Source organism: Peromyscus maniculatus, chromosome 3 (genome assembly GCF_049852395.1).
Source record: "Peromyscus maniculatus bairdii isolate BWxNUB_F1_BW_parent chromosome 3, HU_Pman_BW_mat_3.1, whole genome shotgun sequence".
Taxonomy (NCBI): Eukaryota; Metazoa; Chordata; class Mammalia; order Rodentia; family Cricetidae; genus Peromyscus; species Peromyscus maniculatus.
Genome location: NC_134854.1, coordinates 97,644,896 through 97,716,984, shown reverse-complemented (window position 1 = coordinate 97,716,984; position 72,089 = coordinate 97,644,896). Strand labels below are relative to the sequence as shown.

Sequence of the window (72,089 nt, the reverse complement as noted above, 5' to 3'; positions counted from 1 at the left end):
AAAATCATTAAGAGTCTTTAATCTATCTCTTTTTAGTTGTACCTTTTGGGGTCTAATTTTTTGTAGCTCTATCTTATATCCTAAGTAATTAATAGAATCTCCTCTTTGTATTTTTTAGGAGCAATTTGCAGTCCCCAGCGAGGCAAAACTTTTTTTTTACTTCTTGAAACATGCTTTCCAATGTATCTAACTTTGGATCAGCTAATAGGATATCATCCATATAGTGATAAATTATGGATTGTGGAAACTTTACACGAATTATCTCTAATGGTTTCTGCACAAAGTATTGACACAAAGTAGGGCTGTTTAACATTCCCTGTGGGAGGACCTTCCATTGATATCTCTTGACTGGCTGAGAATTATTATAATTAGGTACTGTGAAGGCAAATTTTTCTCTATCATTTTCCTGTAGGGTATGGTAAAGAAACAGTCTTTTAAGTCAATAACTATTATAGGCCATTCTTTTGGTAGCATAGAGGGCAAGGGCATCCCAGTCTGTAGGGAGCCCATTGGCTGAATTACTTTATTAATAGCTCTCAGATCTGTCAGCATTCTCCAATTACCAGATTTTTTTTTTAATAACAAATATAGGAGAATTCCAAGGACTGGTAGATTCTTCAATGTGTTGAGCATTTAACTGCTCTTGAACCAACTGTTCTAAAGCTTGTAGTTTCTCTTTTGTCAAAGGCCATTGTCCAACCCAGACAGGTTTATTAGTTAGCCATTTTAAAGGTAAGGCAGTTGGTACTTCTGAGAGTTCAACAACAGTCGTGCTCTGTTTGTGAACAGCCTGAATGGTTGGTGACTGATTTTTATAGCATGTTATGATATTATTCCTAGAAACATGCATTGGTCTGTATTCCTTTTCTGAAAGTGTAGGAATTTTAATCTGGGTATTCCACTGTTGTAACAGATCTCGGCCCCAAAGATTTACTGCTACATTTGCTACATAAGGCTTCAGCCTTCCTCTCTGTCCTTCTGGCCCTATGCATTCAACCCATCTCGAACTCTGTTTTATCTGAGATAGGTGCCAATCCCTAACAGTTGGACATCTACCTCTTGAAGAGGCCAATTCGGATGCCATGATTGTGGTGTAATTATAGTCACATCTGCACCTGTGTCTACCAGGCCCTCCAGAACCAGGCCATTAATTCGAATTCTAAGCTTTGGTCTTTGTTCATTTATGGAAGTCTGCCAAAATATTTGTTTTATAGTGTTCTTTGTAAACTGTGATCCAGCTATCAAAGCTGTTTTATCATCCATTGCAGTATCGGTTTTTACATTAGGCATTGGTTTATTCAGTTGTCCTGGAGAGGAATTTCTTCCACAGTGGCAGGGAATGTTCGTACTACGTTTGGTTTGGGGGCCTACAAGAGCCCCCCTGAGGCGTTTCCCGCCAGTAAAGGGTTGCCTTGTATATCTATTTTTGATCTGCATTCACTGGTCCAATGTCGGCCTTTGCCACATCTTCTACATAATCCAGGAGGCGGTTGGGGTCTCCTGTTTAGGCTATTCCTAGAAGGAGTATTGCTTCTAGGAGTACCCCATGTACAGTTTTTACTTATATGACCTGGTGTACCACACTTAAAACATTTGGTAACACGGGGCCTTCTTTCACCTCTGGGATTTGTCTCTCCTATCCAAGCCTCATTACTGTAGTTAAGAGACTGAACACCATTAGTATATTGAATCCATTCTTCCAAAGGAGCTGATCTGATCTTTAATGGTGTAAGTATTTTTCTGCATTCTGCATTAGCATTGTCAAATGCCAAGGACTCAGTTAATACTTTTCTTAATTCTTTGTCTGACACAGCTCTTGTTATAGCTCTGTTCAGTCTTTGTAAAAAATCAGTGAAGGGTTCATGTGGTCCCTGAAATATCTTTGTGTATACCTCAGTTGGTTTTCCAGGTTCTGGAATTTTTTCCCAAGCATTTAGAGCTGCTGTACGGCATAGGGATATTGTATGCTCATCATAAGTGGCTTGTACATTCCTGTCAGCAAAACATCCCTCACCAAGTATTTGATCTTGGGAGATCACAAAACCTCTGATTTTACCTTGTTGTTCTAAATTTTTTGCCTCTTCTCTCAACCAGCTTTTCCACTGTAACTGCTGACTATATTCTAGAACAGCTGAAATTAACTGATGCCAGTCATCTGGAATGATTCTATGTGAGGTAGACCACGAATTTAACATCTGTTTTACATATGTGGATTGTATCCCATATGTAACTACTGCTTCCTTTATATTTTTAAAGTCCCTTGTTGAAATTGGTTGCATTGTGTATGTCATATATGGCTCGGGGTGTGTGTCATCTGCTGGCTTCTCATGGACAATAACAGGATAAGCCATTGTATGAGAGCCATTTGGAGATGTTACAACCTCTATGGTCTTGACCTTCTGCTTATTAGTTCCCTTGTCATGTTTACTGAGAGTTTCTTCTAGGGCTTGCAAACGAGCACCTAGGGTCTGTTCTAGGGAGTAAACCTCCTCTCTTGTAAGGGACTCCATATTTCTCATGGAATCATAGAAGTTTTTATGTTCCTCAGAAACATATGATTCCATGGACCTTATCCTATCAATTAATGATAATCTTTCTTCCTTACATACTGTCTGAGTAGCCACAACTTCACTCTGGAGAGTTAGTGTTCTATCCATTAAATATTCATATTTATTATCAATAAAATCAATTTTGGGTACAAGCCTGTTTTGTAAATCCTGATTAGCAGATTCTAGAGAAAGAATCTTTTTCTCTAAGCCTTCATTGCTATCTTTGAAAGCAGATTCCAGAGAGAGAATCTTGTTCTCTAAGCCTTCATTGCTATCTTTGAAAGCAGATTCCAGAGAGAGAATCTTTTTCTGTAAGCCTTCATTGCTATCTTTTAAAGCCTGTATCAGTCCCAATAATGACTCATCTTTGTTCTTAAACCAGTGTTTGAACACTGTGTGAATTATTATGATGAATGCCAAAATGGTATGGCCCAGATATGCCTTAGGAATGTCGTATATTTTCAGGAAGATGTCATTCATCATACAGGCAAAAAAGTTTTTAAACTCTTGTGAGGTAATGTTGTCGGCCATATTACACGAATTACTCAAAATTTGTTAGTCAATTTTAAGGTGTAAAATTATCAAGTACTTTTACTTGAAACAATATGCTTACCTTTCGTGTAGTAGCACTTTTAGGCAGCAGGTGGCGATGGTACAGCTCCGAAACAGGGCCTGCTGGCGATCTTGGCTGGAGTCGGAGGGAGATGGCGGAAATGGCGGAGATGGCAGAAATCGGAGCTAGCACTCTCCTGCCTCTTTCGCTGGTCTGGGGCTAAGCTAGGGAATTGAGATCGGACTAGCTGCTCCCTTTTTCGGGAATGGAACCGTGTAGGTGTTCCCTGGTTATATGGAACTTTGTAGGCGGGTTTAGGTACCCGCCAGCTAGGGAGGAGACAGCGGGAGCTGCCCAGGCCTTTGGAGTTTGCCCCACGTTGGGCACCAGATATTGGAGAAATTATTTTGGCCACTCCACGTAGTTAAAAGGATATTTATTAAATGGCGTAACTCACAAATTAAGTAATGGGTAGGTCGCAGGGTCTGGGGAAGGTGTAATGCAGTCCAGCGGTGTTCTCCGGAGCTCTGCACAGTCAATCTGCACCGGTCAGTGTCCCGCACCGAGCGAGCGCCCAGAGAGAGCGCTGGCCCATCCAGCTCTCGGGTCCCCAGGCGCCTCCCCTTGCCCCGCCTCGTAGGCGTGACAGTTGCCAGAGTCTCAATGGGGGTTAGAACTTCCAGAACCAAGCTAGAATGGCTACCCACTACAGCATATTAAAGTCTATATGAAATGTGCTAAATGGACAGGTCTTTGAAATGTATATTACTGAAAATGTTTTCCTAGTAATTCTAATTTACAGTTGTGTATAGCAGGAAAGGACCATGTCTTAACTATGCTTGTCTTTCACATCAAGTCCAGAGTATTTCCAGTAGGATATGGACTGATATGCTTACCAAAATTTCATGTACACTTTGAGCACTCACAGTACTCAGAATTCCCATTCTCTAAGTGACTGAGCTCATCTGTACTCAGGATTTTGACCAAAAATGACTCTTTAGGTTAATAAATGGAAAGCCAATTGCAAAGTTCTTAGTAATCCTGTCAAAAGCCCCCAATTTTATACCACAAACCTTATTCATTTGGTATCATTTTTTTTAAACTTTCAGTCTGTGCATCTATATACCTCATTATCACTATTAGTTTCCATATTTCAGTGCAAGGCATTTTATGGAACCTGTCATCAACAGTGTTGAAACTAATTGCAAGTTGCATGCTACATTAATTTTTCTCACAAACAAACATCCTAGAAGTAAAACATATGCTAATAAAGATTGGTTAATTTTATCCATATACCTGCCAAGACAGATGGAAGGCACCTTGAACAGAATTTTGATGGGCAGAGAATACGAAGTCAAAACAACTTTTTTTGTAAGACTTGACAAGTTCCATGTCATTTCTCCCCATATTTATTCCGGCAAGTGGCATTTTCCTTTGCCAGCTTGCTTTTATTTGTGAACTCACATCATATTTCCTGATGAAAAATGTGTATGTTAAGTGAGAGACAGGCCAGTATGCTGAGTACAATCCAAATCACATATGTGGCTTTGAATACTGCACCCTTGGGCTAATATTTCTCTGAAAATGTCACCTGGTCCTTCCTCCTGGCTTCGTACAGGTAGATACTTCATCAGCCAGACAGATGGCTCATTCTTCTGTTCAATTAGTGAACTATATTTTCATTAATCTTTTCAGGAGATTATCCAGGCCTCATATGCAATCTGATTCAAATAAAAGGTTTTCTGACAAGTCTTTCCCTACATATATTTTCCAGGTTCTCTTAACGTAAACAAAATAATAAATCTATTTTCAGCAGATGGATAAAGAGAGAGATGACTCACTATTTTCCTTCAACCATCAGAAACCAAAAGAGGCTATTTTGAGACTAAAAGTACATACCATTTTTAGTTTGCCAAACGATTCAGCCATTGTTGATTGTTCTCTTTGATGCCACACTCCTACATACACATGGTTTGACAATTTAGGGTAAATAATAGAACTGATGGTGGGAGATCCGTATGGATATGTGTTCAGATGTAAGTAAGTATGCCCTTGTTTAAGGAGGCCAGAGGTTGAGATGATTGAGCAGACGCCATAGCAGTCTGTTCCTTCTTCTCTTAGAAAGCAGGCCACAATTTCAGTTTCTTGAGATTGAACAAGCTGTTTTGTAAAGAGCCACAGACAAAGGGCAATTAATCCTTTGTGCCTCTGACAACACGGACAAGGGAGATAGGGCACACCAAGCCCTAGGCCAGTCAGCCTCCATAGCAGCTCAAGGACAAATCCTAGGGCTTGTCCAGGCCTGCTCAAAAATGGAAAAGCTGTAGCCTTAATCACCCCCCACTCCTGACAAGCCCTAACCAATTAGAGTGCACTAATATGATCTCCACTTGCTTAAGCCAATTATATATATTTTTAAGCCAATATACATGTGACCTAACTGCTCTAGGACCTTCCCATAGCTGTGCTTAAAAGGAGCCCACAAAAGTCAGGCAGTGGTGGCACACGCCTTTAATCCCAGCACTCAGGAGGCAGAGTCCCGCGGATCTCTGTGAGTTCCAGGCCAGCCTGGACTACAGAGTGAGTTCTAGGACAGGCACCAAAACTACACAGAGAAACCCTGCCTCGAAGAAAAAAAAAAAAAGAGCCCACACTTCCCTCTCAGGGGTCTTTGCCATCTTGTCTTTGTGTGGGATAACAGGCCCCATCATGTTGGAATAATAAACATTCTTGTTGACAGCATACACAGATGATCGTCTTTTTTGTGGGACTTCTCCAGGACCGAACAAGGTCAACCTTGGATTTTGTTCCCCAGAGGTCATTTTCCTTATATTTTTGAGCCCATGTTTTCCATTGGCCTGAAACTTGCTGTTTTAGATAGATGGTTTTACCAGTGATGCTAAGAATTCACCTAATTTTTACCTCGTGGTGGTATTTCAAATGTATGCTACCATGCCAGGCTCATTTACATGGATTCTGGTGGATTGGGGGGGGGCGTTGAAAGCAGATCTTCTAGCTTTCTTTGCAAGATACTTACTGAATAAGCTATGGTGAAGTAGTTTCCTCCCAAATTGAAACATTCAATCCTGGAGGGAAGCTCATAAAACAGAAGAAAAAAAAATACAAAATGGCTTCTGGAAGTCCCCGAAACTGATAACATTTCTTAGCCCCCTCTCTTCCAGAGTGAGCAATAAAGACTGCTGAGAGTTGTTCTCAGGCAAGACAAGATGCAAAAAAGACCCAACCGAACCAGCCGCATGGAAAAAGTTTAAACCATCTGAGTCACCTGGAAAGATCACTCTCCAATCTGTTGAGCTGCCTGAAGCCTGCACAGTGTGCTCCAGGTCCCCAAGTTTTGTGAGCTACCATGCACGCTGATGTGGGCTTCAGAGATGCAGCTATCTTCGAGTCATTTCTGTTCTTGTAGGTAACTTCTCACCAATATTCCTGTAATGCCAATAAAGCTCACTGGTTCACCAAGATGGACTTTAGTGGCATCTGTACTTTGGTGTGTCATGGACTCCCTATATGGGTGAATCGACATGTATATTCCATCTCCCCTGGAAAAGTCTTACCACACAACAGCTCTATACTCAGTTTTTGGTCAATTTGTTTTCTTTTAAGGGTGAGGATAAGCAATCTTCAACTTTCATTAAATATATTTATATACAGATACAATTGAATATTGCTTTACCTAAATTGTAAGTAATAATAATTGCTTTATATTATTCCTAACCACTTCGTGTCATACCCATATATCAGTGCATCTCCTAACCTCATCATCTCTTAACCCACCTTCTTACAGTAGGTGGCAACTAACAGAGACCCTTAACTGGACAAGGTGCTAAGACTAAGAAACTATGGAGTACTCAGCCCTAAGCACGTAGTACACCACTCCTGTCAAGGCTAAGAGATCTTTGTAGAAGAGTGGGCAGAAGAATATAAGACACAGAGGGTAGTGAATAACATCAAGGAAACAACAGTTTCCAGACACAACAGGGAAGTTGTACACAGAAGCTGACAGAGACGATGACAGCATGCACAAGAACTGAGTTCCAGTAGGAAGCCAGACAGAGTCCCAGTATAAAGATGAAATCCCATCCCTAGTTAAGAAGCTATTGGCATTTGACAGGTTCTGGGAGAGGCTAAGTTAGTTTACTTTAATTTTGTATCAACTAGTATGTCAATCACATGCCCAGGTTCATTACCAAGAGAAGTTTCACAATACAAGCTAGACTCACTGGGTGGAGGGGGGCAGAATTAAAGCTGAATGGGTAGAGAGAAGTTTGAGATGAATATTATCAAAGCTACATTCAAATTATTACAGAAGTAGTAAAGGATTCTTTTGGAAAAGAGATGTTTTATATTAGTGAAACATTATGAGTATACCTGTACCATGTACAGTGGTACATGATCATGCACAGTGATTATCAAAAACAAAAGAGCTTTTTCTCGAGGCTCAGCATCAACAGTTGACAATTATCTGTGGAAAAACACGGTAAGTAGCATTCCTCCTGGGTCAGCATAGCAAAGGTAATTGTGGCTTTGTAGTTGGGGGTCGTTCAGAGATTTACCAGTCTGATTCAAGTTTTGGTTTTAGTAAATTATAGGGTTTTATTAAATGCTAATGCTGGATACTCATGGCACCAGGATTGCAACTGAGAGCACTCCAAAGATGTAGCATCTTGTCATATCAGTCATATCAGTCTAAGGCACATAAATTAAAAAAAAAAAAAAGAAACACAAGATTACATGTAGATCTAGGCAGTGTCTAATTTTAACATGTGTCTTTCAGTTGTTCCAGTCATGGAGTAGAGTAAGCAAGTTTGATTGCAAAAATAGATATAGCAATTAGTCTTATGACCTACTATCTTTCTAGAAAATTAAATGTTACAAGATCAGTCAGTCTAAGAATAGTCTTTAACATCTGGGAAAAAAGGGAAGTGGGCTTTTAGGTTAGAGCCTGTACAAGCTAGGGGTTTGCATGTTAGAGGAAATTTTTGGTTTTTGGTCTCTTATGCATAGTAAGTCTAAATGTAATGTTAACCATCACAGCTTCTCCAGGCATGGTGTTCTGTTGTACATGTCTTCTTGGAAAACCCAGAATGAGCTAGCAAGAGTCATAAAAAAAACAGAATAGCAACTCCCAAAGAATCTGATATTTAAGCTTTTGGGATTTCAACATGACATCATCATCCCAAGTGACAGATTCATAATGAATGGAGAATCCAAAGATTTAATTTTGAATGTAAATCTCAACTCCATCGTTAGTGTTATGAACTTTGCCGTGCTTGGTATCTTACCTAGGATAATAACTCCTCCATACACTTAGTATTCACCAGATTTTCTCTTGATTCTTATTATCAGCTTTATTTAGTTTCTGTTAATATTAAGGATGAGCATGATGTGCATTCTTTATATGAAATGGCAATAAAACACCACTTCTCCCTATCTTTTCAGGGGATACAGAAGTCATGTGACACTTATGCAAGCTATAAAGGAGAACCACAGTCTGAATTAGGATTCTTAGTGACTCAATGAAATTGCTCTTTTAATTTTAGACTCACAGAGTTTCTGGATATTTTATAACCTCTCTCTCTCTCTCTCTCTCTCTCTCTCTCTCTATATATATATATATATATATATATATATGTTGTGTAACTTTAATAAAACTTTAATAAAATAACATTCCTTGGTCTCTTCTTTGTGGTACTTGCATGCTAATTACATTTCATCCTATGGCATTATTTTCTGACAGAATTAAGAGAAGGGAAACAAAGTTGATGGCCCAAACATGAGAAAAAAGTTGAGTTCATTAGTTAAACTATGTTCATTCCTCCCTCTGAGCTTTAAAGATTAGCATGAGCAGGAAAGTAAATTGAGTTTTATAATTATTGGTAAATAGCGAAGTAGATATTGGTAAATGGCCTACAATCGTTTAAAGTAGCATGAGAAATGTCCTATAAAACAGAGGAGAAGGGAAGTTAATGAAATCATTTCATGATCATTTTGGTGAATTCTGGTTACTCACTCACATGCGAAGTACATAAAATAAAAACAGATTAATTTGTTTTTAAGTGTGTGCATCTAAATATAAGTATGTATACTGTGTGTGTATGTGTGTGTGTGTGTGTGTGTGTGTGTGTGTGTGTGTGTGTGTGTGTGTGTGCAATGACCATAGACACTAGAAGACAGTGTTGGAACTCTTGGAAGTGTAATTAGAAACAGTTGTGTGCTGTCATGCCAGTGCTGGGAATAAAACCTGGGTTTCTGCAATAGTAGTCAGTGCTCTTAGTTGCTGAGTCATCACTCTAACAACCAAAATATAAACTTTAATGTTAATAGAATTACAATATCTAAAGTATGCAAGATGAGTTTTCAGTTGGCTACTTATCATGTTGATTGCATTTATTCTACTCAACATTAATGATAAACATCTGTTGTTCTGTTCCATTGCCTATAAATGTCATCACTTAGGTTTTTCTCTACCACACTGGTTTAAATTTAATTTATTTCAATCAAGTGTATGCCTCAGATTTTTGATATTTTATTTTGTTTACCTTGTTATACTGGACATTGAACTCAGAACCTTTAACATACTATACAACCTGTTCAACACTGTGCTAAATCCTAGCCCTTAAGATATTTTTGAGATATGTTTGAGTAATTTACCTACATGTATGTTGTGCACTCCACACTTGCAGAGCCTGTGGAAGCCAAAAAGGCACATACTACTTGAAACTAAAGTTACAGATTTTTGTCAGCTACAATTTGGTTGTTGGAAATAGAACATGGACATTCTGCAAAATCTCAAGTGTTCTTAACTGCTGAGAAATTTATCTAATCCCCTTTATAAGACATTTTTACCAATCCCTTCATTTTACAGGTTATGGATATGCATTCTATGTGTAGCCATCAAAATGATAAAGCTCTCAGTGCCTACCTACACCCATGTGATATCTAATGATCAGCAATTACTATAACTTACTTTTTTGCTACTTTGAGCAAACCAAGGAAAGAGTCAACTGGCCAGGAGGGTTTGCAGAATTCTCATGGATAGTCATATATATATGTGTATATATATATATATATATATATATATATATATATATATATATATATAATTAGATAATTAGATATTTCTATTAGCTCTATTTTATACCTGCCCATGGATCAACAGTCGTGATGGGATGAGACTGGATTTCCTTGGTGAGCTCAAACATATTATCCATCTGTTTAAGTGGGTAAGAATCTACATGTTATATTAGGGTCTAGATAAAAGCAAGCAAGCATCATTTTAATATCTTTCAGGGTTGTAATTCAGTGAGGGCACTCTATTCATAATAACATAAAAGGTGAATTACAAGGCAAATATTTTCATCTTAAATATATGACTTTTAAAGAAAATTTTGCTGCCAGAGCTTCTTTGTGGGACTGTTCATTCTGAGTGGCAAAATTTGAAAGTAATGAGATATTGTTGTCCTCTTTAAACTTAAGAAGACACTTGTTAAAATTCTTTGGGTTGTATAATGTGTAAAGGGGTACTGTTTTTTTTTTCTAATTTCACAGATGTTTATATTACCTCTTACACTTAATCAATCACTCATTCTCTTATAGTATCTAGAATAAAATTAAAATAGACAGGTATAACACCAGCAGGAACAAGGTCACATCCATCAACAGAAAAGCTTTAAGGGCTTAGTCACTGAAAGGATTTCAAAGCCTATATGAGTATGGAAGAATTGATGAGGTTGTGCCTTTGGTAGAAATTAAGAAAACAACTTTCAGTTGTGAACATTATAGAATAAACCACATAGGATAAGATCCATAGAAATGGGCACATTTGGAAATTTGCTTTACAAAGCATCAAAGTAAAGAAAGAGTCCTGTAGCTCCCATTCAGCAACGGTGGGAGCGTTATTTTTGAAGGAAGAAGAGAAATTCCCAGTAGTTATAATTAATTAGTCAGAGTAAGCACAGATTAAGGCTTTGAAGGCTGCAATCCTGCTGTGGGACTGTCTAATCAGAAAATATTCAGAGATAGACTTGATTATATTAGTGAATGATGGACAGTGTGGAAACAAGAAGACAAATCCCATCCCACACAGGGTGAGTGTCAGAAAGTGTTATGCAGGAACTGGAGAGCAAGCAAAGTGTGCTCTCTTTTGGTGCTTTCATTCCCACTCAAATCTTGCCTGTCTCAACTGCCCCAGTGTAGAGTGTAGGGTGGGGTGGTGGTGGTGGAGGTGGTGGTGGTGGTGATGGTGGTGGTGGTGGTGGTGGTGGTGGTGGTGGTGGTGGTGGTGGTGGTGGTGATGGTGTGCGTGTGTGTATGTGTGTATACTTGTGTTCAAATGTAGGATAGCTTTTGAGGGAAGAGTGTACCTTGGGTGGAGAATCTAAGATTGTAGAAAGTGGGCTTATTTTCAGGAGGAAAAAGACATTAACTCGTCCCAGTAGCTACAGTGAGACAAATGTTATGGTAAATAGATTATGATGTCAGCTAGGAAACGATGTTCAAATGATGTTCGGAATTTCAGGTTTTCACTACCTGAGACCAATTACTAGATGTAAGTGTGTGTCTTGGCAGGTAAGGGGTTCTGGGAAGTAACACGAGAATGTGCATTCACAGATTTGAGAAAAAAAATAAATTCAATAAAAATTATAAAAGAACTGCTCAGCTATGAACTTCATCTAAAAATACAATTCCAGTCTCATCTTAAGCTGCCTTTATGATCAACTAGATGTATTATAATTGCTTGTTGCTAGGGCATGAAATTAAGAGCTGTATGTCATAAGCAAGACTGTCATGCACTTCTTCTCCCAACTCACAGGTACATTCTACAACATCTTCATTGCCTTCATATTGTACAAACGTTAATATCTTCACTTTCTCAAGATGGATGGTAACAAGTTCTAAGTGATTCTAAAAAGAAATATGCCTAGTCTCTTTTTCCTCACAACAATTCCACTTTCTTACTTTCTAATTTCATGAGTTCTCATTTCAAAAAAGGCAATCATGTCCTTATATGACCTTGTCTTGAAAAACAAAAGAAAAATCACAAATAGTATACATACCACAACATATGGTTAAAAATATGACCAAGCTTCCAAGCTTGGAATGAATTAGGAGGTCTTGGTAAGGAGCCTTCTCTTCCCTGTCTTAACTTGGCTGTCATTCATATGAAATCAGCCCTTCCTCACTTTAGCCTCAGCTCTCTGTTTTCCATGAATAGCTTTCATGATGGTATGTCTCTGCTTTGAATTCTGCATCCAGATGGCCATGTGAGATGAGGAGAGCTTGTTTGATAATCTCTGGGTCTTAAAGTATATATCTGACAATGAAGAAAAGAGCAAAATGCACAACATATGGTAGGGAGAAGGTATGGGGGTATATCCAAATTGATTTCTGTTGCATATGACAAATCTATACGGCCTTTAAAACACTTTGAAATTTTTACAAAACAGCATGTCTCTCCCTAGGGAAAGATTGGTCACTACACTGTGACCCTAGGATTAAAATCTCCTTAAATTAACCTTCCCTTCTCAGATTTAGAGAATGTAAACACATACAGGCATGAGGCATTAGTTTTAAAGTCAATTCTTATAGCCATTAATAGGTAATGTATTATATCCACTTCGAGATTTGAAAAGTTCTTCCTACATAGTTCTTACAATGGTAACAAAGCGAATATCTTGTAAGAGAAATTACAAGATCCACTGACTTTTTGATTAGCATAAATGGCAACACATAGCTGTGCAGTATCTGTGTTCAGCCAATGTTAATTCCTGAATTACTAAAATTGTTCTCTAGACTTATAACGTTTAATAACTACTTCAACTCCTATATAACTCTACCCTTTACCTCACTTTATTTTTCTTTCTGTTTATCAGATTATGTCATCAGAATCTTACTATTAATCTGTGATGGTTTGAATTTCATTAAAATATACAAGTGTGTCATTAAATGAAAGGAACAGGGATTATTTTAAGAAATGTTGAAGGAAAGAAGGAATAGGAGTGAGAATGATCAAAATAGATTGTATGAAATTCTTTAAGAATTAATAAAATATTATATTTTAAAAACCTCAGCTATAAAGTAAGCTTGCTGGTCAGGAGACTTCCAAAGCCAAAGAAACATACTAGAGAGACAACTGGTGACTGAATAGAGTTATTTAGGGCAACAGAGATATCTTTGATGATATCATATTGGTGTGGATTTGCTAATGTTGAAGTGTGTGTGTGTGTGTGTGTGTGTGTGTGTGTGTGTGTGTGTGTGTGTGTGTATGTGTTCCTCCATGTCTGAAATGAGATTACAATTTAGTAATATTCCCTTTCTCTGTAAGGAACCTGTTGCAGATCTACTTTCTGAAACCAGTAATACCTTGTTTTGCAAATGATTTAATTTAGTCAATTAATGCACAGCAAGTAGAAGCATGAAGTGGCTGTGTGGGCTCCTGGAGTTTGCTACTGCAGCACACTGAACAAATGCAGCCTTTGGAGTGCAAGTCTTACAAAACACTTCTTGATGCATTGTGATGCTCGGCATTCTCATTCTGATGGACTGTTGTGGTGTGCATGTGGAGAACATTCACAATGGAGTCATTGCTAGTAGAGTTGTGTTGTTCTTCATATTTGTAAAAATTCCTTTTTTTAAAAATTTTCTTAGTCTAGTTCTTTATTTGTTTTAGCTTCTTTGTTTTGTGTTACCATTTTGTGTTGTGGCTTAAACCAAGCATTTAATATAATTTAGTTTAAATGTCAGTTTAGCATTTGAATATCTGGATGTATCGAAACAGCATGTACTTATCTAAAACTAATTTGTGTCTCCTATCAAGAAACATTATACTACTTCAGTATTTGTAATTACTTTCTAATTGACTAGTCTCATTTCTTTACTATTTATTTACTTCCTAAATGTTTTTCCTCTGTTCTACTTTTCTGATATAAACAATTTTCCTCTACTTTAAATAAATCCTTTTTAGTGTTTTTATTTTTTTCTCCATTAATTTTTATGTATTTGGTTTTTATTTTTAGTTTAATATTGTTTTGCTTTCAATGGCTTGAAAGTTCAGCTGGAAGGGGGGAGATATGTCAATACAAAAAAAGAAGGATGAGGGGAAGGATGAGTGAATTGTAATCATTCTCATGCATTTGTCTCTCTCATGCTCTTTCCCCTTCCATTGTAATTATTTCTCTTCACATCTCTTCTGCATCTGTGCCTTCTCTTCTGTGTATGAGCCGTTGAGTTAATGGAGTTCTTGCTCTAGGATCAGTGGGGAGTTATTTACTGGAGCAAATGCAATTGAGAGGTGGCTACAACACAGATGAAAATGACAAATGACACACCTCTCCATTAACAACTGCCCATGTCTCAAGGACTTTAGGGAGTAATGGGCCCCTTCTACTTGAGTGGGGAAATATTTATGGGCACAATCACCTGCAGGTCTTGTGGAGACAACCATTGTGGCAATGTTTATAGAGCAGGGTAAGAATTCCTTCCAGTGGCATGGGCCTCAAATCAATTCAGAAAACAACTGCTCATCTAAAATGCACGCCAAATCTGTACTGCAGGACACATTTTGCCTAGTAGGTCACTGTTGTTCACAGGATTCACAACTGGGTGTTACTAATGATGACTTTATCATATTATGTGAAGTGGAAGATGGTAGAACATATGGCATTGAACTTAAAGGAAGAAGTATAGAGTGGAAAATTTTAAGTAGGAAAATGGGTGGATGATAGGAAAAGGAAGGGGGAGGAGAGAAGGTTACTGTAACTAGGGATATAAGAAAAAGTTGTATGTTAGCTATTTGGGATTTCTTTTTACTATTTCCTACAAAGCAATCTTCCTGTTGCTGCTTTAGAACTGAAGTTTGTTGCATATTAGGTTCTAGGACACATAGCTTTATTTCCACGCCTAGCTTAGCACACTTGCAGCATTCCCTTCTTACTTTCACAATATCTGAAATGCAATCTGATAAACTTATTTCTATCCCTCCTGCCCTATCCCTGCCCATTACAGAGACTGCCCTAGGTTTTCTGCCATTCCAATATGATATCCTTGTGCATATTTATTCTTTCTGTTTCTCTTTTTATTATTATGATATTCATATTAATATATATCACATTTAAAAAAAATAGTTCCAGCGATGTTAATATTCTACTCCAAATTTTTCATTTGTTTTTATTCCCTGGAACTTATTGTGATAAATTTCTTCTGCTATGTTCTCAGGCTCTCTGATTTATTTCTTAATGGGAAAATTTATTTCTTGGTTGTATCTAACATCTATAAAACTCTCCAAGTCTACCACAGCATGCTTTCATTTTCTCTCATCCCATTTGTTCTGTTTATATTCCCAATTTGTTTGGACAATATACATTTTTGTCCACTAAAGCATTTAATATATTTTATTCCTTACTTTAATTTTTACTATGATAATTTCAAAATAACTGTCTTTCCAGTTCTAATTCATTTCCAGTAGGTACAGATTACATTTATCTCCCCTACCCTCTGCGTGCTCCTCTTCTATTCTTTACATGCACCCCTCCAGGTCCAAACATGGCCCCTCCAACCTTTCCCTCCTTCCCTATTTTGTGATTTTTCTTGAAAATCAGAAGTTGTCATCTCTCAAGTCAGAGGGCTTCAGTAAGTCAGCCATGACAGTGAAGCTTTATATTTAAATGCAACAGAGTTTTGTATCTGTATTTGTCGGGGTAATTTTTTTCATTTTCATTTTTTTTTTGCTATATTTGTTTCCATGGGGATGTTGTTTCATTGTCTTGGAATTATACTACTGTATTATCTTATTGCAGAGAAATATTACCAATGTGTATGTAGTGTCCTTCCCCATCTTTTTTGATTAGTTTTGATTTGAGGTCTATTTTGTTAAATACTGAAAAGAATACACCTGCTTGCTTCTTAGGTTCATTTGCTTGGAATATCTTTTCCAACCCTTTACTTTTAGGTAATGTCTACCCTTGATGCTGAAGTGTGTTTCTTGGATGCAGCAGAAGGATGGATTCTGTTTTTGCAACCATTCTGATAGTCTGTGTCTTTTTAATGGGGAATTGAAACATTGATATTGAGAAATGTCAATGACCAATGATTAATTCCTATTATTTTGTTGTTGTTGTTGTTGGTGGTGGTGGTGGTGGTGGTGGCAGTGTGTGTGTGTGTATGTGTGCCTCCTGCCCTTATTTTGGTTTTGAGTGCATGAGATTGTCTCTTGTGTTTCATGGGTTTAGTTAACCTCCTTTGGTTGGAGTTTTCTTTTCTAGAACTTTCTCTACAGCTGGATTTATAGATAGATATTGCTTAGATTTGATTTTGTTATGAAGTATCTTATTTCTCCATCTATGGTGATGAAAAGTTTTGCTGAGTATGGTAATCTGGACTTTCATCTGTGGTCTTTTTAGAATTTGTAGCACAACTTTCCAAGACCTGTTGGCTTTTACATTCTCCATTGAAAAGTCAATTGTAATTCTAAGAGGTCTACCTCTGTCTGTTACTTGGTTTATTTCCATTGCAGATTTTAATAGTCTTTCTTTGTTCTTTATATTTAGTGCTTTGACTAATATGGAGTAAAGGGATTTTCTTTTCTTGTCTAATCTGTATGATGTTCTGTAAGATTTGTGTACCTTGATAAGCATGTCCTTTTTTAGGTTAAGAAAATTTTCTTCTATGGTTTTGTTAAAATATTTTCTGGGTCTTTGGCATGGGATTCTTTTCCTTTTTTATTCCTATTATTCTTAGGTTTGTTCTTTTCATATATCCCAGATTTCCTGGATGATTAATGTCCAGACATTTTAGATGGTATATCCATTTCTTCAGTTGAATCTTCAATGCTTGTGATTCTCTCGTCCATCTCTTGTAATTTTTGGGGATGCTTGGCTCTATAGCTACTGTTTGCATTGCTAAATTTTTCATTTCCAGAATTCCCTCAGTTTGGTTTTTCCTTATTCTTTCTTTCTTTCCTTCTTTCCTTCTCTCTTTCTTTCTTTCTCTCTTTCTTTCTCCCTTTCTTTTTTTTCATTTTTAGGTCTTGAACAGTTTTATTTGTTTTATTCAGCTGTTTGGTATTTTTTTTTTTTTGGCTTTCTTTTAAGGTGTTTATTCATTTCTTCCAATTGTTTGTGTTTTCCTGGATTCCTTTAAGGGATTTTTATTTTCTTCTTTAAGGACCTCTGTCCCCTTCATATAGTTGTTTTTAAGGTCTTTTTCTTGTGCTTCAGCTTTGTTGGAATATTCAGGGCTTGCTGTGGCAGGATCTGGACTCTGGTAGAAACATATTGCTCTGGCTGTGTTGATTGTGTTTATATGCTGAAATCTAGGAATTTTGGTTTAGGATGGTTACCAGTCTAGGTGCTGATTTCTGGATTTGTCTTTGTTGGGTAGGTGTTTTGTTCCTTGGATTCTGCTTCCTCTCTGCATATTCAGAGAGTGTGTTGGCTGTTCATTGACTCTTTGCTGGCCTGATTGGCTGTTGCATTAATGGGAATGCTTACTGGTTTAGATAGAGGAGGCAAGGGAAGGTGGGCAAGATGGGAGGAGAAGCTCTGTGTAATCCACAGGAGGTGTGGACATACTCCGGAAGGGAGGTTGCACTTGGTGTTCTGTTGCAGCTCTACGGAAGACTATGAGGACTGGGTGTGGGGGAGCAGAGTGCAGCCTGGGTAGCAAAATAGAGCTGACTCTGTTGATGGAGGCACAAGTGACACAGTGCTGCATATGCGTATGAGAGATCCGGCCCTACCTGGGGGAGCAGGCAAGGGAAATATGACCTTTCTTAACCCTTGCTGCCTGTGGCTGGTGGGAGAGCTGGCCCTGAGGTCATGAGAGTGGGAGAATGACCCTTCCCCACACCAGCTGCAGCACACAAGAGAGTGGGCGCCACACTTCACCTGGGAAGCACACTAGAGCTGATCCTCTTGGCAGTGGTGGTAGGGTTTGTGGGTGTTAGAACAGGAGATCTGTCCCTGCCCCTACTCTGATAGGCCATGGGGTGACTCATTGCATTGCACACTTACAAGTAAGGATTTATGGATTAAAGGCTCTATACTATGTGATTCACTGGGCCACCCTACAACTTGCATGCCTGTTTTGTTGTCTATTTGTTTTGGTTTCATTTGATTTTTTTATGTTTTTTTTGTTTGTTTTTACTTCTAAATTTTCTGGGGGAGCAGGTTGCAAGGGCAGAAGTGAAAGGGAGGGGAGATGAGAAGAGTCAGAACGCATGATGCTGTTATTGTAGAAATATTTATATTTTTAACTTTTTATAAATTCTTTCTGGTATATAAATATTTCTACAATAAAAACTTTGACATGTGGGAAAAAAATGAAATTTCAGAAGCTACTCAAAAATGTGAAGGTTTCTTATGTTTATGAATTGGCAAAGTTAATATTGTAAAAATGGTCATACCACCAAAGATAGTAAGTAAATAAAAATTCTAATAACATTTGAAAAAAAGATTGTAGATGTCAAAAAGGATGGAAGGCACCAGAACATAGCCCACTGAATCAAGTAAGCAGGACTCATATTGGTTCAAAGAGACTTAAAGAGTAAGCACTGGGCCTGGAATTGGGAGAAATGAAAAAAAAAAAAATGGTGGACACAATTGGTGTCCAAGTTATGTATCAAAGTATAACAATGAATCATGCCAACACATATAATATATATTAACAATTTCAGTAAAAAGAAAATATATCAATGTAATTAAGAATTTGAGATTGTCTGACTGCATAGGTGAATGCAGCATGCGCTGGAACCTGATTTCAAATACAGAAACAGGTAAAAAGTAAAACAACATATGTAAGTAACTCCTAACAATTATGAAATTAAAGCTGGAATACTCTATGATCACAACTGCTTTCCTTTATGTACTTTTTGACTACTAACACCAATCAATACAGTGGTTCATTCAGACAGATTTGGTGGTAATCATTTTAGAGATGCTATAGTTGTCCTTTCTAGGATGAGTGGGTGTTTGTCATGTCTTCCTAGGAAAATTCACAAAAAATAATAATACCAAGATGGAATAATAATTCCTCCAAGTTGACATAATTTAAATGTTTAAAACTTTTAAAAATTCAATAGTACAGTAGTCATTTGCTCCACTCTCGTGCTAACATTCAACAGAAGAGCACTCTAGTACAGAACAACTCTACGGCGTCTGTAAGCGGTTAATGATGTTCTCAAGTAAGTTAGAACTTAAAGTCATTAAAGAATTTCTATGAAAAAAATCATATATTCTTGTCAACAAATTTGTGAAACTTAACCTGTGATTCAAGGAATAATTCACAAAGCAAATTAGAAGGCATTTTGAACCAAATAAATAAGAAAATAAAAGTTATCCAAATCCTAAAGCAATAAAATTGTTGAGAAATACACAGTATATTAGAATTAAAATCAGTGAGCTAAAACCTATGAAAGGAAGAAGAATGACATATATAAGTACCACAATGAATCAAATTATAAAACATTAAATGAATGAATCAATGAATGAATGAATGAACACAAACCAAGGCAAATTGTTTGACAAAAACCCAGAGGGGAAATTTTCACCTATACAACAAATAAAATTATATAAAAACAACATCACAGAATTTAGAACTATAGAAAATAAAATAAAAAGCTAGTGTAAATTTCTTTATACCAAGAGACTCAATTTTTCTTTAAATTGTCAGTAGGTACCATTAGAATTATTTCCCTATTGAGTGAAGTCCACTAGCTCTGTCATGACTCCACTGCATTTCAGTGGAACATTTCTGTTGAGGGAGCTGAGGCAGTCTATATAATCTGAAGAGCAGGTTCACAGTTCCAGCAGGTGATCCAGCTTCCTTCTGGAGAGAGCACTGTGGCATCCACAGTTTCTGGACAATCAAAAAATTTGACAGATGCAGGACTGAATAAATAAATATGTTTGGGATTTCAGACAGCACCAAGCATATTTTTGAAAAAGAAGCTTGATTAACTATTTCTGTTGTCATGAGAAAGTCTGTACTATTTTTTACTAAAGTGACATTATAATAATTTTTACTTTGCTTTCCTACAATATGAGTGTAGTCAGTTGCACTATATTCCATCTTCATCTAGATAGTACAGTGGTGTTTTGTGGGTAACATATAACTGACTCCATTGGAGATGCTACTATTTGGAAGAGATTTTTCCAAATATTAAGAATCATATCTTGCCGGGCGGTGGTGGCGCACGCCTTTAATCCCAGCACTCGGGAGGCAGAGCCAGGCGGATCTCTGTGAGTTCGAGGCCAGCCTGGGCTACCAAGTGAGCTCCAGGAAAGGTGCAAAGCTACGCAGAGAAACCCTGTCTCGAAAAAAACAAAAAACAAAAAAAAGAATCATATCTCAATGAAGATTTATTGTCCTTCAAAAACTATTTAACTGCCTCCATTGAATCCTACATATAAGAAAGGACTGTTTCCATTTAGATCTTGTAACTGCATGTAATCTCCTGCTTACTAAATATATCAACCAGCTCCTTGTGTTTCTTATACTGACATAAAGTTTTTGCATTTACTCTGTAGATGAAAAATAGTTAATAGAAACTAGTACACAAGAAGTTTAGTCACAGACTATTCTGTTTTCATTATTCTATTACTTTAGTTGCCATACATTTTAAAATTTCATTTGACTTTCATGCATCACAAGCTATATTTTGTATTTCCAATATCTCACTGGTTATGCTAAACATGATTATTTTAGCAAGTGCAGAGTAACCAAATAAAATAGTTAGATTCACCTGAAATTCCTCTTGAGGTCAAACCTCTAAGGTCTGTCCTCTCAAGAACTCTACATTTAGGAGCCAACAGTTCAGCAAGTAAAAGTGCTTGGTTTTTGTGTAAAGTCTGAATATCATAGTTTGATCCCTAGGATGACCTACATGGTGGAAGGAAAGGCCTGACCCCTACCAGATGTTCTCTCATCTCTACAGGTTCAAAATGACAACATATACTCTCCAATACACAAAAGGAACAAATAAAATATACATTTGGGGCTGGATAGGTGGATTTCTAATACTGTATTTCCCTATTGCTTACAAGACTCTGGGTTCTCTCATATAAGTTGGGGTAGGGGAGAGAAAGGGAGAAAGGGGGAGAGTGGAAAGGAGAGAAGAAAAGAAAGAACATCTGATCCTAAGATTCTGAGTTATTACAATAAACAAGCAGCAAGCCAGCATCATACTTTCACATGATTGGAACTTAGAGCATTTAGAACATGCAGCAATATAGAATTCAGAGTGAATCAGCACCATCAGTGGGAATTCAGTCACTTAGGAGATTATTCATTTCACAGCTTAGTCAACAAAGAAATCAAAACACTCTCCTAGGAGGTTTTACAAACTGTTTCTTGTTGACAGGGAACATACTTTCTAGCAAGTGCAATAGTAGAATTAGTGATCTCTACCCTAAGTGACAATCACATATTACTTCGGAGGAATGATGGAAAGGGCTCCTTAATTAACCCTCAGGGCATAACAATGATGCTTTTCCAAAAAGCAGTGTGAATAATGAAGGATGAAAGATTTTACATATGACAAAGAAGATTTCTATTCAGAAACACAGGACTATAGAAATGTGCAATTCCAACACAAGCTTCAGAAGCAGGAGTCAAACTCAAGGCCCATATATAAAATAAGGTGAAAGATCTGAGATATCTGTAATTCCTAATATGACATAAAGTATTGGCAGCCCCATGTAAATTTTACAAATGTTTGGCACTATCCTAGTTACATTTTGCTCTTTTAATCCTTTAAAGCCATCTTTTCGTATTTTATAGGTAAAATGTTCTCAGGCTTTCACTAAAAATTGAAACTATTAGAAGCAGAAGGAAACGTTCCTATATTAAATTTTTAGCCCTTCTGCTTATGGTTTGAGCAATATTTGAGTTCTAGTCCTCAAAGAAGCAATCTCTACCTGGAATTACATGGGTAACAGACACATAGTGGAATTCCTGTGATAGATAAATGGGAGGACATAAATAGTCTATTGACCCCTATGCTAGCAATAAATTTTTAATTAAAAAAAAAGGAGGAGGAGGAGGTTTGTGTACTAATGTCAGCTCAAAGTGTTTTAAAGACCAGAAGAGAGTTTCTGAGTATTATATATCAGAGAAATTCTGAGCCTCAGGTACAAGCTGCACCAGTACACTTGTACCATAGTGTTACCTGGAAGCAGCTGGGAGAAATGTAGCCTTGATAGGACACAGTGGTGGGTCAAGACCTTAGCAGTTAGGGCTGTCAGTCAACCATGTTTCTTTCCTTCAGCAGGTGTTGAGTTCAGTGAAGTTTTGTGTCTGGCAGGAGATTGTGAATAATATATTTAACTTTTAAAAGATTAGTTATAGAGTATACTTAATAAAGATAAAGTCATTGTGATCCTTTTCAGACTATAATAAAGATCAATGTGTTAATGTCCATAAAATGTTAACACAGTGATACCATATAAAAGCACTGGGAATATTCTATACTGTAAAAATTTTATATGTTGTTTATAAACAAGGGTAAGTTACAGCATTTGGTTCTGCACTAAGTAATTTTAAGAAAGTACCAAAGAATTGGGTGTTTTGTCATTTGTGTATTTTTGTTTTTGTTGTTGTTTGAAAGCAAACAGAATGTATCTATTCTCTGAGTAGATACAGCAATAAACTTTTAAAATATTTTTAATTTATTTTCTGTGTGTATGTGTGTGCCTAAGTGTATAGTTGTGGACCATGTGTATACAGAGTCCAAAGAAATCAGAAAACATTATATCTCCTACTACTGGACTTCTGGCCAGTTGGAAAGCCACCATGTGAGTCCTGTGAACCAAAGTTGAGTCTTCTGCAAGATTAGCAAGTCTCTTAACCTCTGTGTCATCTCTTGAGCTCTGACATCATTAACATTTAACTTGGAAGAGTCAAATCAGTGTGCTACAAATGCAATAATTTATAATGTAGAACCAATTGTTTATGTTAATCAAGAGGGAGATGTGTGGTATTTTATATTATAATATGTTTACTTTAGGCCCTGTTCACTTCCACTAAAGGATTTTATTGTTTTCAACCCACCAAAACCTTAGGCATGGCTTATCTGATTTTGAGGTTGTATGATTGTTCTTCTGCTATAATGGACATCTTGACTAGCCAAGCTGGCAGCTATGACATTTAGTTAAATCCTAGAGTAGCCACAATATTTACCTGAGGAATTATTGAATGCTATGTCAATCACATGGGAAAGCAAGAGAAACATGTCCAGGAAGATTTTTACTCAACATGAAATTCAGTATTTTTCACATCCTTGGTTTCATAAACTCCAGCATGATTTCTGCAATCAACTTCTAGATATCTTTTCAAGTTACTAATATCAATACTTAATATTAAAAACAGTTCCCGCATTGTTGAGCAATGTGCTTTCTCTGTAGTAAACAACTGAAGTTAGGTTCACTGATGGAAGAAACATCTGTTTGTTTAAACATCTAAATACCAAGCCACTCAGTTTTATTCTGGATCCACCTGATTCTCACTATTAAACTTTTGGGTAAAAAATAAATTTTAATGTATTTTTTATTTAAAAAATCACTTCCTTATTTAGTTCCAAGGTCAACTTCAGAGTATAGCCAACTTCCTCCCTGAAATGTTAATATCTATTTTAAATTCCAATGAAATTCACCTCTTAAGCATATGAGTGCAGTTTCCCATTCCTTTGTGGTCTGTAGAAGAAAGGTAAATAAAGCTGTTGCTCTCTCTTGATTTTATAACCAGTTGGCAGCTAATACAAAATGCAATCTGCATCTATTATGCTGTTCTTCTGAATCCATTCACACCCTTCAAAGTGTCACAACGAATCACACTACATCTCCAGCCACCAGAGAAGAGAAACATCACACTGGCTCCATTTTCCTCATTTTCCTCATTTTCCTCATTTTCCTCATTAGGGGGCTCTGTGAAGTCAACAATTCAATCAGCCTTTTGATATGGTTTGAAAATTTCCAATAAAAATCAAAAGGATAATCCAGATAGATAGGAGTTCTTCAAAGTGACTGGTACCTTTATTGAAATGCATTGTCCTATCCCATGCAGTTTCTCTTTTTTAGCTAGAAATTAGAAAAAGTGACTCAAATCTATTTGATTGTTTTCAGTGGCATTTCTTCCTCTCCTGCAAGAACTCTGACATCTATCTTTAGGCTATCCATAACAGGACAAAGTAAATGACAAGTTATAAGTGACAGATGAGCAGAGAAGTACTGTGCTTTAACATCAGACTGTGGTGAAAGTCAAGATTAATGAGCATTAAATAGAGATGCATGCTATATTCTTATCTGACTTTGTGTAATTCTTACAGTTTCTAAATTGTACAGAAAAGGTAACAAAATAATGTACTCAAATCTACTTAATCTTAAAATGAAGGAGTAGAGGAGATGACTCAATTGAGAAAGAGCTTCCCAGGTAACTATGAAAACATTTGTCAAATCTCAAGAATCCATTTGAAAAGCTTATTAAAAAGTTTAGAACAGAATGCAAATGAATACACAACACACTCATACCTACAGGAAACAATGAAGGCTGTTCTAAGAGGCAACTTCATGACATTAACAGCTTACATTAACAAAAGGAGAGACTTCCTATAAGCAGTGTAATGAGACACTGAAAGCTCTTGAACCAAAAGAACAAAAAACATTACAGAAAGTAGATGGCAAGGAATAATACAACTCAGGTAGGAAAACACACACCAACAAAAATTCAAAGAATCTATGAAACAAAGAGTTTTCTCTTTCAAAAAATCAATAAGATTGATAAACTTTTATCTAAATCAATGAAAGGATAGAGAGAAAAAATACAAATTAATGAAATTACAGATGAAAAGGGAGACATTACAACAGACACTAAGGGAATCCAGAAAACTAAAATGATGTACTTTAAAAGGTTCTACTCCACCAAACTGAAGAAAAAAAAAACTAAAGCAATAGATAAATTTCTTCATATATAAAACCTACCAAAGATAAATCAATATCAGACAATTCATTTTAACACACATATAATCCCTAGAGAGATAAAAGCAGTATTTAAAAGTATCTCAACCACAAAAATCCAGGACCAGATGGATTCAACTCAGAATTCTCCCTGACTTTCAAAGAAGAATTAATTCAAACACTGCTCAAATTATTCTGCCAAACAGAAACTGAAGACTATTTCTTAATTCTTTTTATGAGTCCACAATTACACTGATACCTGAACCATGTAAAGATCCAACAACAACAAAAAGAAAAGAATGGAGTAATCTCCCTATGAACATAGATTCAATTTTTTCAGTAAACTGCTTACAAAATGAATCCATGAACATATCAAAAAGATTATCCATCATGATCAAGTAGGCTTCCTCCAAGTTACACAGCCATGGTTCAACATTCAAAAAGCTAAAACTGTGTCTACCACATAAACAAACAAAACCACCTGATCATCTCATTAGATGCAGAAAAGGGCTTTGACAAAATCCAACATCCCTTCATCATAAAAGTCTAGAGAAACTAGAAAATCAATTGACATGCTTCAACATAGCAAAGACAATATGTAGCAAAACCATAGCCACAATCAACTTAACTGCAGAGAAGCACAAAACATTTCCATTAAAATCAGGAACATGATACCTCTCCACTCCTATTCAATATAGTACTTGAAGTCTTAGCTAGAGCAATAGGACAAGTGAAGGAAACAAAGGAAATACAAATAAAAAAGAAATCAAAATATCTTTATTTGTAGATGATATGAATTTACTTATCAACCTTTAAAAATACATTAGGGAATATCTATACTGATAACCACTTTTAGCAAGGTAACATGATACAAATTTAACATACCACACAAAACTCAGGAGCCTTCCTCTATAAATGATAAATAGACTGAGGAATGAATTAAGGAAAAAGTACCTTTCACAATAGCCTCAAAAGTAAAATAAAATATCTTGGGATAAATCTAATCAAGCAACTGAAAAAAGTCTTTTAATAAAAACATTAAGATATGAAAGAAAGAAAATGACAAAACATAAATAGATGGAAAGACCTCCCATACCCATGGATCATTAGGATTAATATAGCTTCCAACCAAAAGCAATCAATAGATCCCCACTAAAATTCCACAACAGTTATTCACAGAAAATGAAAGAACCATTTTAACTTCATTTGGCAAACCCCTCACCCACAGAAATTCTGAGTAATAAAGAGAATAATAAAAGAACTCCTGGAGATTTCAACATCCCCAATCTCAAATTCTACTACAGAGTAATGGTAATAAAAATAGCACGGTATTGACATCAAATGGACAGGTTGATTAATGAAACAAAATTGATGATGCAGAGATAAGTCCTCCCATCTATGAACATCTGATTTTTGATAAAGAAGCCAAAAATCCACACCAGATGAAAGAATTCTTCAACAAAAAGTACTGGTCAAAGTATATGGCTACATGTAGAAGAATGTAAATAGATCTTCCTATCACCCTGCATAAAACTTAACACTAAATGGACCAAGGGCTTTGTCATAATGTCAGATGCAATGAATCTGATAGAAGAGAAAGTGAGGAATACTCTTGAACTCATAAGAACATGAAAACAAATTCTGAACATGTCACCAATAGACAAGCACATAGAACAATAATTAATAAATGGAACTTCATGAAAGAGAAATGCTTCTGTATGGTAAAAGATCCCACTATTCCGACAAAAATACAGCCTATAGAATGAAAAAAAAATCTTTTCCAGTACACATTATGGTGATATTTCATTTATACTGAAATGTGATTTTATTTGTATGTTAATGAATAAAGTTGCCTGGGACTCAGAGCTAATAGCAAGCCATAGCAGAACCAGGCGGTGGTGGTGCACACCTTTAATCCCGATCACATGACACGCAGATCTCTGTGTGTTCAAGGACACCACCAGCATGGAGACACATGCCATTAATCTCAGTACCAACTATAGAGATCTAGATGTCTGTATAGACAGGTAGTGACAAGGAGGTCATGTGGTTGGGTTTACAACCAATGAGAAGGCAGAACAGAAAGTCAATAAAAGGACAGACACACAGGAAGTAGTTCTCTTTTCTGAGGGGAAGGACGGCAGCTGCAGGAAGGGTAAGAATGCGGTTTTAAGTCTCAGCTCTTAGCTACTGCTCTGACCTCTTGGGCTTATAACTCTGCATTTGGCTTTGTGTTTCTTATTTAATAAGGCTGTTACATCTACATTTGGTGCCCAACATGGCAAGAATTCATTAAAAGCCACTTGGATGGGCTTGGCTCGGTGGCTTGGCCCAGCTCCCCACCTCAGCAGGCCCTAGGCCTAACTGACCATAGCTAAAAGTGGTTATTGCAGCTGGTGCTTTGAACAACTCAGGCCTGCCAGAGGTACTGGTCAGATGCACTTGACTGTAATTGCAACAGCTACATGCAACTGCAGAGAGAGCTGCTTGCAGCTGAAACACCAACACATGGGGTTGGAGCTTAAGGAAGCCGAAGCCCAGGCTTGACTTGGCTCAAGTGGGAACACGTGGCTGGATTTAAGCTTTTAGCCAGAACGTGTGGCTGCTCTTTCTTTCTTTCTTTCTTTCTTTCTTTCTTTCTTTCTTTCTTTCTTTCTTTCTTTCTTTCTTTCTTTCTTTCTTATCATTTACACTTTATATTGGGGATTTTTTAACATAGCCGAAAAAATCTTGAATGTGGCCCACAAGTACAACAATAAATAAGAGGCCTATGGCTGCCAAAGGTAGACCTAGGTGAGGCTTTGATTAAGGTGATGAAGAGGTGTTCCCTGGACAAGAACATACTAGGGAAAGAGTGCCCCTGGGCACAACCCTGAGATGTGGAATTATCAAGATCCTGTTATACATCCAGGAATAAGGCTGTATGGTCCTCATTCAGATGAGAGAATGCAGTGAGAAACACAGGTCTCCTGGTCACCCATTTGGATAAGATATCTCTCGGTCCTCCTGACACTAGGCCCTCAGAAGCTATTGATTCTAGTAGAAAATCAGTGAGCGGGCAATCGGCCACGGTGCTTGGAAAGGTACACAGAAATCAGCAAGCCTCCCTTCCCTTCTTTGCTTCCCCATCAAAAGCCCATTCACACTCACACAGCAGAAACCAACACAAACAATGCTTAGAAAATAAATATCCATATGCACAAATAGATGTGTACTGTATCCAAAAGAACACTTCCCATTCTATTTTTTCTTTTTCTCATAGCAGGGAGTGTCAGGTAGAAAGATCTCTTGAAGGTTGCTCCAAAACCCATGGGAGTGAATGTTGTGATAGATGTGAGGCTCAGCTGATGGGGACCAGGCCATTAGAGGGCAGGGCTGGCACCAGGCCCAGTCACCTCTACACCACTCATTTGTGGTCTGGTTAGTGGCAGCCAGGACAGAGCAAAGCACAGGTTTCCAGCCAGGAGCAAACTCAGTACCATGACAAAGCCCAGCAGGAAGATGATCCTTGGGAGAGCCAGTAACAGGTAATGAATAAGAAAGACTGACTGGAAATGCCCAAAGTCATCAGTGTAAGTTTTCTGGTACAGATCCGATACTGCCGCTAGTCGGATCAGAAAGGCAGCACTCAGCATGGCTATGGTGGCAGCCGATGCCGTCAGTGTCAAGAGATAGATGAGTTCCAGGCCCCAATGCAGTTGTTCACTCAAACACACTGATGATCGAATCAGTGCACACACCAGTCACACACTCTGCAGTGCTTGGACCGGGCTGGTTTCCTTAGGTCACAAGTGAAGGACCTCGAGTTCTCTGGAAACGTTACATCATCGAATTCATAGACTTGCAGAAGTAATGACTCATTCATTTTATTGATGGTGCCCAGATTGGCTGAACTAGTCAGGGTGAAGAACACCAGGTTCACGCCCAGCAGCAGATAGGGCAGGAGAAGGTAAGGCAGATAGAACTCCAGCTCCTGGCAGTAGCCAAATATTTCCAAGGTGTACTCAGCATAAACTAGCCCTTGCAAGAGAAGGTGCAGGACAATGAAGGTGGGGTTGCGCGTGTGAAAGAGCTGATGAAGAAGCCTCTGCGCAGCCCTCTGAAGGCATTGTGGGATTATACAGGAGTACACCTGTGCTCCTCCCAGGACCAGGCCTTTCAAACGCTGTTTTTTTGTTGTGATGATGCAGATCATGACAACACCAATCAATAAGGCCATAGAACAAGAAGAGAAACAGGAAGTCCATGCTGGAGGAAGGTAACAGAAGGTCTCCCGCCTACATATTTCTCTTGGTCTGACACTGTTCAGCGGCACCTCTAGCATTCATTCCTCTTTGCCACATCCACAGAGAATTCAGACAGCACCTCCGCTTGGGTAGCGCTGTGTGTCTAGAACATGCAAAGATGGCGGCATGGTTGTTTGAGAGCTGGTCCAATCACAGACAACTGTCAGCCACTCGCAGCTGGCGCCATCCACTCTTTCTTCTCTCTCTCTCTCTCTCTCTCTCTCTCTCTCTCTCTCTCTCTCTCTCTCTCTCTCTCTCTCTCTCTCTCTCTCCCTTTGGATTCACACCTCGGACACTAGGTAGCTGTTTTGAAATTCCCTCACATTCCTACTGTTCTACACGGACTTGGTAAGTCAATTAAGATATCAGGTATTTTAAAGGAAAAACTATTTAAAAGAGAAAAAAATTCCACATTAAAAAAAAATTGGGTATTATGTGTACATTGGAAGAAAATTGGGCTTTGTTTGATAAAATTTAAGGCAGTGAAAATGGAACAACTATATGAGAAGATTAATGTTGATGGGATTATGCACGTTATTAGTTTCCTTATCCTTATTTTAATATTTCAAAAGATAGTTAACTTAAGTGCCAGGATAAAAGCTTTAGAAAAAACCTGTTAAAACAAATTATAGAGAAATTTAGATTCAGACAGAAGGAATTAACAGTGAAATTGTTTCAGGATTGTATTATAAGGTTACAGAAAGAAAGCCTGTTTTCACACAATCACCCTTAATTTATCAGAAAACCGCACAGCAGCTACCTGGTCAAGTGAATGCACAAAATATTTGGACTCCAATTGAAATGTTAGATTTACCGAAGGTTTAAGGAGGCAATGGTATCTTATGGCATGCATTCCCCATTTGTAAAGCAAATGTTAAACTCCTGGTCAACTTATAATAAGATTATACCACAGGATTGGTGAGAGGTGGTAAATTTTGTTCTGGAATGCAGGACACAGTGGCAGTGGGTAAGAAGGCCATTTTAAGTCACAGCTCTTAGCTACTGCTCGGACCTCTTGGGCTTTTAACTCTGCATTTGGCTCTGTGTTTCTTATTTAATAAGACTGTTACATCTACAACACATCTGATAGAGTTAATATCTGAAACATATAAAGCAGGAAAAAAGACTCAATTTAAAATGGAGTACAGAACTAAAAAGAAAATACTCAAATATGAAACGCAAATGGTTGAGAAGCACTTACTGTTCAACATTTTTAGCCAAAGTGGAAATGTAAAACAATACTAGTTGGAGATTTTATCTTATCCCAGTAAGAATGGACAAGATCAATAAAACAAATGACAGCTCATGCTGATGAGGATATGGTAGAAGGGAACATTCGTTCATTGTTGATAGGAGTGGAATCTTGTGCTATCACTATGTGGTAGGTCATCAGGAGTCAGGAAATAGATATGTACAAGATCCAGCTATACCACTGTTGGAGCTATACCCCAAAGATTCTACATTCAACTTTAAAGGCATTTGCTCATCAGGGTTCATTGTTGCTCTATTCACAACAATCAAAATTGAAAACAGCCTAGATGTCCATCAATGGATAAATGGATAATAAATATGTTATATTTACACAATGAAATATAACTCATTTATTAAAAGAATGAAATTTTGAAAAGCACAAATAAATTGATAGGGCTAAAAGAAAATTGTCCTGAGTGAGGTAATGTAGACCCAGAAGAAAACATTTTCTCTTTTCTTTTTATGTTTTATTCTTATTTTTTTTATTATTAAGAATTTTTCTAGTCATTTTACATACCAACTACAGATGCCCCCTCCTTCCTCTTCCTGCACCCCAGCCTTCCCTTCCAAACCACTTCCCACCTCCAAGTCAAGGTCTCCCATGGGGAGTCAGCAGAGCCTGGTACATTCAGTTGAGGCAGGTCCAAGCCCCTCACTCCTTCACCAAGGCTGCACAAGGTGTTACACCTTAGACACTGGTCTCCAAAAAGCTCACTCATGCACCAGGGATGGATTCTGATTCCCCTGACTGGGGGCCCTCCAAACAGTTAAAGCTAAACAACTGTCTTGCTTTTATCCAGAGGGCCTAGTCCAGTCCCATGGGGGCTCCACAGCTATTGGTCCACAGTTCATGGGTTTCCTCTAGTGTGGCTGGTCATCTCTGTATATTTTCCCATCATGATCTTGATGTCCCTTGCTTATGGAATCTCTCCTCTCTCATCAATTGGATTCCTGGAGCTTGGTCTGGCCCCGGCTGTGAATCTCTGCATCTGCTACCATCAGGAAGTAGATGAAGGCTCTATGATGACATTTAGGGTGTTCACTAATCTGGTTACTGGAGTAGACCAGTTCAGGTACCCTCTTAACTATTACTAGGAGTTTAAGGTGGGGTCATCCTTGTGTATTCCTGGGAAGTTCCCTAACACTGTTTCTTCCTGTTTCCACAATATTTTCATTTATCAAGGTATCTCTTCCCTTGTTCTCCCACTCTGTCTCTGCTCCAGCTAGAACCTCCCATTTCCTTATGTTCTCATCCCCCATTCTTTGCCCTCCATTTTCACTACCTCACTCTCAGTTTGCTCATGTAGATCTCATCTATTTCTCCTTTGCTGTGCTATCTATGTGTTCCTCTTAGGGTCCTCCTTGTTAGCTAGCTTGGAGCTGTGGGTTATAGTCTGGTTATCCTTTGCTTCCCATGTAGTATCCACTTATGAGTGAGTACATACCATGTTTGTCTTTCTGAGTCTGGGTTAACTTACTCAGGATGATATTTTCTAGTTCCATCCATTTGCCGACAAATTTCATGATATCATTTTATTTTTTTTTTACTGCTGAGTAGTACTCCATTGTGTATATGTGCCACATTTTCTTAATCCATTCTTCAGGCGAGGGGCATCTAGGTTGTTTCCACATTCTAGCTATTATGAATAATGCTGATATGAATATATTTGAGTATATGTCCTTATAGTAAGATTGAGCATTCCTCGGGTATATGCCCAAGAGTGGTATAGCTGGGTCTTGAGGAATATTTATTCTCAATTTTCTGAGAAACAGCAATACTGATTACCAAAGTGACTGTACAAGTTTGTATTCCCACCAACAGTGGAGTGTTGCCCTTGCTCCATATCCTTTCCAATATAAGCTATCTGCAGTGCTTTTGATCATAGCCATTCTGAGAAGTGTAGGATTGTATCTCAGAGTCATTATGATTTGTTGAAGATGCTTTCTTTCTTCCAGTGTACCAATAACAGAACAAACCATGTTTTTTTTTAAAGAAGAAACAGACATCAAATCACAAAATATCAGAAACCACAATATACAATGAAAGAATGAATAAGAAAAAAATGCCCAAAGGAAACAAGATAAGCCAAAAAAAAAAAAGTCTACAAAAAAAAAAAAAAAAAACTGGGTTGGGTTATTTTTGTGTTGGCCATCTACTGAAGGCCATGGGGTCTCACTTAAGTTTGGTTTATATACCCAGTGAGACTCTTTTGTTGAAAACTATCTTTTTCTTTGCAAGCTGGAATCAATTGGAGATAGCTTATGGTTAGGGATGGGAACTCAGCTCCACTTATTCTGCTCAGTGCTGAGACTATCTAGCTTGAACTTGTGCAGGCCCTGTGCATGTTACCACAGTCTATGTGAGTTAAAATGAGCATCAATCCTGTTATGTCTAGAAGACAACATTTCCTTGGTGTCATCTGTCCTCTCTGTCTCTTAAAATCCTCTTCTACATAGCTTGTGGGCCCTGAGCAGAACGATTTGATGAAAAAATTCCATTTAGCAATAAGTAGTACAAAATACTGCACTATCTGTACATTGTCCAGCTGTGAGTATTGATATTAGTCCCCATCTCCTCCAGGAGGAAGCTTTTTATGTATATCTGTGAATAGGGCAGAATGTCGGCAGGGATCATTTTATTGCTGTATTCCTTTAGGAGAATATACCCAAGGAATGTTCAAACATACCACAAGGACACATGCTCAATTATGTTTGTATCAGCAATATTTGTAATAGACAGAACCTGGAAACAACCTAGATGCCCTTCAACTGAAGAATGGATAAATAAATTGTGGCACATAGACACAATGGAATACTACTCAGCAGAGAAAAACAATGACATCATGAGGTTTGCAGGCAAATGGATGGATCTAGAAAAAATCATCCTGAGTGAGGTAACCCAGACTCAGAAAGACAAATATGGTATGTACTCACTCATAGGAGGATACTAGAGTTGGAACAAGGATGACTGGACTGCTACTCACATCACCAGGGAGGCTACCTGGAAAACAGGACCCCAAGAAAGACACAAGGATGCCCCAATGATGGAGAAATGGCTGAGATCTACATGAACAACCTGGACATGAGTGGGAGTAATGAAGGGCAGGGGTCGAGGAAAAGAGAGTCTGTGGGAGCAGGAGATCCCAGCTGGATCAAGAACAGAGAGGGAGAAGAAGGAATAGGAGACCATGGTAAATGAAGACCACATGAGAAAAGGAAGAAACAAAGTACTAGAGAGGCCCACAGAAATCCACAAAGATACCCCCACAATAGACTGCTGGCAATGGTCGAGAGACAGCTGGGACTGACCTACTCTTGTGATGGGAAGGCCAAACACCCTAATAGTCGTGCCAGAAACCCCATCCAAGGACTGAAGAATCTGGATGCAGAGATCCACGGCTAGGCCCCCAGGTGGAGTGCCAGGAGTCTAATTAGCGAGAAGGTGGGGGGGTGTATATGAACGAGAATTGTTGAAGCCAAGGTTGGATAAAGCACAGAGACAAATAGCCAAACGAATGGAAACACATGAACTATGAACCAAAGGCTGAGGGGCCCCCAACTGGATCAGGCCCTCTGAATAGGTGAGACAGTTGATTGGGTTGGTCTGTTTGGGAGGCATCTAGGCAGTGGTACCAGGTCCTGTGCTCATTGCATGAGTTAGCTGTTTGAAACCTGGGACTTATGCAGGGACACTTGGCTCAATCTGGGAGGGGGGGACTGGACCTGCCTGGACTGAGTCTACCAGGTTGATCCCAGTCCTGGGTGGGGGGGAGGCTTTGCCCTGGAGGAGGTGGGAATGGGGGATGGGCTGGGGGGGAAGGGGTGGGAGCAGGAAGGGGGAGAACAAGGGAATCTGTGGCAGATATGTAGAACTGAATGGTATTGTAAAATAAAATAAAAGGGGGAAAAAAAGAAACCTGGTAGCAGTCCCAGTTCCCCTAAGCCACCAAGAAGTCACAGGTGGGAAATGCTATGAAACGCTAATGAGTATGCCTATCATTCATGTAGGAAAACAATTCATTTAAAACGATTCTTGTTCTTCATGCTTCACTTATTTGCAGTTGAGTGACAAAGATTTTGGGGGAAGATTATTAATTTCAGTAAAAACTATGATTTGCAAAGTAAAGGAAATAAATGGAGTATGGTGGTAGGCACTTAGAATCCTAGTTCTGTTTGGATAGGCAGAATTGGAAGGCTCAATATCCAGCCTGTCAAATCCAGTGTGTGGATTCCAGGATGTTAAAAGACACTATTTCAACAAACAAGGTGGCTCGAACCTGAAGAATAACAGATAAAGTTGATATCTGGCTTCCACTTGCACAGAGGCATAAATGCACACAAACATTTAGGCACACATACAAAACAATAATATCATGATTGAGAGCACTTTTAAAATACCAAATTAACTACTTTATTTACTTGTTTGTTTATTCATTCATTCATTCATTCATTCATTCATCAACTTATTTTACATCCTGACCTCAGTTTCTCCTCCCTCCTCTCCTCCCAGTCCCTCCACACACACTTCCCCTTTCCCTTCTCCCACCCATTCCTTCTCTGTTTCTATTCAGAAAAGGGCAAGCCTCCCATGGATATTGACAAAGTATGGCATATCAAGTTGTAGTAACACTAATCAATCAGCTTGCCTTGCCTTAAAGCTGGGCAAGGCAACACAGTATACAGAATAGGGACCCAAAAGCTAGTAAAGGAGTCAGAGACAGCCCTTGCTCTCACAGTTAGGAATTCCATAAGAAGATCAGGCTATAAAACTGTCACATATGCAGAGGGCCTAAGTAACTTGTAATATTTTATTTTATTTTGGTTTTTTGAGACAGGGTTTCTCTGTGTAACTTTGGAGCCTGTTCTGGAACTCACTCTGTAGCCCAGGCTGGCCTGGAACTCACAGAGATCCCCCTGCCTCTGCTTCCTGAGTGCTGGGATTAACGGCGTGCACCACCATTGCCCTGCTTGATATTTTAATCATAAATTATATTTTGTGTGATTACCACTGAATTGAGTAGTGAGTAAACATTAGTGACTCCAGTCTAAGAGCTCAAAGTGTGTCCCATATCCATCACTGTTGGATCACAGTCCTAACCTGCACTTCCCAGTCTGGTTCTTCATATGTCTTAGTTCATCTCTCTTAGAGTGTAACCTAAGGAATTGACTGATGTTTCCTTTGTGATGAATTTGACAACTAAAAACATCAAGTGAGAACCCATTTCATGGATTATTTAAGCTTTTTAATGAAAAATTGTTCACATTAATTTCTGATGATTAAATCTCAACTATAATTAAGTTCAGAGGAAAGGAAATTTGGTAAACACAGATATCTTGCTGAAAATTCCATAATACAATGACCTTGTGTATAAGATTTTTATAATCAAATAAAGGTAAAAGCAAATGTCATTTCTGAGAAATCTAGAAAAAGTAATTTGTTGTTGATTATTTAATAACTTTTATTTTATTTCCATTCTCAAAATAACTAGGGGTGTGAAGTAGAATGAGAGCAGAAACTTTCATATGCAGCTACAGTATTCCTCTTTAAAAAGCAATTTCATTTATGAAACATAGAAGTTGTAACTTTTTAGTCTAACAAACATTCAGTAGGAGCTGGAGTTATCGCTCAGGGTTAAGAGCACTTGCTGCTCTTCCAGGAGAATTGACTTGTCTCCCGGCACTCAGATGGTGGTTCGCAGCTGCCTGAGATTCCATCTCCTGGATATCTGATGCTCTCTTGTAACTCTGTGGACTATAGCACATGTGTTTGAAGACACAGCCACATGCACAAATATTAATTTCAAACAAAACACTTCAAGAATTCATTTGCTGTTTGAGCAGTGAAGTGTACCTACCTAAGTCTTATTAATTGTAGCAAATAGCAGTATAATTTTGAAAAATAATCTTTACAGAAACTTTCAGGAATCTTCCATGTGCATTTCCCAAATGTTTCCAAAGAATCTGCCTCATTTCATGAAATTTGTTTGAATAAAAGATTACAAAGTGGTTCGTGTAATACATGTGTAATATTTGTGTGTATGTATGTATTTATTCAAGTACATATGTAAAAGTCTACATTTTATTTTGCTACATGCCTAACATATACAAATTTATCTTATTTTTTCAACTCCAGTCTGTTGTGAGTTTTAATGTGCTTAGATAAATCAAAAGCAATTAGTAAGAAATGAGTTGATGGGTTTCAGGTGTCTATAAAAGAAATTGTAACCTTGAACAGTTTAAATAACAAAGAGGTTGGCCCTTGTCATGGTCTATGTGTAAGTGTCCCTATCACAAGATTTACAGGCTCTATAAACATGCATTCCTATGTATAGATGAGAGAAGGAGATCTGTTTCTCCTAAATATTGAACAACTGTGCTGCACTCTGATGTAATGGGTGGGAAATTACCCAGTGATTCCTACATCTCTAAACTGTGGGTTATGCAATAGACATATTATTGGTTCTTTGACTTCACAAACCTAAATTCTTACAGAACTGGCTGGATGTTTTTTGTAGGATACAATTGGACTCGAGTGACATGGATGCAGATGGGCAATCCTATGCTTACTCTATAGAGCAATCACCCCTCTAAAAGAGACAATTGTCAGGAGGTGATAGGAGGTAGACACAGAAAGAATCAACACCAAAGAAACGAAGGACCCTGTTTTAGTTGCTGTTCTGTTGCTGTGATGAAACAGCATGACCAAGGCAACTTATAAAGGAAGCATTTAATTGAGGACTTGCCTACAGTTTCAGAAGGTTATTTCATGACCATCGCGGCAGGAAATGTGGAGGCAGTAGGCAACAACAGTGCTGGAGCAGTGGCTGACAGCTTGCATCCTAATCTGCAGGCAGGAGGCAGAGAGTGTATGTAACACTGGGCCTGACATGTGCTTGTGAAACCTCCGATCCCATCCACTGTGACACACTTCCTTGAACAAAGTCACATCTCCTCCAACAAGGCTACACTTCCTAAGCCTTCCTTGCCACCAAATGGAAACAGATTTTCAAATTTCTGAATCTACGTGGCCCCTTTGAATTCACATCTTCACAGACCTGGATCTTGATTTCTAAGCAAGGGGTCCTTCAAAAGGAGATTGGATGGCTCTGAAAAACAAGCAAGATTTATTTTCATTTTCATTTGGATTGTTACTAGACTCATTTGTCATACAGCTTATCAACTGCTACAAATAAGTGAATCTGTCGCAGAAACACAATACTGAGAGCATTGTAATTATCTTCACTGTATTAGTTAGCATGGGGAGTCTTACTTCAAGACAATATATCTGTAAACAAACACAAAAACCATCAACGTTTATGAAAGGTTACTCAGCAGCAACTGCTTCATATTTAGAAATAATCTTCACTTGAAAAAAATTTCATTCCAAATATAAAGTGCTTATGATAAAATTGATAGTTTGTTTTATACTTAATATTGATACTGTAATTGTAGCTATATGCATTACCTTAATCTTTGCAAAAACCTGATGACAATGATCTTCTATCATGTCTTTTCCTTTTCCATAGGCATTTCAAAGTCTCATTCACATCATAATAAAGTCCATAAGTCTCCTTTCATTGATGTAGATAGGGGTTTTTGTTTGTTTGTTTGTTGTTTTTTGTCTTTTTCAAGGATAACTAAAATATTTTAATGCATTCATTTAGGTACTTGTGTATTGATGGGTAGCATACAATGGTACATACAGAGGTCAGAGGTCAGACTGAGAAAGTTGATTCTGACTAGTCCCAGATGTACAGTTTTATGTCCTTGAAGAGGTGAAGAAGCACATATGAATTCACCTTTGTCTACAGTCACATTCCTGACACAAAAATCTCCAGTGCTTTCTGGAGTTAGCACCCTCTTAGCCACAACTCACAGTAACCAGTGGTTTCTAGTGTTGCCTTTTCCATGATAAAATGCAAAGGGAATGGATGAACGCTTGGCCTTGTCTTGCTCTGCTGTTCATGTTGAACAATGCCATTGAGATTCAACCATGCTTTTGGCAAATACCTATTGATTTATTAACATTTGGTTCCTTTTTAACTCCCAAATAATAACCCATTATATAGCTTTACCAGAGTTTTTTATTTAAAAGTTAATTTTATTCCATTCCCTAATTCCAATAAAAAGTATAGAATCTTTAAATGAATAGAAAAAAATTCCATAATCATGTGAAATTAAATGAAATGTAAAAGCTAATTATGAGTAGATCTGATGTGTACTCCCTGATTGGAAATTCTCATATTGTAGACAAGTGGTGATGTGGCCTTTTTCCTTTTGTTCTCTCTTATTGTATACTCATGAAAGATTCCTGAGGAATTTTACAGTATTTAACCTGTTTATTTAATTTTAAACTGCATTTCTCTCCTTGCACTTGTGAATATTTAACCATCTATCCTATGCTTTTCTTTCCCAGTGAACTGGTGACTATATAGATTATTCCTCCATAAAATGGATGAGAGTGATTATGTTCAATATTAAATATGTTTTTCTCTTTAGTGTTTATTGTGCCTATGGTTATGTTTAGAAAGATCAGAAGAAAGCAACACATGTGCTTCCAGTTAAGAGTTCAGTAAATTATCCAAGATCTTGTTGGATTTGGGTTCAGCTGTTAGAAAGTTTCAGCTGACTCCAGCAACAGTTCAGCAGTTCTTTTGAGGCTAATGCACTGTCCAGACAAAGCTTTTGTTCTCTTCACTGCTTCTTTACTTATCTGAAGCGACGCTTCTTCAGTTCACTTCTTATTTAAGGGTCATGGAAGTGCATGTAAATGGATGGTGGATGGCAAATGTCTTGAGAAAATTAAAGCTTTTAGCTCACTAGAGAACTGTTTTTGTTACTGGTGTTTTCCTGAACATAATTTGCTTCCGTCTCTATACTTAAATTTTTTAATCTCAAAATAGAATAGGGTTGGAGTCACAGTATCTTTCTTCTTATCTCAGTTATTAAATTCCAAATCAATCAATTAACTAATATAAAATAAGAGAGACCTTATTATGATAGCTGTTTTGTTAGCGACTGTGGAAAATTGTGAGTGCTTATAGCTTATGAATATTGCTCTGAACAATAACCCCTCACATAATACTCTATAGGCTGAGAATGATGGAGTCATTACAAGGCACTCAGAGAACTACTGAGAACACAGCTTTACAGTAATTAGTGTAACTACATGATCTTTATGTGCACCTGTATAGTCAGCACTGTAAGCAATTTACTAGCACTAATTTAATTTTCAGCAAGATCTCATATGCTATGTTTTATGATATTCCCATAATATAATATTATCCCTATGTTACAGATGGAAATGTCTGTGTTCTCCGCTGAAATGAAATCATATGTTGAGGACTTAATTTGATGTGGTGGTACTCGGAGGTACCATTTATAGGAAGTAATTACATTTAGATGATGTCATGAGCACGAGTCTGCATGAAGACATTAGTGTTCAGAAAGGATATTCATCTCTCTGTTTCCTCTCTTACTCATTTCCCTCATTTTTCCTTGATTCTTCCCTGTTTCCCTCACTTTGTCCCTCCCTCTACATTTTGAGAATATATCACCAGGGCAGTCTTTCGCTTAGTAAGAGAGTCCTCATCGGTCCCTGGCACACTAAACTAAACTTCCTTAACCTCCAAAACAATTTGAAGTTAATTTATCAGGTTGATTCTATCCTACTTATGGCATCTTGTTATGGCAGCCTCTCAACTATGACATATTTTATGTGCTGTTGAAGAGAAATACACCAACACTGTTACCTTTCTACATCTATGACCCTAGTGTGGAACTTAGGACACACCACGCTTTAACATGCCACTGTATGAATTTTAACAATTGTGTTATATATCTCTGTGCATATTTCGCACACAAGAAGACACCATAGGTAGAATACAGAATGCATAACACCAATTGTTGTAGCAATGAAGAACAACCATAAAATTATGGAAAGTTCTCTAGGTCTAGCTATAAGTACTTGGTAAGGTTCACAGTAGCACACATGGATTCCCTCCTATTGAGTGAACCTTAAATCCAATATCAGAGGTGTTGATTATATCCAAGATATAAGTGCCACTATTGCATTCTTGTGGTTATCCTGCCATGCTAGTTGTTATTGTGGTTCTAAGCTCTACTATTGGGTAGTAGTGATTGATCTTCTCCCATGGCAGATTGAATAGCATCTTCATGTACTATGAGAGTCAGTTTTCATGGAGGAGGGTTGCAGGTCATGTCTAGCCCAATTCCCTCAAGTTTTGTGCTCTGTGTATGTGTGTGTGTATAATGCATATGTATGCAAAATAAACAAAATTCAAAATAACAAAAATATATAATTGAATATATAATTATAATATTTATAATTAATGATAAAATATATGAAACAAAATTTAATAGATTTGAGGATGGATATATGGTATAGCAATTAGGAGCACTTGCTGCTAACTGAAGGCCTGAGGTCAGTTCCCGGTCTATGATAGCTGTCTAACAACCACCTCTAACTCTAGCCTCAGATGGTCTGGTACCTTCTTCTGGCCTTGGCTAGCACTTGTGTATTCTCTCTCTCTCTCTCTCTCTCTCTCTCTCTCTCTCTCTCTCTCTCTCTCTCTCTCTCTCTCTTTCTCTCTCTCTCTCCCTCTCTCTCGATATATATATATATATACATATATATATATATATATATATATTTCTCTCTCTTTTATCTCACCTCTTTTCTCTAATAGTAAAATAAATCCTTTGTAAAATCAACAAAATAGAAAAGTTTATAAATAAGTTTTATAAAAGAGTTTGTAAAAAAGTTTATAAATTTGAAACAAGACTTCAGTACTCTACATTTATTGATGATTAGAAGTACAAGACCAAATAAAGCAGATTTGCACAGTAATACTGTTAAACTTTCAGGCCCAATAAATAAGAACATGCACAGAACGTTTTATCCAACAGTAGTAGCACATTCATTCCTCCAAAATACTCATAGTACATTTTTCTAAATGAGTCATTGATGAAAGCACAAATTTAACTTAAGTAGACTTTTTAGAAAACAAAAAATGTAAAAATACCCTCTCTGACAAGATAAAATTAGAAACCAATGAAGGACATAAAACTAGAAACCTCAAAAATCTGTGGAAATGGGAAAAATACATTCTCAAAACCAATAGAACAAGGAAAATTTACAAATATTTATAGAACACTGATATCAGTTAAAATAAATGTGTAGCTATAAAGGTTTATATTATGAATCTTCCCAAAATATACACATATATAAAACTAATTTTAATGGAGTTACCATATAATGGATGAGTGAGTTCTTCAAATGGACATCTTATGCCACCAAGTAAAACCTCTAGGGTCCAGATTCTGGCTTGCATATCCCAAAGTTATTAGCCAGCATATGCACATAGACCCCTCTCAGTGTCACAGGCCAAGGCTATTATTTTCCACAACCTGATTGTAAGGCTATATTGTTGTAGACATCATTTACTAATGTCATCAAACATGGATAATTAGAGATGGTGCCAAATTATAAGCTTTACCTCTACTGATGAGTGTTCCTGGTACTGGAAGGTACTTTGAACACTACTGGAGGAGAATGGCTATCATCAATATCACCCAACGGAAAACCATGAGTCCTGTAGCAGGGACATGCCTGAAAGATATACTAGTGCAACAGAGGCACAAATGTTATGTGGTGACCAACCGTATTCTGATTGGATTAATGTCCCACTTAATAAGATGGAATTTATAACCAGCAATGCTAAAGTGGCCAGATACTTGAGACATAATAAGCTGTAGGCACTAAGGCAAAGTGTAATACTACTTTCTGCTAAAGGAATATATCAATAAAATGGCTCCTAATGACATATTGCTGTACCTGTATAACAGTACAGCATTGCTCAACCTGCATTGCTCAACTATCATCAAAGAAGCTTCTTAGAGTATACAGGAACTATCACCAAGAACCACAACTGGACAATGTGCTGGATGAGAAACTGAGGAGCATTCAGTTCTACATGGGATGTCTTTAGCAAACTCCTTCACTCAACGCTCAGAGATCTATGTGGAAGGGTGAGAGGTGGTAGTTGACTCCAAATAAATCATCTTTCAGTTACAATATGATTGGTGTATTTAGGAATATACTTAGACTGTGACAGCATGCACAAGATCTGCATAAGTTCAGACCAGACAAAATCACAACACTGAGAAAGAGAAGTAGACACAAAGTCCCAAGCCTAACCAAGGAGTGCTTTCAAATGAAGGCATCAGAGAGCTGAAAATTCAGTTTTCTCCAATGGTGTTTCAGTGGGTTCATTGTCCACACTTCTAGAGAAGATCCATGCAAAGAAGCAGCTGGCCAACACAAAAGGAACTTCATGGGTTTTGTTGTTGTTGTTGTTATTGTTTTGTGTTGGCTTTTTCTTTAGTTTTGGTATTTTTTTTGTTTTATTAGTTGTTTTGATTTTGTTGTTCTTTTGTTTTGAAAGAAAGAAAGAAAGAAAGAAAGAAAGAAAGGAAGGAAGGAAGGAAGGAAGGAAGGAAGGAAGGAAGAAAGAAAGAAAGAAAGAAAGAAAGAAAGAAAGAAAGAAAGAAAGAAAGAAAGGAAGAAAGAAAGAAAGAAAGAGGAAATAAATAGATAAATAAATAAACAAATTACATGGGTCTGGGTCTGTTGGGAGGTAGGGAGGATCTGGGAGGATGAGGGATGTGAAATAATGCTATCAAAATATATTTTATGAAAAGAAGTTAAGTAAAACATTTTAAAAAGCAAAAAATCAAAATTGGAAAATATTTTAACACAAGTTTTTCATCCATAGTGAACTCTGATACATATAATAAAAATGACTGGAAGGCATATCTCATAGAAAACATTTTTTTAATATAGCATGGGACATGAGGCACCTTTCTTCTAGCAGCAGTTTGCAAAAGTATTGCAATACAATTTAGAATAGAACATTGAATTTAAATTAGAAATTTGTTAAGTATTCTAGTTGATTCTATTTATTTATGTGCCATTACTTTTTTTTTTACTTTTAAATATACTGTCTTTGTTGTTGTTGTTGTTTTTCCTTTTATTTTATTTTACAATACCATTCAGTTCTACATATCAGCCATGGATTCCCTTGCTCTCCCCCATCTTGCCCCGCTCCCCTTCCCCCCAGCCCACCCCCCATTCCCACCTCCTCCAGAGCAAAGCCTCTCCGGAGGACTGAGATCGACCTGGTAGACTCAGTCCAGGCAGATCCAGTCCCCTCCTCCCAGTTTGGGAGGCATCTAGGCAGTGGTACCGGGTCCTGTGCTCATTGCATGAGTTGGCTGCTTTTGCCTTTATGACAAAGCAGTCATTTGCAGTTTGGTTTCCTAATGGTTATTACCTACACTCTCTTCTGTTTTTCATGTCTATGATGCAATTTTAAGCCACAATTCTATTTATTTACAGTGTTTTAATTGATTATTAAGTGTTTTAGTATGAATCCTGCAGTTTATGAGGATGTTTTTGTTTTCAGATATTCTTATTATTTAGGCATGTTTACTTCAAGCTGTTTAATCTTGAACTATTATTACTTCAGTATGAAATATCAAATTTTAAAATAATAGTATACTAACCCCGGTGAAACAAAATATATTTATCAACACATTCATGGGATCAATAAGGGACCTTAATCAGTCTCAAATATAGACTCAAAATACCCTAGAAAACTTCTTCTTTATCTTGGTTTCTATATTTCTCTATGTGTATTCAGAATTCCCCTTTGTGGTTCAATGTCCTTGAGTCTAGAGATAAATTGTCCCAACTACATACAAAAATAAAGTGCCAAGAAATTCTCCACATACATATGTACTACAGAAGGAGAGTATCTAAAAAATACCAGCTTCATAAAATTATATTTTACATTTTACTTTGACATTTAATTTGTAAGCCTTTCCATAGGATCTTGGAAATAAATTCCCTGAAAGGGAGATTTGGTCATTTGTGGCTTGTTATGGAAATAGAGTCAGCTACTCTTAGGAATATGCAACCCAATACTTGAATATGTAAAAATCTTTTTAAAAATTCACAAAATATTCTGCTGATTCTCCTTTTCACTTTGGGACAGTCCACTCCAGTTTCATTGGAGTGATTATGCTGCTTTGCTTGACAAATGAACTTCTTCTTACATTGTGTCCTTACAATTAATTATTTTCTTGGAGAAGACAAGAACCAATAGCCTTTATGTAAAAGTAATAATCGCTTTATTAATATGCTTCGTTTGATTTTTAAAATATTTTTATATAAACATACTTCTTCCTTTTGATTAATATATGCCTGTGTGTGATTCTGTGTGTGTATGTTCCATTTTGCTTTGTTATCCATTAGTATATTTTGAGTAATGGGAACTATAGTAAATAGAGATGGAACTTATTACTTTTCAAGTGCCTGTTTAAAGTGTATTTGTGTCTTAATTTTTTTTTTTTTTGGAAAACACTACTTATTAACATTTTAGATATCTAAAAAGTTCTATACTGAAAAATATTTCTTAGAGGAATAGTAATGCATTTTTCATAAAACATCACTTGTAGCTAACATTAATTTGTATATACAGCTAATACAAATAAATAGAATTTTAAATTCAACATCAATGAGTGCAGTGATTTATTTTTGAATCAGCAACTAAGCCTAAAATTTTCTTGGTACATATAGTTGACATTTCAGAACCAGTGAGGGTTATCAATGATCAGAAATTATTTTTTAAGCTTTTTATTTCATGTGTGGATATATGTATATATTATGGAAAAAATCAAAGAGAATGAATCTCATTTTATGTGTCATATATCTTTAATAAGCTAATTTTAGATCTACCCTTTTAGTAATTTTCAGCCACATAATTATTTGCTAATATTTTAGATACTTCTATATTTTCTTCTAAAACAGTTGTACTATAACAATTTACTTTTCTGCCAATGATATAGAAAGTATTTCGTTCCCCTACATTCTTGGCAATATTGTTGTTTTTCACCATTCATAGTAGTTATTTTAACAAGTATGAGGTTATATTAGTTTGTTATATTATACATTGCCTTGGTAATGACAGTAATGATTTTGAATATTTTTCATTTATCTGGTGTCCATTTTTTTTTTTTTTTTTTTTTTTTTTTTTTTTTTTTTTACTTGCAGTTTAGAGAGTAGTTTTATTTGGTGGTTTAAAATTCACTTTAGGGTAAACTTTATCAGTTGTTCTCAGTCTTATGTGTTCCCATAGATTTAACACACCTGGTATTAAAATACCACCTTGGCAAATTGGAAACATGACTTCCCCACCTAACTCATTATTCTCCACTTGGCATCAGCATTTGGTTAGTCTGGGCAGGCAATAATAGTTTTATTCTCTGGTGTCCATTTTTATATCTACTTTGGAGAAATATCCGTACAAATATTTCACATACTTTGTGCTCACACTAATGAGTGGAGTGATGTTTTTATATACTTTTAATGTTAATTTATTATCAGATATATAGTTTTCCATGGGAGTGGCTGAAGGGAGAACAAGTGGGAGAACTTTGAAGGGTAAGGAAAGGGGGCAATGATATAATTGTATTTTAACTAAAATAATTTTTTAATTTAAATGTGTAGTTTTGAAGTATTTTCTCATATTGCATAGGGTGGCTCTCTATTGTACTTATTTTCTTTGCTGTGCAGGAATGTCTTGGTTTGATGCAATTTCACTTGACTTTTGCTTTTGAAGCCTGTTTTATATTTATCCTTTCAAGTATATTACAAAGGACTTCAAAAATGCAATTTGTGTGATTTTTTTAAATGTTCACTTTGAGGCATTCAGATCTGGAATGCAGCAGTTTATAAAGAATTTGTATGCTTTTGGAAAATATAAAATGTTTGGTTTGATAAATTTATAATTAAATTGGGAATATATTGAAAATGTTTACAGAAATATCTAATAAATTTCAGTAAAATTAAATACATTTTCAAAAATTCTACACAGAAGATAAAGAACAAAACAAAAATCAAGAAATTCCATGATATATCAATTAGCTTGGCTCCTATAGTAGTAGGTTTCCATGTAGCTTTTTCAAAGTTCCTTCTGTTTAGTTATCCCTCTGCACACTTCAGCCTCTACCATTTCTTCCTATTGCCACTGCATTTTACCATTCCTGGTACTATTTCTCTTCCATGCCCTTTTTTTGAAATTCCCTCTGTGGTCCTTTTCTGGTCTTGTAACATCTGTGGTTCTCCATTGAAGCATACATATCTAAACATTCAAAGATTGCAACCAAATGCGAGAAAGAACATGCAGTGTTTATCTTTCTGATTTTGCATTACTTCACTCCTAATAATCACTCTCAGATTTTCCACTTACATGAGACTTTCATAATTTTATTTTTTTACAGTTAAATAATCTTCCATTGTGTATATGTACCCCATTTTCATTATGTATGCATACACTGATGGATATCTAGCACATTTCCTTTCCCAAGATATTGTGAGTTAAGCAAAAATGAACATAGTTAAGCAGATATGTTTATAGCAGGGTGTAGAGTCCTGTTGGGAATATGCTCAGGAGTATTATAACTAAGTCATATGGTAGCTCTATTTCTAGATTCTTCTTTGAAAACAGGTTAAACATTAGCATTAACAATGAATTAGGGGAAAAAAACATAGACAACTGAGATAACTCTGAAAAGCACATGTAGTGTTTGGTTTGGTAAATTTAGATAAATATACTAGAAAAATGTAAATAAAACACATACAGTGACATACGCACAAGGTAAAAAAGGAAAAAAAATATTTAGAAAAGATGAAACCAGTTAATAATAAAATGGATGGGTAATTGTTCATTTCATTGCACTTGTTCTCAGAAAACAAAATAAAACAAAACAAACAAACAAAAAAACTACTAGTGCTGCTCTATCTTAAAATATAGTGTAGAGATTATACAGAAAGGTGAACTTCATGTTTTATTCTAATTGAGTAGACAGGCAACACACTCACCACACTCACTGGGAAAATTAAAGAAAAAAATAGATTTTTTTTTTTGTGTGACAGAGTTTCTCTGAGTATCCCTGGCTGTCCTGGAGCTCACTCTGTAGACCAGGCTGGCCTCAAACTCACAAGGATACATTTGGCTCTGCTGGAATTAAAGGTGTGTATCACCACTACAAAGGCAGGATTTTTTTTTAATGAATAGTTACATAAAGCAGCAAAAGAAAAATGAGAACATTGTTCACTTGGATGTGCACAATAGTTTAAACATAAGAGACAAAACACTGTGCAAACCAGAATGACAGAAACCCATATGCAATATTGTTAATGAGAAGTATTGTTGTGGAAGCTACATAATGCAATTCATTGTTAAAAGACAATGAGTCTATCCATGTGTGTGCAGAGTCTATACTGGAAATTAAGTAGAGAAATTTAGAAAGATGGGTTAAGACCTGATAGTGAAAGTGTTATTATCACAGATAAAAGCCAAGATATGTTTATGAGAAAATATTAAATCATGAGAAAACGAGTTGGAAATATAATAAGAAATAAAATATTAATAGTTGTCTCTAGAAAAAATAATTTACAAAGTGATACTGAGTGAATAAGCAGTCTAAGCCTCATGTTTACTGGTGAGGAAATGTGTGTCTTCAAATGTAACAGGTAAATGAGTTAATACCACTAATTCTAGCTTCACCTACCCAGCACCACTTATGTATATTTCAGGTAAGTATGGCTAGGGATAGCTTCAAAACCAACATCAAATTAGGCTCTCAGAATCTGGAAATTTGTAGGGAATAATGTTCATCCTACACATGCAGCAACCTAGACGTACAGTTGCTTTTTCAACCTCCAAATTGAATGAGTATTTAATGGCCATCTTAGTGAAGAAAGAATAACCCCTTTCTTGGACATCATTCACTTCTCAAATTCCTACAGACTAATAGGATGAGACCTTAAAACAACATAATATAAGGGGAATTTATAGCTTCTTTTTTTTTCCTTCAAATGTGGATTCTGAAGAGTCCTTGAGACATACAAAGTTTAATCTCAGCAGTATTTAACACTTTACAAAATATAAGCAATTATAATGCTTTTAGGAAAATATTTCTTTGCTTTTTGTGGAAAGAAGTCAAGCTTATATGTAGAAAATGTGATAAATCTGGTAGCCAAAGCCGGGCGGTGGTGGCGCACGCCTTTAATCCCAGCACTTGGGAGGCAGAGCCAGGCGGATCTCTGTGAGTTCGAGGCCAGCCTGGGCTACCAAGTGAGTCCCAGGAAAGGCGCAAAGCTACACAGAGAAACCCTGTCTCGAAAAAAAAAAAAAAAAAAAAAAAAAAAAAAAAAAAAAAAATCTGGTAGCCAATCAGGCCCATTTCTTAAATTATTAAGCAAAATATTTTCTGTAATATTAAGTTTTCTTTTTTAAAAAATTCATATGCACTTGTAGAGAATACTTATTAGTCCTCAACCTCTCTCAAATTACTATTTTATTAGATTTTTTTTTTTAAATGAGGGTTGCCGGGCGGTGGTGGTGCACACCTTTAATCCCAGCACTCAGGAGGCAGTGGCAGGCAGATCTCTGTGAGTTCAAGGCCAGCCTGGTCTCCAAAGCGAGTTCCAGGAAAGGCGCAAAGCTACACAGAGAAACCCTGTCTCGAAAAACCAAAAAATAAAAATAAAATAAAAAATAAAAATTAAAAAATGAGGGCAAAGTTTATTATGTTTACTTTAAAAATATTACAGATTCTTTGAAGCATTTATCTTCATGTCTTCACTCAAGTAAGACTTTCAATTCATCAATATCTGTCAGGACCAAAATGAGGAAAATTCAAATGAGAGCAAGTCATGGAAGTATTTAAATTTTGATATGTTGCTCATTGTGAATTTTATGCATTTATTTTTATTTCTGTCATATAACATTAAGGTAGTGTTTATCTCAATTTTAGCTCTTCACCTAACTTTTAATTTGATGGCCCTGGCAAGTGACAGCTCACTCCAGTCCAGGGTAAGAAGGAATAGACACGCTTTAACCAATCTAACTCAGGCAACCTCTAGTACATGGGCATGTGTTCCTAAACATTGAATGATTTATCACATTTTCTACATAGCATCTCCTGTATATAGCTCCTCAGTTGTGGTAGTTTGAAAGAGAATTAATCTTGACAGGTGAACATTGAACCTTTGGTCCTTAGCCAGTAGTGCCAGTAGTGTTGTTCCGGGGAGGTTATGGAATAATTAATAGGTAGGCCCAGGATTGACAAAAGTATGTCACTGGGATGGGCATGATGGCAAATAGAATGATCTCTCTGTTTCCAATTCCTACCATCATGCAGTGCCTTCTCCATCGTGGTGGACTCTATGCCCCTGGAATGCCATCTCTCTCTCTTTTTTTCCCCTGATGTTTTTTATGGTGGTGATAATTTCAAAATTAGCAGAAAAGTAACTAATACAGTCCTCCATCAGTGGCATGGTAGTTTATTAAGAACACATTTTCTCTAGTATGAGCAGAACACCTTCAGGTTGACACTAAAGGAGGACCACTTGAATCTCAAAAGACAAGGGGCCCCTTTTTGTTTGTTACGTTCTTGTTTTGTTTTTATACATCTTAAGATGTATACTTATATTTTTGGTTGTGAGCCTAGACCTCAACAGCTGAGCCATTTCTCCAACCCTCATCTGCTCTATGGTGGTAGGGGTGAGGGAAAGGTGTCCTCCTTCCACCCCCCTTGTTACCTGAAGCAGATGCCATAGCTAGCCCTTAGTTCCTTAGAGTGGGAGAACTAGCCTGCCCCTTACCAGCTGCTGCACCCAGGCATGCAGAAAAGCAGGCCCTACACCTTACCAGAGCAGCACACTAGCTAACTCTGTTGTTGTCCAGTGGTGTGCACGTGAGCTAACCCTGAAGGCATGAGCACAAGAAAGCTGACCACCCATCCTTGTATATTCTCTATAGCAATCTAGAGAGAGCGCCCTGCACCTCTTCTGGGCAAGACAGTGGATCTGGCCCTGGTGGTGTGAGTATGGGTAAGCTGGACCCAAGGGCCTGAAAGCAAGAGAACTGGACCCTCTCTTTTTTTTTTTTTTTTTTTTTTAATTTTTTTTTTTTTTTTTTTATTTTTTTTTTTTGGTTTTTTTTTTATTATTATTATTATTATTTTACAACACCATTCAGTTCAACATAATAGCCACAGAATCCCCTGTTCTCCCCCTCTCGCCCACCCCTCCCCCCAGCCCACCCCCCATTCCCACCTCCTCCAGATCAAGGTCTCCCCCGAGGACCGGGGTTGACCTGGTAGACTCAGTCCAGGCAGGTCCATTCCCCCCTCCCAGACCGAGCCAAGTGTCCCTGCATAAGTCCCAGGATTCAAATAGCCTCTCTTTACTGCAGGCTGTTGGGTGGCCTGGCTGAGGCAGTGCTGGAGAGCTCAGCCGGATTGTGACAACGTAGTAAAGCTGGCAAATTGACTAACCCAACTACCAGCCAGGCCCAGAACAGGGGCTATATGAGTTGACCCACCTCATTTATAAACTGTTGGAGGCACATGAAGGGGATGAACCTACAGATCCCAAACTGCAGGATCCCCAAGATACAGGATATCCAAGAGGAGCCCCAGTGAAGGCCCATTATCAATGGTGTAGCAGAAGCCAGAGGCCTAGAACCAGACTGATGACTGGGTCATACTACAGCTTCCATGAGGAGAGTCTCCTTTTTTGTTTGTTTCTTTGTTTTGTTTTGTTCTGCTTCGCTTTGTTAATTTGCTTTGCTTGGTTTTGATTTTTCTTTGAAATTTTATTTTGTTTTACAGGAAGGTTACAAGGGTGGAGAGCAGATACAGGTGGGATGGGATGGATGGAATAAGATACATGATGTAAAATCTGCAAGAACCAGTAAAAGTTTGAAGATAAAAAAGATATGTTCTTAATAATAAGGCATGGGTATGATTCCTAAAATTGGAGTTGAAGTCAGTGTTTTCAAAATTTAACCTGAATACCATTCACTTAGGGTTTCTTAAAAAAATGTGGATTTTACCTGGGTGAGGAGATGTAACTCAGGTTACAAGTATTTTTATATCCAATAGGTTATCACACACTGATTCATGCTCTGTGCAGCAAATATACATACTCAGAATGTTAGCTCATTTTCAAAAAGTTGTAATTTTTTTCCAGTCCATATCACATCTTTGAGAATGAAAGTGTTTAGACTTGCTAGAAGTGACATACATATAATATTGAATAAATAATTCATAATGGATGTTGACTGTAGTTAAACTATTGCCAAATATGGAAACATAATCATCACTGTTAAAATCTTTGTTTACTTCATTATTTATTGGTTTATTATGAAAATAACCTTTCCATCATTGAGTATTCCAAGGATTGTCTGTTTCCTTGGGACTTTAACTCAAGAGAAAAGGAGCTAACATTCCTGGGATCTTGAGATGCTGCTACAACCCCTGTTGGGTGTTGAAGTGAGGACTTTGTCATGGAGGGCATGTATTATCCTTGAAGAAAACCAAGTTCAGTTCCTAACACCCACACTGGGTGGCTTACAACTGCCTGTAACTCCGGTTCCAGAGGAATTAACACCTTTGGCTTCCCTTGTGTGCCTGCACTCACATGCACATACTCACACAGAGAAAACACATACATACACATAATTAGAAGAACTTTTCCATCTCAGAGTTCTAAATACTTTCACAATCCCCCCAAAACATGATTTGATCTGTCACAACCATACACATTGAACTTGTTATCAATTACTTTGCTCTTATTACTGTGGTAAGCATCATGAACAAAAGAAGCCTGGGGGAGGAAAATGTTTATGGTTTACAGGTCACAGTCCACCAACAGGGAAAGCTAAGGTAAGCACTAAAGTAAGGGACCTGGAAGCAAGAACTGAAGCAGAGATCATGGGACAACGTTTATTGGCTTGTTCCCCATGGCTTGCTCAGTCTATAGTCTTATATCCCAGGACCACTGCTCACACGTGGCACTGCCCACATCAATCTTTCAGAAAATCTCTCCACAGACTTATTTATATGTCATCTGATTCTATTACTCCTTTGACCTCATTTGTAAACAAAAACCACTCTCAAAATTCTACCTCTGCAACAATGCATTAAATTGAAATGTTACTAGCAAATCTTAGAGCATATGGGAAGGAGACAAAGCTGTAATTGAGTGCTTGCATATGGATGAAAAAAATTAATTAAAACTGCAGTACTGTGTCATTAAAATCTCTCTGACATGCTAAATCACTGAGACTGTTCCAAAGGAAGGTGAAGGTGAGACATCTTTACTAATCCTTAGCTTTTTAATGCCACATTCAAAGACTTATTCTGCTCCTTTCTCTGTTTCAGATTGTTTTTCTAGAGCTCATTAAACACTCTAGCTGCCTGCATAAACATAAGTATATATGATCCACAGAGACGGCTTGCTTCAAAAAATCTCTTGTGATTAGTTGCATAGTAAGTTCTGGATTCCCTCCTAATATTTCCATCAATTTCTTGCCAATTTATCATATCTAGGATCTGTGAAACTAGAAATTCATAGGGGAGAGGGAGCTGAACAAAATTAATTACCTATGAAAATATTTAGACATTGACTCAGCTCAGAAAGTCTGTAGCCATATTTAAGAGGATGGGAACAAAGAAATTCATGCAGAGAAACTCCTATTCACTCTGCCACTAGAAAGACTCATTAGACAGGTATGTCTGGGAATGCAGGAACCAGAAGAAGACAAACAAGGTCCAAATTCCCATGAGTAAGCATTTGTAATTTAAAGGTTAGGAGTCTGAGTTCACAATGTTGTTATTTTTCTAGAATATTGACTGAAAGGTGAATATGCTGAAAATAATTACAACATATTGCAATGTGTTATTTCAATGATAATAAAGTTTTTTTTAATTTCATTAAGAAAAAAATTACAGATTTTTCTTTTGTCAAATTTGCAAATACAATAAATGGTTGCACATTATGTGGGAGAAAAAAGCACAATATCAACTCCAATACCAGCTTGAGGGACTGCTTCTCAAACAGCCAGACTAGAGGAATGAGGAGTACTGGCAAGAATTGTGAAAAAAAATATGTCTATTTCCCTAAGTTACAATGAAAAAATACACTAAAGTAAATCAAACAAACAAAAACAGTAACAATAGCATGAAATGAACATAGTTCCATTGGTATTCAAATAATATGTTCCTTGATAAATGATTCAAAAGCCAGTGTTTAAAATAGTTGTTGCTTTCTTTTCTTTGTGTTGTCTATTCCAGTCAGACATCTGCTTTCAGAAGGCAGATAGTGCAGAAAATCAACTTCTATTGTTTATCTTTTTCAGTTCCAAGGTATCTTTATCGTTGGTTGCTTAGAATACATAACTGTTTTTCATCTATTTATAAGATGTCCTCCTTCCCTTCCTTTATACAGACACACCCTAATTCTGAGCAATTTACTTATTAAATCCAATTACCCTTGCTTGGGTCTTCCATTGAGAAAGGATAAACTCCAACAGGATCTTAGTGCTTATAAACTCCTTTCAAAGTAGCTTTTCATGTCTTAGATGGAAGCTGTGCTCAGGGAGAACACAGTCATTTTGCTCCTTGAAACTTTTATTATGTCTGATGAGGACATGTGTGTAACTCAAAATATTTAATGTTGTTTCTGCTTTTAAATTTTAACAAAAATTTCAGGCAAGAGAAGATAATTAAATACAACATCCTGCTACTCTAGTCTTTAATCACTCACCCATGTTCTCATATCTGTATTTGTTTTAGGTGTCCTTTTACATGGCTGAGAACTCCTGCAATTAAAGAACTTTTCATTTTCAGAGGCTTCTACAAACAGCCATTCATTACAGCTACACATGTAGTCAGTTAATGACTTGAGATCTCCCAGGGGCTTCCTGATTTATGATGATTAACAACCCTACTTTCTACTCCAGCATAGAAGGTGACTTATGCCTGAATATGCCAGAGATGAGTTCTTCTCCTTTCCTTTATATTGTAGTGATAAAACACTCTGACACAAAGCAACTTTTTGAAGAAAGGGTTGATCTGAATTATACTTCCATTTACATCATTAAGGGAAGTCAATGCAGGGACTCTAATAGGAACTTGAAGCACAGTCCTGGAAGGACTGCTGCTTGCTAACTTGATCACAGAACATATTTATCTAGATTTCTACTAGTAGGTGTAGTAGTAGTAGTGGTAGTAGTAATTGGAGGAGGAGGAGAAATAATAGTAGTATTCCTTTTGCATTTTGAGATTATAATATAATTATATCATTTTCCCTTCTCTTTACTCCCTCCAACCTCCCTCACATACATTTTCTTGCTCTTTTTCCAAGTAGTGTCCTCTTTTTTCATTAATTGTTGCTACATACATACATATGTGTATATAAGTATTTAGAAAGCTGGGAACTATACATTTAGGAAAGAATCAGACAGATTCACTGGGCTAGGCCCTGGAGAAAGATATACAGATTCTGGTTTTGTAGAAAGGTTGGATATGGTGGATATGGGGCATGTGGGTGAGGAACAGGTAGATCAGGTCCTGGCAGCAGCCTAGAGATATTTTGATGTGCAGACTTATGTGACCAGACTAGGTCAATGCTCTGGTTATGGGGCATGGGATAGATCTGGGCATTGCAGAAGGTATGTGGAGAAGACCATACAAACTCTTGGGTTTGGATACTGTAGATGGATGTGTAGACCCTGACTCTTCTTCTTTATACAGTCCATGACTACCTGCCTAGAAATTGTGCTGACCACAGTGGTCTGGATTCCCTTCATTAATTAAAAATGCAAGCAATCCCTTATAGACATATCCATAGGCCAGTCATATCTGGGCAACTAGCACACAAATTACCTAGAGTGCTGACTGTGTAGTTTAAAAACCTTTGCTACAATTTCCTTTTACTCTAGACTTCTGTCCTTCCTTCATTCACACTTTTCATTTCTTGTTCAGTATTTTATACAATAATAGAATACAGTTCAAGCTTTTCTTTTTGATCAGTGAAGAGACTATCTGATTTTAACACAAGACAGTGGGAGAGAAGGCCATTTATTTCTGTTATCACCCATAGCCTACCATTGTCAGAAGAGCATGGGAAACCAGGGATTTAAACTAGCAGTTAATTCCAATCCCAGATATTTCCTAACTCTATAGTAATCTCATAATAAAATGGCTATATTTACACCTTGACTAGCTGGAGAATAATTGGGATACTCTGTAATTGTACGTGGATAATTTGGAAAGTTCACATAACACTAGGTGGAATATTTTTCACTGATAATTCTACCTGAGATTCTGAGAAAATATCATCACCTGATAAGTATTATAAAAAATAACACTACATATTAGCACACTGGTTGTGCATACCTATAGTCCCAGCATTCCGGAAGCATAGGCAGGCCTGTCTTTGAGTTTGACGATAGCCTAGTCAACAGAGTGAGTTCCAGGAGGTCCAGGGCTACAAAGAGAACCTTTCTCAAAAAAACAAACAAGCAAACAAAACAAACAAACAAACAAACAACAAGAAAAACAAAAACAACTAACCAAACTACCAGAAAACCAAAAAGAAACTGAAAAGTATGTCACTCAACCAACTCACTCTAAAACATGAGGGCAAATACTTTAGGATAAATCTGAATATGTGTATGAGCCAGTCTAAATGTTTCATGAAAATTGTTGCCAGGTCTTCCAGTTAGTCTACTCTCCTTTCAATAAGGCCAAATCTTCCACAACTCCCATAGAGTATCCTTCTGTGGATGGCATAGCTGGGGAAGGCAATAGGATTTGCATTGTTGAGTCTATCTTTACCACAAAAAAGTAAGTGATGAACATGTAACTATACCCACCATTTACAGAAGCATTCTTCCCAAGTTCAGGTTATGCAAATTGTCATACAAACATTTGCCAAAGATACTCTTTCCCGTTTAGTTAGCACAAGTACAAGGTAATGACTTTTCTTGGTTTCACTGTGAGGTCAGAAGGACTGGAAATTTCATCTTCTGTGCTATATAAATTATAAATGAGAATAAGGAAAACTATAGATTCAAAATGCCCAGACACTAAGTAAAACTAATGATTAAATCATTTGATGAATTTAACTGCTACCCTTTCACTCCATGTATAAGACATTGAGTTTCTATCTTAAATGTTCTGGAATACTACTAGCTGGATGCATTGATTCTAATTTCCAGGAGACTCATCAAAAACTTTGACCTAATATTATTTGTATTTTTCTGATGAAATCCAGGCATGTAGACATCTATTGTTAGTTCTTTGCCTGATATGGACAAAGCAGGCTAGGACAGAGAGCACAGAATATGTGGGCAAGATTGAGGTTGAAGTTTGGATATACTTTGGATGGAATAACATCAGGAGAATACAGAAGATGTGCATCCAAATCTATTGAATAATCCTAAGAAATGCCTTAACTAGCTGTCATGAACAGAATGTAAAAAGGATGATAAATGTTATCAATACAAGATCAAAATGATATAAAGCATAGATAGGTATAATATTATCAGAAAATAGATAGACTCTGGGTAAGAAAAAAAGACAAAAGCATAAAACAGAAATTATATAATAATAAAGGTCTCAATGTAAAAAGCAAATTAATGTGATGAATATATATATATATATGATATAGATATAGATATAGATATAGATATAGATATAGATGATATAGATATGCCGAACATTTAGAGCATTAAAAACTGGGGCTTATGCAGGGTCACTTGGCTCAGCCTGGGAGGAGGGGACTGGACCTGCCTGGACTGAGTCTACCAGGTTGATCTCAGGCCTAGGGTAGGCTTTGCCCTGTAGGAGGTGGGAATGGGGGTGGGCTGGGAGGAAGTGAGGGGGGCAGGAGGGGAGAGAACAAGGGAATCCGTGGCTGATATGTAGAACTGAATTGTATTGTAAAATAAAAGAAAAGATAATGAAGGCAACTTTTAATAGATACTAGGAGAGTCACAATGTTAGCATGTTTATAGCAGATTTTAGAAGCCCATTTCTAATGCAGAGGTTCTAGACAAAATATCAATGAAAACGTGTTGACCTTTGAACTGCACTGTAGACACATGAGCATATTTCATCAAAAAACAAAACTCTGAAAATCTGAGTAAAAGAAAGACAAAACCAGGAACAGAGATCCTAAAACAGTAAAAAAAATGTGTAAATATATAGAAACATATCTTTATATAACTAAAGCTAGATTTAGTCAGAATTCAGAGCAGAGAAGTAGCAAGGAGGTCAGATAAATAATGGAAAATCTCTTACTAAAGAAGAGCCTGTATCAGGGGTCTCATGGATGAGTTCTAGTTAACAATTAAAAAGTGAATACTCATCTTCCTTTAGTCTTAGAAAAAAATCAGAGTTGGAATTGCTTTCTGATTTATTTTCCCAGGCCACAATTATTCTGTTGTAGTAGACATTTAAAAAACAAAACAAAAAAAAGAGTTCATTACAATTCAGTATAAATAATAAATATTGCTGCAAAATTTCAAATAACAGTGGCGCAATACATTCTATGTTTTTTTTTTAAAGAAGTATCCATTGTAATCAAATGAGGCTTATTCCTGAATTCACAGAAGCTTAACCTATACAAATCTTAAATGCGATTCATAGGAGGAGCTGAATGGAAAATCAAGATCACCTTTAGTATATACAAAACAAAAGAACTGACAAATTTTGATAACCTAATGGTATTTCCCTTGCAAACTGCGTATGTAAATAATATACCTCAGCACAATAAAGGCAGTATCTGACAAACTTCACAGTTAATATCAGTTGATGATAAAAATTTAAATTATGCTTGTTTGTTTTTCCTTTCAAAGGTGTTTCCTTCTTTGAGAATGCAAGTGATTGTAGATTGCTATAGGATGCTTTGAGTTCATTATCTGAGAATGACTATTTTTTATTCTAGTGTTTATCTTCAGAGATAAAAGTATTTATGTAAATATTTAAATAAAACATAAATATTTAAATAAAACAGCTACAATGACATTAATAGTCACTAAAAAGCCAAACAATAAAGTAAGTGATTATATTCGAACAAGGCTCTAAATACCTAAGTGATGTTATGGAATAATTTGGGAGGCACTAACTGCTACATATCATAGGTTCTAAAGGGGAGAAATAGTAGTTACAACAATAAATGTATACTATACTCCCATGTCAATACACATCTCTAAGTATACAAATAATTTGAAATGGAAGTTTAACATTTTCATAGGAAAAAGTTTATATTTACATTTTTAAAATTATGTTTCATAAGAACAAAATACCTAGCTCAAAATTTCCTTTCATATAATTGTATCTATGATCAAACTTCTAAATTTATAATCAAGTCTTTCATTTGTTTCACATACATTTTTTTCTACTTAATTTAAATTATATGGTACTTCCTATTTAGTTCTTATGTCTGCTAATATTTGTATACATCTTAAATATGAATATGAAATATTACCCTTGGAAAACTGAGACAGGAAGGATCAGAGGTTCCAACATAGTCTGAATTGCTTGCTAAAATCTGTAAAAAATGAACACATTTTGGGAAATGTAGATCTGCTTCTATTATTTGCAAGTGGTGAGGTCTCACTGGCATACTTAAGCACAGCTAGAAATGATGTTTTGAAGATGAGTAGGGATTTATATAATATAGTTAAGAAATACTCCCACCGGGATGAGAACATAGGGAAATGGGAGAGTCAAGCTGGAACAGGGACAGAGTGGGAGGGCAGGGAGGAAGATACCGTAATAGATGAGGGCATCATGGGAATAGGAAGAGGCAGGGTGTTGAGGAGGCTCTCAGGAATTCACAAGGTTGACCCCACCTTGGTCTGCTAGCAGTGGTCCAGACCTGGACCGGTCTACTCTAATAACCACCCTAGCAAATAACCTAACTGTCATCATAGAGCCTTTGTCCAGTGACTAATGGAGGCAGATGCAGAGATCCACGGCCAGACACCAGGCTGAGCTCCTGGAATACAATTGATGAGAGAGAGGAGAGATACTGCAGGCAAGGGACGTCGAGATCATAATGGGAGGATGTGCATAGATGACCGGCCACACTAGTGGAAGCCCATGAACTGTGAACTGGTGGCTGTGGAGCCCCCATAGGACTGGACTAGGCCCTCTGGATATGGAAGACGGTTGTTTGGCTTGAACTGTTTGGGGGTTACTCTGGCAGGGGGATCAGGATCTGTCCCTGGTCTATGGGCAGGCTTCTGGAACCCGGTGCCTGTGGTGTGACACCTTGCACAGCCTTGGTGCAGTGGGAAGGGCCTTGGACCTGCATAGGCTCAGTGTGCTGGGCTCTGATGACTCCCCATGGGAGATCACGATTTGGGGGATGTGGGGATACGGGGTGGCTTGGGAAAGAGGGCCAGAGGTGGAAGGAGGGTATCTATAGATAGTATGTGGAGTGAGTAGAAAATTTCTTAATAAAGAAAAATGAAAGAAAAAAAAGAAATACTCCCACCGATTTTGTTCTAATAAAGGGTTTACTAGAAAGAACAATATTTACCCAATGACAGAATTAAGACTTACACATGGCCCCTGTTTCATTGATCAAACAGACCTGAGTTGTCTAAATCCTCTACCCTTTGCTGATGAATAATTCAAACTTCTTTTATTCTCTGATTAAGCAGGATAAATGTATCATCAACCACTAAAACATGGCTTAATGGTCTTTTCTCTACCAGGTCCATTATCTATAACTCTCAGACCAGGAGCCACCCAGCTGAAGAACCTCTCCTGAAAACAAGCTGTCCTCAAAACAAAGCATTCTCTAGACTGTTTAATTCTTCCCCTTTCAATCAGCTCATATCCTCACTCTGACCCTTTCTAGCCCAGTTCCTTTATTTATATGAAAAAGAAGCAACATACTCAATATCCTAGTGAAATTCCATTGAGAAACTCTCACACTTATGGTCCTCATGTCCCCCCAAGTGGAGTCATCACCATTCTTCAGTGACAACTGTGCCTTCCTTTTAGGTAAACTGTCTCTTACTTGGGAGTTAAGCTCATATATAATTGGCATGAATGACCAAGAAAGGGAAGATATTTGGACAAGTTCACCCTCTTGAATCTCATTGATATTTACAGAACAGGATAAGTAGTCTTAGAAATATTGGGAAAAATACTCCTCTAAGGAAAGCAATGACCACTGAGGATGTCTGTATTGAAACGGAAGGACATGTCCATTTTCACATGAAAAAAAATTATTTTCTTACCAGCAAGAAAGAAAAGGAAGAGGACTTGGGGAGTACTAGAAAGTATTTATTGCTAAATACTTACTGTTATCTCTACTGCAGAACACAGCAATTAATTCTCATGGGCATTCAGTGGTTTGGCTGACGACAAGGCCAGCTTCAAAAGCTAAGAGACATGGGTTCAAATTTAAATATGTTGCCCAATTATATCATAAAATAACACTAGTAAAGATAATAATTTGCATGGTGTTATTCTGCTTGAGGAATTAAATTCAAAATGTTTACTAAGACATCGATTTTCATAACATTCTATGCTCCAGTAGTCCTGAACACTGATATTTATCTTTGAAGAAAACTTTTTTTCACATGGACATAGAAAGAATGACCACATGTAAGGATGAACTTAGGACTTGAAGTCAGGCTCATGTGCCCTATCATTCCAACTCTGATCTTTGTAAGTTAATTAGCTACAGTAAACTAGCTTTAAGATTTTATCCTTATAGATCTCAGTTAAGAATATATAACTCAAAGTTTTAGGGGGAGGATTAAATGAAGTAGCCAAGCGATTAGCACAATGCTTAGCACAAAGCAATGCCTCAGTAAATGGCAGCCCCTGATGTTTTGCAAGTGACAGTGTTAAGATCCAGAAAGGAAACTCACCCCTCTCAAGGTCGTACAGGTAGCAAGTAAAGCAATTAGGATTCAGAGCCACTTCTTTCTAACCCAAAACCTGTCCTTTCCCATCACAGCTTGCTGTCTCAAATGAGTGAGATAAATTGAATCTTGATTAATAAATGAAACAGTGCATTTGCTTTTATCATCTTACAGCTCTGGGGAAGGCTTTTCAATCCGTTCTCTTGTGGGAAGGGCAGTAAGACCAACAGGACCTTATGTTGTAGTGATTGCTTCTCCATCTGGCATGATTGAGTAAGGGCCTGAGACTTAGAAGGGAAATCAATTCACTCTCAGCTGTCGCCTTTCTTCCCTTCTTATTCGTGTTTTACGACATCTGCTGCTGCTGTTTCCCTCACACCCATGGCTCTCAATCATTTTATTTTCAAAGTTAAAATTAAACTCTTCTCTAAGGGTGTCCTCCTGGCTCATTGCTAAATAATGCAATACACGATGTCCCACCATGTTCTACTTCTGTCCCCGGTGAGTGGACAAAGGCAAAGCATATGGGGACATTATGAGACAGAGAAGCCAAGAACACGGCAAAGCTGCCTCCATGGAATGTTTGATTTGCTCAAGGCCTTTCATGAAAGCAGGTTTAATACAGGATAACAGGAATAGGACCCTTTACAGTTTGTAACATCCTGCACATCAATTCCCTACGGGTGAATAAAGATTCCAGCAAATTGAGCTGAAAAGGGCTTTTTCAATCTACAAGGAGCTATCTCAGGCTACCCAGAGAAGCTGATTAAAAACGGGCTATTTATAGTAAAGGCTTTCAACTTGCCCCAATTCAATGAGACGTTGAAAGAGGATGGTAATTTGCCTGTTGGAATGAAGATTCCTGTAAAATAAACTTTTAATGTGCCTTGTGTGATAAATATATACTTATATATGCATGTGTGTATGTATGTAGGTATGTTTGTGTTTGCACAGGAAAATTAAAATATAAAATAATTCACCTTTCATTAAATTAATGTTTATTTTCCATACTAGACTAAAAATTGTACAACATAGAAGGTATTTGAAATTATTTCTTTTTTAACAGGCAGGGACAAAATACTTAGTATTGTATTTTGAGACATGTAACACTATAAGTATGTAACATAAGTGAATATATTGGCAGTTAAAAACATAAGCAAAAGTATAGAAGACTTATAATAAAGGGTTTATGTATGTGAAAGGCAGACTGCTGAAAGTTAGTGAGACAGATTTTAAAACAAAATACAGATATAAAATTTGAAGGCAAATGGATGGAACTAGAAAAAAAATCATCCTAAGTGAGATAACCCAAAACCAGAAAGATAAACATGTTATGTACTCACTCATAAGTGGATATTAGCTGTAGAATAAAGGAAATCTATACTACAATCCGCGGACCCATAGAGACTGGGTAACAAGGCATGTTCAAGGCAGGATGCCTGGATCTCCCTGGGAAGGGGAAATAGAAAAGATTTTGTGAGTAGACTGTAGACAGGTAGGGATGGGACCATGAGGGTTCAGGTTGGAGTGGGGCATGGAGGGGCAAATGTACTAAAAAAGACTGCTGGAAAGCAGGGGCAGGGAATGGCATTCGGCATTTCACGGTCATGCAAAAACATGGTACAAGGGAGTTTCCTAGGAATCTACAAGGATAATACCAGCTAAGACTCCTAGCAATGACTGATATATCGCCTCAACTGGCCATCTCCTGTGATCATGAAAGACTACAAACACAGCTGCATAACCTCAAACCTACAGTCTGTCTTGCCTATGGGATATGCTTGTGTGAGGGTGGCCTAGAGATTGAGGGAGGGGCCAACCAATGACCAGTCTAGACTAACACCCATGCCAGGAGAGTAAACCTCTGACACTGCCTGGAGCACCAGGACCCACAGACAGAATGGCCCAGAGACCTAGGATAGAAACAAACACAACTAAATTGAAAAAAAAAAAAAGTCAACGAAATGACTGTTAATGATATTCTGCTATACTCAGAGTGGTGTCTAGCCCAATTGTCCTCAGAGAGGCTTCATCCAGCAACTATTGGAAACAGATGCAGACCTACAACCAAACATAAAGCAGAGTTTGGAAAATCCAATATAAGAGGGGGATAAAAGATTGTAGGAGCTGGGGAGGGGGGTCAAGGACTCTCCAAGAAAACACACAGAATCAACTATCCTGGGCTCACAGGGGATCACAGAGACTGAACATACAATCAGGGAGCCTGCATAGAACTGACCTAGGTACTGTGTATGTTACATTTGTGTAGTTTGGTTCTCTTGTGGGACTCCTAACAGTGGTTGAAAGGACTGTCTCTGAATCTTTTGCTAGCTTTTGGGACCCTACTCCTCATACTGGGTCACCTTGTGAAGCCTTAATACATGGGGATACATGTACATAGTCTCATGGCAACTCGATATGCCATATTTTGTTGATATTCATGAGAGACCTGCCCTTTCCTGAATAGAAGTGAAGTAAGAATGGATTGGGGGTGAGAACAGAGTCAGGGAGTTGGGAGAGGGAGTGGGAGGAGAGGAGGTAAGGAAAATTGTGGCTGGGATATTAAATACTAAAAAAATAATGCTTTATCCCATGCGCAATTTTTGATACAAATTTGTTTCCCTTAAAGGCCCTTGGAAATGTTTAGAGGCACAACATGGAGAGAAATTATATATATCAAACACAGATGTTTAGGTGTATTGTTAGATGTATTGTTGTGATTTAAATGTAACATATCCTTGTCTAACCTAACCTCTTCTTGTCTAAGCAGAAGACATAGATCTCTGTTACTGTGCAATGTGGAGTATCAATGCCCTGCACATGGTATTGCATGAGAACTGGGGCCATTGCTGTGATAACCTCCACCACAGGTTTATTAGGCCTTTGGAACTCATCTGCAGGAACAATGTGGAAGGGTTCGGACTCTGAGCTACAAAAGCCCTAGAATGCTATATAGCATGTAATAAGTCATTCTGGTTTGTGTATGGAAGACAGAAATAATAGCATTATTATGTTATGAGGAAAAAATACCTGGTTTCATTTTACTCATGTCCTGAGAAATTGAGAGAGACTAAATAAAGAAGTAATGGACTAATTTATGTGGTAGAGTATATTTCCAGACAAGATACCTCCAGCTACCTGTAATGACTACTGCCTATTGCTCTCATTAAGTCTATAGTGAATAAGTTTAACCAGCCAGATTTGAAATCACCTATTATTGTTGAAGAGATTAATGGCATTATAGAGTAATCTTGTAACTTGCCCTCAGATTCAGGAAATACATCCTAAGATAAGACTCTTTCTAGAAATTTTACGCTAAGCGAGGAAATTCAAAAAAAAAGAGAGACCCTAAATAGAGAATGGTCTTCTTCTAAAGAGCTACTTTGGAAAATGTATCTCTGGGCTAAATTTGTAGAAGCCAATGCAACTGTGATACAAAGCAGCACTGTTCACATGGCTCTGGTTTTATGAGCATGGAAGTTTCCAGACTGAGGAGGTCATGGAGTTTTGTCTCACAGTTCCAGAGAACTGCTGAGATCATGCAATGAGTGTTAGATCTGATATGCCTGGAAGTTGGCCCGGGGAAACTATTGTATAAGGAATTTGGGGGCGGGGGGGCTTAAATTGAAATAAAGAATACAAAATGTTGGTGATAAAGAATTCAAAATGTTGGGGATGACAGGGTTATTGGATGTAAGTTAAGAAAACTGTGTTGTAGCAGGGGAGCTAAAGCAAGAGAGAAGCTATTTGGGGTATGGTTAGTAAAGTTGAAGAAAAGGTCTGCTCAAGGCTTATGGAGCACAGTGGTTCCATCATGAATCCTAGATGCTAGACACAGAGCAGAAAAACTTAATTTTGGGAATTTTTTCCTGCTTAGCTTAGAATTTCTTTGGTCAAATAATTCCATGCTATTTCCACTTTCTTCCATTTTGCAACAGGAGTATTTATTTTGTCATAGTTGATTAAATTTCTACTAAACTTCTTAATCTAGGTAAAACACTAGATTATGCCATTGCAGTAATCTGTTTAGCTTCTTCAATATATATAAATCAGTTTCCATATGAGTAAATAAATACTATTTAATTTTACAGATCAAAGGAATAAAAATAGGAGCACTCATTAGTTGTGGATCTTGATACAGTATCATGGTGAGGACCAACAGCATTTCTTTCTCTGAACTGAACTCTACTTACCAGTAGAAATGGTTTTAACTCTAAAGCCTGCATGTAATTGTCTCAAACTTAGTTTTTTTTTTTAATCTTCCTTGTTGCTTTCAACTGGCTACTAAAACACAAAATGCTCTGTCCGGAGGAAAAAATTTTAAAAAGCAGATGTCCTGAGCAAAAATTACTGGTGTTGGATACCTAAAAAGAGTCAATAATACATATTAGAATACTACTACCACTTGGCAGAGTTTGACTGGACAAAACTTATCTTTAGAGACTTATAATCAAATATTGGTCAAATACCTCTCATAATGCCCTGGGTTAAGTAATTTGAGCAATGCAATCTTCTGAAAGTGAATATACACAATTTCTGCATTAAAAGAAAAGAGTGTGTCATCTGTAAAGAAACTTTTCTCTGGTTTGAAACTAAATGTTAATGTATTGAGACATATTTTGCTCTAGGCTATGTCATCAAGAATCTTTAATGATGGGCTGACTTGCTTTCTAGTTTTATTGTCATACAAGATTTAGGTCCTGTAGTGTGGGCAATTTTAAAACCACACCGAGAAAATCTTAATGATTCCTAGAGTCTTTCCTCACCCTCTTCTATTAGTTTCCCTATGGTTGAAGGGAGGGACATGGTGGAGATCCCCAATTTAGACTCTTTCTCTGCATAATATCTGACTATGAGTGTCAGCATCAGTTCCCATCAGCCTCTGGAGAAAGGCTTTCTGATGATGACAGGATGAGGCAAATATCTACAACTGTAACAAAATATCCTTAAGAATCATTTCATTGATTTTTATTTTGCCAGGTGTGTTTGGTTCTACCATAGGTCTCTGGAATATCCAGTCTCTGGTTCCTGGCCATCCAGGCAGTATAGGGTTTGAGTTCTCTTTTGTGGTTTGAGCATCAAGTTAAACAAGATATTAGTTTGCCACTCCCACAAGTTCTGAGCCACTTCAGCACTTGTTGCAAACAGGACAGATTGTAGGTGGAAGGTTTTGAGGCTGGGTGATGTTTGGGTTTCTCTTTCCAGAGGCTGCAGAGTATCTTCTGTCAACGAGACTAGAATATAGGGGTAAAGGCTCCATGAAGGGACCAACTTGATCTCTCTTTGGTCAATGAGCTGTGTCGATGCTGTCCTTGGCAAAAGGACCACACTGTCAGTTTCTAGAGAGTGACCTTCAGTCCTAGCACCTGTTTAGAGATCTTCACAGGACTTCCTTGGTGAACAACTCAACTGAATGTAACCTAGTCCTATCACTTGAAGCTTGTCCTGGCTACAAAAAATGGCCAATTCAGACCTTCTATCCTCCATAACTGGGAGTACTTATTAGGGTCATCCTCAAAGAGTCCAGGAAACTTCTACCATACTAGGTTTCCACAACCTCCCCAAAGCCCCCACAATTCCAGATGTCACTCCTTTAATTCTCTCCATACCTCCTTCCGTCCCCTCCTGATACTCCTGCTCTAGTCCCAACTTACCTCCAGTCCACCTGCAGAATCTATTCTATTTCTCCTTCACAGGGAAACCCATGCAGCCCCCCCGCAGCCTGCTTCATTACCTATCCTCTCTGGGTCTGCGCATTGTAGTTAGATTATCATTTATTTAACATCTAATGTCCACTCAAAAGTGAATACATACCATATTTATCTTCCTGGATCTGAGTTACTCACTCACAGTGGTGCCACTGTGAAAATCAATATGGCATTCCTCAGAAAATTGGGGATCAATAAACTTCAAAACCCAGTTATAGCACTCTTGGTCACATACTCAAAGAATACTCCATCCTACCATAAGGACAACTATGTTCACTGTAGCTTTATTTACAATAGCCAGAAACTGGAAATAATCTAGATGTCCTTAAACTGAAGAATAGATAGAGAAATTGTGATTCATTAATACAACAGAGTATTACCCAGCTGTTACAAAATGACATTATTAAATTTGCAGGCAAATGAATGGAGCTAGGAAAAATCACTATGAGGCCAGGGAATTCTGTGGTTCGTATGTAAAATGAATATAAAATCTCTTAATAAAAATTATTAAAAAGAAATATAGAAATGTTATGTCATACCTTCCTATAAACATGTTCAATTTTAGTAGCCACTCAGTGATACTTCACCTTAGTAATGAAGCTCATCCAGAGACAAAATAGCAAATACACTAATATTTAAAGAAGTATGTCCACTTGCCTGAAAACTTTATTTTATCATTTTACATCTGAGTAATATTTCATTTTGTATATGTACAAGCATTTTTTTTATCCATTCTTCTGTTGAGGGGCATCTAGGTTGTTTTCAGGTTCCAGCTATTATGCTATTATGAATAATGCTTCTATGAACATAGTTGAGTGAGTGTCCTTGTGGTATGATTCATTGTGTCTTGAGTATATTCCCAGGAGTGGTACCATTGGGTCTTGAGGTAGATTGATTCCCAATTTTCTGAGAAATCATCATAATGATTTCCAAAGTGATTGTACAAGTTTGCGTTCCCACCAACAGTAGAGGAGTGTTGCCCCTTGTTCTACATCCTCTCCCACATAAGCTGTCATCATTGTTTTTTATCTTAGCCATTCTGAGAAGTGTAAAATGGTATCTCAGAGTCATTTTGAATTGTATTTCCTTGATAACTGAGGATGTTAAGCAATTTCTTAAATGTCTTTTGGCCATTTGAGATTCTTCTGTTGAGAATTCTCTGTTTAGATCTGTAGCCCATTTTTAGATTGGATTGTTTGGCATTTTGATGTCTAGTTTCTTGAGTGAGGTAACCGAGGCTCAGAAATGCAAACATGGTATGTACTCACTCATAAGTGGATATTAGATGTAAAGCAACAAATAACCGGACTACAACCCACAGCTGCAGATAAGCTAGCTAAGAAGGAGGACTCTAAGAGGGATGCATGGATCCCTCTGGGAAGGGGAAATAGATGAGATCTCCATGAGCAAACTGGGGACGAGGGGGCAATAGATAGTAGGGGAAGAGGAGTGAGAACATGAGGGAATGGGATGGTCAAGCTGGGGGAGGGATGCAATGGGAGAGAAATGAATGAGATAACTTAATAGAGGGAGACATTATGGGGTAAGATAGAAACTGGATGCAAGGGAAATTTTCCAGAATCCACAAGAGTGACCACAGCTTAGACTACTAGCAATAGTGGAGAGGATGCCTGAATTGGCCTACCCCAGTAATCTTAGAGCCTTCATTCAGTAACTGATAAAAGGAGTTGCAGATATCTACAGCCAAGCACCAGGCTACACTCTAGGAGGCCAGTTGAGGAGAGGGAAGAGGGATTATATGAGCAAGTAGAATCAAGATAATGATAGGAAAATCTACAGATAAAACTGAACCAATCTTGTGGGAACTCACACACTTTATGTCGACAGCTGTAGAGCCTGCATGGGAGTGGACTAGACCCTATGCATATAGAAGATAGTTGGGTAGCTTGATCTGTTTGTGGGGCCACTGACAGTGGGATTAGGATCTATCCCTGGTACACGAGTTTGCTTTTTGAAGCATTACCTATGGTGGGATGCCTTGCTCAGCCTTGATGCATGTAGTGGGGGCTTGATTCTGCCTCAACTGAGTATACCAAGCTTTGCTAATTCCCCTGGGGAGGCCTTATGCTTTTAGGTAAAGGAATGGGGGTTTGTCAGGGGGGAAGGCAGGGGGGATCAGTAGGAGGGATGAGAGGAGGATCTGTGGTTGGTATGTAAAATGAATTAAAACATTTCTTAAATAAAAAATTTCTTAAATAAAAATATAATAATAAAAAATAAAGAAGTACAGATACACCCAATTAAGTATATTTTATGAAACACTCATGAATTCTTATTCTTCTCTTTTCCAATAATATTCCAGTTATTTCAATCAAATTTATTGTTAGATTATCAAATCATATGGTTTAACTGATATTCACAGATATCTCAAGGTGATACAGATCAGTTCCCAGAATCTGAGTACTCATTTTATTGCAGTCTCCAGGCTTAAAGAAGCCATCCAATTAAATACTAAAACTATAAGTTCCTTTTTATTATTCTTCTTGCAAAGAGAAATATTCTATCATTTTTCATCTATCCTCTACTTTTTATTTTCTCTGTTGGCTTTTTCTCTCAGGTGCTTTTTAGATATGCTTTTCAGTTTAGATATGCTAATTCTTCTATTGTTACAATTTTACGTTTTAAGGCTTTATGGATCCAGTTTGATGTATTCAAGTTATGTAGAATGCATAATCAAACTTCTAAGGAATAGTTTGCTACATTGACTCTTTCCCAAGTTGTTCTATTTGGAATGGTTGGTCAAGATAACCTGGTTTGTTCCTACCAGAAATGGAGTCTTCCTCTGGATAGAACTGACCCATGTGTGATCTTAGGAAATATTGTTCTATATACATCTAAACATAGAGCAAAAATTAGGATAAGAACAAATAGCAAAAGCAGTTTGCTGTTTGAAGAACTAGAACAATACTATCTTTTAATGCAAAAGACAAAAGGTTTATGGTCTATGAAGGGAAGTAAAGACTATCTTATTAGATGATTTTTTCTCTTGCATCATCTTCTGAACTTTGTCTTTATCTTCTACAAACTAGAAATTTTAATAAATGTCATTATTTTATATAGTTTGAAACCTAATGAAAAGTATTTAAACAGATACAACATAGAATTCTGATGTTGGCTCTAATTTTTATGACAAATAAAATAATCTATGCATGCAGCTTGTTAGATGACCAAGATGAAAATAAATTATAGAAAATCAAATATAATTAAGTTCATGTACAAATTTACTAGGAAAGTGTCTGTGTTGACAATTTTTACTATTGATTTCAATTACAAGCTTGAGGTAATAAAAGTCAATTTGTTTACTTCACTTGCTAATTTTGTTCCATGTGGACCACAATTGAAAAAATATTTGTAGATTATTAATGGATATATCTAGACATGCATGTCCATGTGCATGCGGTGCATGCACGCACACGTGCGCATGCACACACACATAATTATTTCAAAAATTAAGGCAACAAAAATTGAAAATATTTCAATTGGTCAAGATAACAGTGTAATTAATTTCAGAAGATTTAATTCTTTAATCCATCTGGGAGATGCCAAGACAATTTTTAGGTGCATGTTCCTGAGACAATCGATGATTTATTAAGAGCATCGTTAAGACCCACGACTGACTTAAAATTTTAATACAAATATTCCAAAATCAGTGTGTAGAATGTTCTTATGTGTATCACTGCCATCTTTAGACACACTATAAAAATATGATTTTATAACTATTTCCTCTCCCCTTATCTTTCTGTAATGTGACCATATAATTTATCTTGAAGAGGTAAAGCTTGTAATTTCAAATCCAAAAATCTGAGTGACCAGTAAAATATGGAAGAAGTTATGGTGCACAAAAAATAAATATAGCCCAACAAACTTGAACCTATTGGAGAGAATATCAATATTTTTGGAGCAGTAGATTTCTGTTACTCTTTGTTCTGTGGGATGAGGTTAAGCAAACTCAAAATCTAAGGGTGCTTGTCAGAATTACTGAAGATGTAGATGGTCATGAGCTAACTGCACTTTCCACACATCTTTCTTCTCCTTTCTCCTATATACTTTCTGAGAATGTTATATCTGAAAACTATCGTGATTGAACACTAAGATTTTTACATGAGGAAACTAGTGATTTTGCCAAAAACAATGATTGGCTTGTCTAAGATTTTATGAAAGAAATTCTAAAGCTCCATTGGATTGTGCCCTGTGTATTATCAGCATCTGAGAGGGTAATGTTTGACTCCTGACATGCCTGCTGAGCTATTCTCAGAGTCCTCTCCTATTATCAAATATAAATCTTTATTTATTTTTTTTTGTTTTGAGATAGACTGGCCCTCAAAACTGTTATGCAGTCAATTCTAGTCTTGAACTTTTACAAAAAGTTAGTGTAGAAATTTATGAATGCTCCTTTCAAATTTAATTTTGTAGATTAGATTAATTGAAGTAGGAAGTTCCACCTTAAATGTGGACAACAGTCTTTGTGAGACTAGAGTCCCAGAACTACATAAAAAGTAAAAAGTAAATACAACTTCAGCATTCATCTTTCTCAGCTTTCAGACTGTCGACACAATTTTATCATCCACCTCCCACGATGCCGTCTCCATCATGATGGTCCACATTCCCTAGAGCTGTAGTCTCACAAAAACCCTTTGTTCATTTGCATCTGTTATGCATCTGGTCACAGTGATGAAAACGTAACAAATATACTTACAGTTCTGATTCTTGAATTTGCCAATCTAATGGCTCAATGCAGATCTTACTTTTCCCAGGATATACAGAGCCCACATTCATGCAGTGTAATCTAGTTACCAAGGAAGAAATTCAGAGGTGATTACAACACTCTCTGTGCATTACTATAACTCAGTACTAATATTTTTTTTGTTTCTCCCATGAGGAATATTTTCTTCATTTCATTCATGAATATTTGAACTTTTC

At 37.1% G+C, this 72,089-nt stretch overlaps 1 pseudogene; it reads right to left on the bottom strand.

Annotated features, from left to right (window-relative positions):
• Positions 1 to 28,307: 28,307 nt before the first annotated feature.
• On the bottom strand, positions 28,308 to 29,419 carry LOC121828322 (palmitoyltransferase ZDHHC4 pseudogene; annotated as a pseudogene).
• Positions 29,420 to 72,089: the final 42,670 nt, after the last annotated feature.